Below are 72,089 nucleotides of genomic sequence, written 5' to 3'. Positions count from 1 at the left end.
ATGACTAGCAGCACTGGCAATATGATGGTAATAATACACGAGGAACTGTATGGACAAAGGACACGTGAAGGTAGTCAGTGGTCTGCGGTAGCAAGTTGTACCACTGCTATAGTGAGGAGGAATGTCCAACAGAAACGAGGAGGTGATGAGAGTCAGCGGTCTGCGGATAGCAAGTTGTACCGCTGTCAGAGTGAAGGAATGGAATCCAAGTGGAGGTATCCGGGGAGTCAGTGGTCTGCGTTTAGCAAGTTGTACCACTGCTATGTGAGAGGATACTGGAACAGGTGATACTGGAAACAGGGATCAGTGGTCTGCCACTAGCAAGTTGTACCACTGAATATATATGTGAGGAGGTGCACGGGGAGAGACTGCAACACAAGATATACACGGGCACCTTAACTTTGATCCACAGTAAAATGCACAATATATATATATATATATGACTGAACAGCACTGCCATAATAGAAAGTCTCTTGAAGTAACCCAGCACGAGATAACACAGTCAATGATGGCAATAGACTCAGCGGATAGCAAACTCCAGAGGAGAACCAACACAGTCCAGCAAGGTATGCAATACACCAGCACAGTCAATGAGAAGTATGCATACCGTGGTTCAGAAGCAGGCAGTCAGACAGGAGTGCAGAGATACCTGAACGGCAGGAGGCCGGCAGGATGCAAAGTCCCTGGATGGGTGAAGCGGTGGTCTAGTAGGTGCAGCGCACAGGTAGGTAGACCAGCAGGGAAACAAATATACAGGAATCAGTAGAGCGTGGAACTGGACTCCTGGAGGACCCTGGAGAATGGCGATGGTCTAGCAGAGAGGTAAGTAGAGAGACACGAATCCAATGCTGACAGGCGGGTAGAGACCAGCGGGAACACAGGAAAGCGTGGAGAGCGGATCAGCAGTAGATGGATGAGTAGCGCTGAGGAGTAGCAGCAGCAGGTCTCTGCGGACACACGGAGGTAGCCAATAGCAACCAGCAGGTGCAGTAACGATGGGACACGGGAGAGCAGAGTTGAACTGGAACTGTTGATCACGGAGAGTAGCGGATAGCAATAGTGGCAGCAGTCTCGAGGAAACACGGGAGAGTTGAGATGAACTGAAGACTGAAGCGCACAGAGGCAGCGGATAGGAATCAGCCAAACAGTCACGATGAAACACAGACGAGTTGCAGGTTGAAGACTGTAGTGCACGGAGGCAGCGGATAGGAATCAGCTAACAGTCACGATGATGAAACACAGACGAGTTGCAGGTTGAAGACTGTAGTGCACGGAGGCAGCGGATAGGAATCAGCTAACAGTCACGATGATGAAACACAGACGAGTTGCAAGTTGAAGACTGTAGTGCACGGAGGCAGCGGATAGGAATCAGCTAACAGTCACGATGATGAACAGGTGAGTGGATGTGGATGGAAGACTGTAGTGCACGGAGGCAGCGGATAGGAATCAGCTAACAGTCCCAATAATACATGGTAGAGTTGAAGTGGTTAGAAGACTGTAGTGCACGGAGGCAGCGGATAGGAATCAGCTCACAGTCACGATGATACACAGAAGGGTAGATGTGGTATGGGAACCACAGTAGTAGAAGTGGTTTGGAAACCACAGAGGTAGAAGTGGTTTGGAAACCACAGGAATCAGCAGGGCTGAATAAACGAGGAAACACAGGAACACCTTCAGAGACTCATGGAGAATGAGACTCCAAGATCAGGCCACGTGGTGTTGACCACAGGTGCTTAATATAGGGAGTGTTGCCTGATCTGCCAATTAAGTTAAAGGAACATACACTGAAGGTTTAGAAAGGGCTGCGCATGCGCAGTCCCTCAGGATGGAGGACGGCCACGGTTCCTAAATGTCCGGGAAGAAGCACTCACAGTCCGGTGAGTGACAGTACCCCCCCTTTTAAAGGTGGGCACAGAACGCCTGGAACCGGGCTTGTCCGGATTTTTGGAATAAAACTTCTTCAGAAGGGCAGGAGCACTAAGATCTTCAGCTTTGATCCATGAGCGCTCTTCAGGACCAAAGCCCTTCCAATGAACGAGGAAACGGAGAACTCCTCGCGAAATTTTTGCATCCAATACCTCAGTAATCTCGAAATCCTCCTCCTGATGAACTTGAACTGGCTGCGGTGCTGAGGAAGGAGTCGAGAAACGGTTGATGATGAGAGGTTTGAGCAAGGACACATGGAAGGCATTGGAAATCCGAAGATTCTTAGGAAGAAGAAGTTTAACACATACTGGATTGATAACTTGAATGATCCTATATGGACCAATAAAACGAGGGGCGAATTTCATAGATGGAACCTTCAAACGAATATTTTTGGTAGATAACCAGACACGATCTCCAATTTTTAGTGGTGGAATAGCCCGCCTCTTCTTATCTGCGAAAGACTTATATTTGTTAGATGTCTTCTTTAAACAGGTTTTGACCTGAGACCAAATATTTTTGAAGGTCTGACAAACAGTCTCTACAGCAGGAACTTGGGTGGGAGGGAGGGCAGGAAATTCCGGAAAAGACGGATGGTGACCGTAAACCACAAAGAATGGAGTTTTGGAAGATGACTCATGGTACATGTTGTTATGAGCGAATTCAGCCCAAGGAAGCAATTCTACCCAGTTGTCTTGATTGGCTGATGAGAACATCCTTATAAAGGTCTCGAGATCTTGATTGATCCGTTCAGTTTGTCCGTTTAATTGAGGATGGTAAGAAGATGAGAGTGCTAATCGTATGCCCAAGGTTTTACAGAGGGCCCGCCAGAATCTGGAAACAAATTGTACTCCTCTATCTGACACAATCTCAGACGGACATCCATGAATACGAAAGACTTCTTTGATGAAATGTTCAGCCAGAGTAGACGAGGAAGGCAAACCAGACAAAGGGACAAAATGAGCCATCTTCGAAAATCTGTCTACCACTACCCAAATAGTATTACAATTTTTACTAGGCGGAAGATCAGTAACAAAGTCCATACTAATATGGGTCCAGGGCTTGGACGGAATGGGTAGTGGTTGAAGCAACCCCGCTGGAGTTCTGCGGGAGGATTTAAACTGAGAACACAATTCACAAGCAGTTACAAACTCTTTGATGTCTCTCCTCATCGAGGGCCACCAGTAACTTCGAGAGAGAATCTCAAAGGTCTTTCGTTCACCAGCATGTCCAGAAAAACGAGAAGAATGGAACCACGAAAGGATTTTCCTCCTAAGAGTAGGAGGCACGAGGGTCTTCCCAAATGGTAGCACTTTAGTGGAAGAAGCAGCCAGCGAGATACATTTCGGGTCTAGTATAGAATGGTTGGGAATCTCTTCAACGTCAGAGGACGTCACAAAAGCTCGGGATAGAGCGTCAGCTTTCTTGTTGTCACGGGCACTAGGAGTCTTTACCCAGGGATCACCAGGTGATAGGCTTACCAGAGCAGTATAGGTGGTAATATGGTACTCTGGTAGCAGGGTGATCACGGAACAGGAAATAGCAGATGATGAGATGCTCAGGAAAGTCTATGACTAGCAGCACTGGCAATATGATGGTAATAATACACGAGGAACTGTATGGACAAAGGACACGTGAAGGTAGTCAGTGGTCTGCGGTAGCAAGTTGTACCACTGCTATAGTGAGGAGGAATGTCCAACAGAAACGAGGAGGTGATGAGAGTCAGCGGTCTGCGGATAGCAAGTTGTACCGCTGTCAGAGTGAAGGAATGGAATCCAAGTGGAGGTATCCGGGGAGTCAGTGGTCTGCGTTTAGCAAGTTGTACCACTGCTATGTGAGAGGATACTGGAACAGGTGATACTGGAAACAGGGATCAGTGGTCTGCCACTAGCAAGTTGTACCACTGAATATATATGTGAGGAGGTGCACGGGGAGAGACTGCAACACAAGATATACACGGGCACCTTAACTTTGATCCACAGTAAAATGCACAATATATATATATATATGACTGAACAGCACTGCCATAATAGAAAGTCTCTTGAAGTAACCCAGCACGAGATAACACAGTCAATGATGGCAATAGACTCAGCGGATAGCAAACTCCAGAGGAGAACCAACACAGTCCAGCAAGGTATGCAATACACCAGCACAGTCAATGAGAAGTATGCATACCGTGGTTCAGAAGCAGGCAGTCAGACAGGAGTGCAGAGATACCTGAACGGCAGGAGGCCGGCAGGATGCAAAGTCCCTGGATGGGTGAAGCGGTGGTCTAGTAGGTGCAGCGCACAGGTAGGTAGACCAGCAGGGAAACAAATATACAGGAATCAGTAGAGCGTGGAACTGGACTCCTGGAGGACCCTGGAGAATGGCGATGGTCTAGCAGAGAGGTAAGTAGAGAGACACGAATCCAATGCTGACAGGCGGGTAGAGACCAGCGGGAACACAGGAAAGCGTGGAGAGCGGATCAGCAGTAGATGGATGAGTAGCGCTGAGGAGTAGCAGCAGCAGGTCTCTGCGGACACACGGAGGTAGCCAATAGCAACCAGCAGGTGCAGTAACGATGGGACACGGGAGAGCAGAGTTGAACTGGAACTGTTGATCACGGAGAGTAGCGGATAGCAATAGTGGCAGCAGTCTCGAGGAAACACGGGAGAGTTGAGATGAACTGAAGACTGAAGCGCACAGAGGCAGCGGATAGGAATCAGCCAAACAGTCACGATGAAACACAGACGAGTTGCAGGTTGAAGACTGTAGTGCACGGAGGCAGCGGATAGGAATCAGCTAACAGTCACGATGATGAAACACAGACGAGTTGCAGGTTGAAGACTGTAGTGCACGGAGGCAGCGGATAGGAATCAGCTAACAGTCACGATGATGAAACACAGACGAGTTGCAAGTTGAAGACTGTAGTGCACGGAGGCAGCGGATAGGAATCAGCTAACAGTCCCAATAATACATGGTAGAGTTGAAGTGGTTAGAAGACTGTAGTGCGCGGAGGCAGCGGATAGGAATCAGCTCACAGTCACGATGATACACAGAAGGGTAGATGTGGTATGGGAACCACAGTAGTAGAAGTGGTTTGGAAACCACAGAGGTAGAAGTGGTTTGGAAACCACAGGAATCAGCAGGGCTGAATAAACGAGGAAACACAGGAACACCTTCAGAGACTCATGGAGAATGAGACTCCAAGATCAGGCCACGTGGTGTTGACCACAGGTGCTTAATATAGGGAGTGTTGCCTGATCTGCCAATTAAGTTAAAGGAACATACACTGAAGGTTTAGAAAGGGCTGCGCATGCGCAGTCCCTCAGGATGGAGGACGGCCATGGTTCCTAAATGTCCGGGAAGAAGCACTCACAGTCCGGTGAGTGACAGTACCCCCCCTTTTAAAGGTGGGCACAGAACGCCTGGAACCGGGCTTGTCCGGATTTTTGGAATAAAACTTCTTCAGAAGGGCAGGAGCACTAAGATCTTCAGCTTTGATCCATGAGCGCTCTTCAGGACCAAAGCCCTTCCAATGAACGAGGAAACGGAGAACTCCTCGCGAAATTTTTGCATCCAATACCTCAGTAATCTCGAAATCCTCCTCCTGATGAACTTGAACTGGCTGCGGTGCTGAGGAAGGAGTCGAGAAACGGTTGATGATGAGAGGTTTGAGCAAGGACACATGGAAGGCATTGGAAATCCGAAGATTCTTAGGAAGAAGAAGTTTAACACATACTGGATTGATAACTTGAATGATCCTATATGGACCAATAAAACGAGGGGCGAATTTCATAGATGGAACCTTCAAACGAATATTTTTGGTAGATAACCAGACACGATCTCCAATTTTTAGTGGTGGAATAGCCCGCCTCTTCTTATCTGCGAAAGACTTATATTTGTTAGATGTCTTCTTTAAACAGGTTTTGACCTGAGACCAGATATTTTTGAAGGTCTGACAAGCAGTCTCCACAGCAGGAACTTGGGTGGGCGGGAGGGCAGGAAATTCCGGAAAAGACGGATGGTGACCGTAGACCACAAAGAATGGAGTTTTGGATGATGACTCATGGTACATGTTGTTATGGGCGAATTCAGCCCAAGGAAGCAATTCTACCCAGTTGTCTTGGTTGGCTGAAGAGAACATCCTTATAAAAGTCTCAAGATCTTGATTGACTCGTTCCGTTTGTCCGTTAGATTGCGGATGGTAAGAAGATGAGAGTGCGAATCATATGCCCAAGGTTTTACAAAGGGCCCGCCAGAATCTGGAAACGAATTGTACTCCTCTATCTGACACAATCTCAGACGGACATCCATGGATGCGGAAGATTTCTTTAATGAAATGTTCAGCCAGAGTAGACGAGGAAGGTAAACCGGACAGAGGGACGAAATGAGCCATCTTCGAAAATCTGTCTACCACTACCCAAATAGTATTGTGATTCTTACTTGGTGGCAAATCAGTAACGAAATCCATACAAATATGGGTCCAAGGCTTGGACGGAATGGGAAGTGGTCGCAGCAACCCTGCTGGAGTTCTGCGGGAGGATTTGAACTGAGAACATAAATCACAGGAAGCAATAAACTCTTTGACGTCTCTCCTCATTGAAGGCCACCAGTAACTTCGAGAGAGAATCTCAAAGGTCTTGTGTTCACCGGCGTGTCCAGAAAAACGAGAGGCATGGAACCACGAAAGGATTTTCCTCCTCAGAGTAGGAGGCACGAGGGTCTTCCCAAATGGTAGCATTTTGGTGGATGAAGCAGCCAGAGAAATACATTTGGGGTCTAGAATAGCATGGTTGGAAACCTCTTCTACATCAGAGGACGTCACAAAAGCTCGAGATAGAGCGTCAGCTTTCTTGTTCTTAGCGGCTGGTTTGAAGGTTATAATTAATTCAAAACGGGAAAAGAAAAGAGACCATCTTGCTTGACGAGGGTTCAAGCATTGGGCAGATTGCAGATATGACAAGTTCTTATGATCCGTGAAGATCGTCACCGGATGGCGAGCTCCTTCCAACAAGTATCTCCATTCCTGTAATGCAGCTTTGATGGCCAGCAACTCCTTGTCCCCGATAGTATAATTTTTCTCTGCGGGCAGAAGACCCCGAGAGTAGAAGGCACAAGGATGTAATTTTTGTTGCTCCGAGCGTTGGGAGAGAATGGCTCCTAAGCCCACATTAGAGGCATCTACTTCTAGGAAGAAGGGGAGTGTCACATCAGGCTGTCGAAGAATGGGAGCAGACGAGAAGGACTCTTTGAGAATTTGAAAGGCTTGGAGAGCCTCAGATGACCATTGCTTAGTATTAGCCCCTTTCCGAGTCAGGGCCACAATAGGAGATGCAAGGGATGAAAAGTATTGAATGAAGCGTCTATAGTAATTGGCAAAACCTAAAAAACGCTGGATGGCACGAAGAGTAGTTGGCTGGGGCCAATGTAATACAGCATTTACTTTGTCTGGATCCATCTTCAGGCCCACTCCGGAAACTATATACCCCAAGAATGGAATCTGGGGTAACTCGAATGAACATTTTTCCAATTTACAGAACAATGAATTTTTCCGTAGTCTGGAGAGGACCTCTGCCACATGTTGGTGATGAGAAGGCAGGTCCTGTGAAAAGATCAATATGTCGTCCAGGTAGACAACGACACATACATATAATAAGTCCCGAAAGATCTCATTGATGAAGCCTTGGAAAACAGCGGGGACATTACACAGCCCGAAGGGCATTACTAAATATTCGTAATGCCCATCTCTGGTGTTGAACGCGGTCTTCCATTCGTCACCGGAACGGATTCTAATTAAATTGTAGGCACCACGAAGATCCAACTTAGTAAATATCCGAGCTCCCTTGATGCGATCGAATAGCTCAGTGATCAGCGGAATGGGATACCGATTCTTGATAGTAATGGCGTTGAGTCCACGAAAATCTATGCAAAGGCGTAATGATCCATCCTTCTTTTTGACGAAGAAGAACCCAGCTCCAGCGGGAGAGGTGGAAGGTCGAATAAACCCACGCTGGAGATTCTCCTGTATGTACTCAGATGTGGCTTGAGTTTCAGGTAACGAGAGAGGATAGACCCGACCCCTGGGAGGAGTCTTGCCAGGTAGAAGGTCGATCGGACAATCCCAAGAACGATGAGGAGGAAGACGTTCAGACTGAGCTTTATCAAACACATCGGCAAATGAAGCATACTGAGGAGGGAGTCCCGGGGAGGAAGATGAGATGGAAGATTGCTGTACTTTAAGAGGAATAACTTGGGAAAGGCAACGATGATGACATTCAGACCCCCAAGACGTAACTTGAGGGGTGCGCCAGTCAATCTGGGGAGAATGACACTGAAGCCATGGAAGGCCTAAGACAATCGGACTTGTCGTAACTGGAAGAATTAAAAACGAAATTTCTTCATGGTGTAGAACACCAATCTGAAGAGTTACTGGAGACGTACTCTGGGTGATGAGACCATTGATGAGACGTGATCCATCTATAGCCGTCACAGTAATGGGTGTTTTTAAAGTAATCGCTGGTAGGGACCATTGATTCACTAGTGATTTAGAAATAAAATTTCCTGCTGCTCCGGAATCAATCAATGCCTGTGACTCAAAGGATTTAGTAGCAAAGGAAATCGTAACATCAAAAGCGCAGACTTTAGATTTCATAGACGATGGAGAGGACTCCAGGGACCCTAACTTCACCTCTCCAGAACTAGTTAGGGCCTGGCATTTCCCGATCTCTTAGGGCAAGAGCTGAGCATATGCGTGGAATCAGCACAATAGATACAGAGTCTATTCTTTACTCTTCGTTTCCTCTCCTCTGAAGATAATTTGGAACGTCCTATCTCCATGGGAATCACAGAGGGTGAAGCTGGACGAAATTGAGGGGTTGAACGAAGAGGTGCTTTAACAGCCGTTGTTTTCTCAGACTCTCTTTCACGAAATCTCATATCTACACGATGGCAAAGAGAGATCAAATCTTCTAGTGACGAAGGAAGCTCTTGGGTAGTCAGTGCATCTTTAATTTTATCGGAGAGCCCCTGCCAGAAGGCGGCAACTAATGCTTCAGTGTTCCACTGAAGTTCAGAGGCTAAGATCCTAAATTGAATGACATACTGGCCTACTGTATGGGAGCCTTGTCACAAACGAAGAATGCTGGAAGCAGCGGAGGTCACACGACCTGGTTCATCGAACACACCTCGGAACATGGAAATGAATTTGGCACTATCTTGTAGAATTGGATCGTTTCTTTCCCACAGAGGGGAGGCCCAAGCCAGGGCTTGTCCAGAAAACAATGAGATAAGATAGGCCACTCTGGAACGATGGGTAGAAAAATTTTGAGGTTGGAGCTCAAAATGGACTGAACATTGGTTAAGGAAACCTCTACAAGTTTTGGGGTCCCCGTCGTATTTTGACGGAGTAGGCAGGTGAAGCGTGGGAGCTGTAGACACCTGGGATGGCACTGGGGAAACGGAGGAAAGCACAGGAGCTTCAATATTAGCTGTAACAGTCTGTCCAGATGTTCCTTGGGAGGTTAACGATTGGTAACATTGAAGTAACAGCTGTTGGCGAGCATCCTGTTGCTCCACACGGCTGACCAGATGCTGCAGCATCTCTTTAGCGGTAGGTTCCGTATCTGGGTCTGTCATGGCCTGATCTTACTGTCACGGGCACTAGGAGTCTTTACCCAGGGATCACCAGGTGATAGGCTTACCAGAGCAGTATAGGTGGTAATATGGTACTCTGGTAGCAGGGTGATCACGGAACAGGAAATAGCAGATGATGAGATGCTCAGGAAAGTCTATGACTAGCAGCACTGGCAATATGATGGTAATAATACACGAGGAACTGTATGGACAAAGGACACGTGAAGGTAGTCAGTGGTCTGCGGTAGCAAGTTGTACCACTGCTATAGTGAGGAGGAATGTCCAACAGAAACGAGGAGGTGATGAGAGTCAGCGGTCTGCGGATAGCAAGTTGTACCGCTGTCAGAGTGAAGGAATGGAATCCAAGTGGAGGTATCCGGGGAGTCAGTGGTCTGCGTTTAGCAAGTTGTACCACTGCTATGTGAGAGGATACTGGAACAGGTGATACTGGAAACAGGGATCAGTGGTCTGCCACTAGCAAGTTGTACCACTGAATATATATGTGAGGAGGTGCACGGGGAGAGACTGCAACACAAGATATACACGGGCACCTTAACTTTGATCCACAGTAATATGCACAATATATATATATATATGACTGAACAGCACTGCCATAATAGAAAGTCTCTTGAAGTAACCCAGCACGAGATAACACAGTCAATGATGGCAATAGACTCAGCGGATAGCAAACTCCAGAGGAGAACCAACACAGTCCAGCAAGGTATGCAATACACCAGCACAGTCAATGAGAAGTATGCATACCGTGGTTCAGAAGCAGGCAGTCAGACAGGAGTGCAGAGATACCTGAACGGCAGGAGGCCGGCAGGATGCAAAGTCCCTGGATGGGTGAAGCGGTGGTCTAGTAGGTGCAGCGCACAGGTAGGTAGACCAGCAGGGAAACAAATATACAGGAATCAGTAGAGCGTGGAACTGGACTCCTGGAGGACCCTGGAGAATGGCGATGGTCTAGCAGAGAGGTAAGTAGAGAGACACGAATCCAATGCTGACAGGCGGGTAGAGACCAGCGGGAACACAGGAAAGCGTGGAGAGCGGATCAGCAGTAGATGGATGAGTAGCGCTGAGGAGTAGCAGCAGCAGGTCTCTGCGGACACACGGAGGTAGCCAATAGCAACCAGCAGGTGCAGTAACGATGGGACACGGGAGAGCAGAGTTGAACTGGAACTGTTGATCACGGAGAGTAGCGGATAGCAATAGTGGCAGCAGTCTCGAGGAAACACGGGAGAGTTGAGATGAACTGAAGACTGAAGCGCACAGAGGCAGCGGATAGGAATCAGCCAAACAGTCACGATGAAACACAGACGAGTTGCAGGTTGAAGACTGTAGTGCACGGAGGCAGCGGATAGGAATCAGCTAACACTCACGATGATGAAACACAGACGAGTTGCAGGTTGAAGACTGTAGTGCACGGAGGCAGCGGATAGGAATCAGCTAACAGTCACGATGATGAAACACAGACGAGTTGCAAGTTGAAGACTGTAGTGCACGGAGGCAGCGGATAGGAATCAGCTAACAGTCACGATGATGAACAGGTGAGTGGATGTGGATGGAAGACTGTAGTGCACGGAGGCAGCGGATAGGAATCAGCTAACAGTCCCAATAATACATGGTAGAGTTGAAGTGGTTAGAAGACTGTAGTGCACGGAGGCAGCGGATAGGAATCAGCTCACAGTCACGATGATACACAGAAGGGTAGATGTGGTATGGGAACCACAGTAGTAGAAGTGGTTTGGAAACCACAGAGGTAGAAGTGGTTTGGAAACCACAGGAATCAGCAGGGCTGAATAAACGAGGAAACACAGGAACACCTTCAGAGACTCATGGAGAATGAGACTCCAAGATCAGGCCACGTGGTGTTGACCACAGGTGCTTAATATAGGGAGTGTTGCCTGATCTGCCAATTAAGTTAAAGGAACATACACTGAAGGTTTAGAAAGGGCTGCGCATGCGCAGTCCCTCAGGATGGAGGACGGCAACGGTTCCTAAATGTCCGGGAAGAAGCACTCACAGTCCGGTGAGTGACACTTGTTCTTGGCAGCTGGTTTGAAGGTTATGATTAATTCGAAACGGGAAAAGAAAAGAGACCATCTTGCTTGGTGAGGATTCAAGCATTGGGCAGACTGTAGGTATGACAAACATCTTATGATCCGTGAAAATCGTCACAGGGTGACGAGCTCCTTCCAATAAGTATCTCCACTCCTCTAATGCAACTTTGATAGCCAGCAACTCCTTGTCCCCGATAGTATAATTTTTCTCCGCAGGCAGAAGACCCCGAGAGTAAAAGGCACAAGGATGGAATTTTTGTTGCTCCGATCGTTGGGAGAGAATGGCTCCTAAGCCAACATTAGAGGCATCTACTTCTAGGAAGAAGGGAAGTGTCACATCAGGCTGGCAAAGAATGGGAGCAGAGGAGAAGGACTCTTTAAGGAATTGAAAGGCTTGGAGAGCCTCGGATGACCATTGCTTAGTATTGGCCCCTTTACGAGTCAGGGCCACAATCTGAGAAGCAATGGACGAGAAGTCTTGAATGAAGCGTCTATAGTAATTGGCAAAACCTAAAAAACGCTGGATGGCACGAAGGGTAGTTGGCTGGGGCCAATGTAATACAGCATTCACTTTTTCTGGATCCATTTGTAGGCCAACTCCGGAAACAATATACCCCAAAAATGGAATCTGGGGTAACTCGAATGAACATTTTTCTATTTTGCAGAATAATGAATTTTTCCGGAGTCTGGAAAGGACCTCTGCCACATGTTGGTGATGCGAAGGCAGGTCCTGTGAAAAGATCAATATGTCGTCCAGGTAGACAACGACACATACATATAACAAGTCCCGAAAGATCTCATTAACGAAGCCCTGGAAAACAGCGGGGGCATTACACAACCCGAAAGGCATTACTAGATATTCATAATGCCCATCTCTGGTGTTGAACGCTGTCTTCCATTCGTCACCGGACCGGATTCTAATCAAATTATAGGCACCACGAAGATCCAACTTGGTAAAGATCCGAGCTCCCTTGATGCGATCAAATAACTCAGTGATCAACGGAATGGGATACCGATTTTTAATAGTAATGGCATTGAGTCCACGAAAATCTATGCAGGGGCGTAGTGATCCATCCTTCTTTTTGACGAAGAAGAACCCGGCTCCAGCGGGAGAGGTGGAAGGTCGAATAAAGCCTCGCTGGAGATTCTCTTGGATGTAATCAGATGTAGCTTGAGTTTCAGGTAACGAAAGTGGATACACCCGACCCCTAGGAGGAGTCTTGCCAGGCAGAAGATCGATCGGACAATCCCATGAACGATGAGGAGGAAGACGTTCAGACTGAGCTTTATCAAAAACATCTGCAAATGACGCATACTGAGGAGGAAGTCCCGGTGAGGAAGATGAGATGGAAGATTGCTGTATTTTCAGAGGAATGACTTGAGAAAGACAACGATGATGACATTCAGCTCCCCAAGACGTAACTTGAGGAGTGCGCCAGTCAATCTGGGGAGAATGACATTGAAGCCATGGAAGGCCTAAAACAATCGGACTTGTCGTAACAGGAAGAATTAAAAACGAAATCTCTTCATGGTGTAGAACACCAATCTGAAGCGTTACTGGAGACGTACTCTGGGTGATGAGACCATTGATGAGACGTGATCCATCTATAGCAGTCACAGTAATCGGTGTTTTCAAAGTAATCACTGGTAGGGACCATTGATTCACTAGGGATTTAGATATGAAATTTCCTGCTGCTCCAGAATCAATCAGTGCTTGAGACTCAAAGGATTTGGTAGCAAAGGAAATCGTAACATCAAAAGCGCAGACTTTTAATTTCGCAGAAGATGGAGAGGACTCCAGGGACCCTAACTTCACCTCTCCAGAACTAGTTAGGGCCTGGCATTTCCCGATTTCTTAGGGCAAGAGCTGAGCATATGTGTGGAATCAGCACAATAGATACAAAGTCTATTCTTTACTCTTCGGTTCCTCTCCTCTGAAGTTAACTTGGAACGTCCTATCTCCATGGGGATCACAGGAGATGAAGCTGGACGAAATTGAGGGGTTGAGCGAAGAGGTGCTTTAACTGAAGTTGTTTTCTCAGATTCCCTTTCACGAAACCTCATGTCTACACGATGGCAAAGAGAAATCAAATCTTCTAATGACGTAGGAAGCTCTTGGGTAGTCAGTGCATCTTTAATTTTATCGGAGAGCCCCTGCCAGAAGGCGGCAATTAATGCTTCAGTGTTCCACTGAAGTTCAGAGGCTAATATCCTAAATTGAATGACGTATTGGCCTACTGTACGAGACCCCTGACGTAAACGAAGAATGCTGGAAGCAGCGGAGGTCACACGACCTGGTTCATCGAACACACTTCGGAACATAGAAATGAATTTGGCACTATCTTGTAATACAGGATCGTTTCTCTCCCACAGAGGGGAAGCCCAAGCCAGAGCTTGTCCAGAAAACAATGAGATAAGATAGGCCACTCTGGAACGATGGGTAGAAAAATTTTTGGTTGGAGCTCAAAAAGAACTGAGCATTGGTTGAGAAAACCCCTACACGTTTTGGGGTCTCCATCGTATTTTGACGGAGTAGGCAGGTGAAGCGTGGAAGCCGTAGACACCTGGGATGGCACAGGGAAACGGAGGAAAGCACAGGAGCTTCAACATTAGCTGTAACGGTCTGTCCAGATGTTCCTTGGGAGGCTAACAACTGGTAACATTGAAGTAACAGCTGTTGGCGAGCATCCTGTTGCTCCACACGGGTGACCAGATGCTGCAGCATCTCTTTGGCTGTAGGTTCCGTATCTGGGTCTGTCATGGCCTGATCTTACTGTCACGGGCACTAGGAGTCTTTACCCAGGGATCACCAGGTGATAAGCTTACCAGAGCAGTATAGATGGTAATATGGTACTCTGGTAGCGGGGTGATCACGGAACAGGAGACAGCAGATGATAGAGATGCTCGGGAAAGTCTATGACTAGCAGCACTGGTAATATATATGTAGTAATACACGAGGAACTGAATGGACAAAGGAAACGTGAGGGTAGTCAGTGGTCTGCGGTAGCAAGTTGTACCACTGCTATAGTGAGGAGGAATGTCCAACAGCAACGAGGAGGTGATGAGAGTCAGCGGTCTGCGTTTAGCAAGTTGTACCGCTGTCTGGGTGAAGGAATGGAATCCAGGTGGAGGTATCCGGGGAGTCAGTGGTCTGCGTTAGCAAGTTGTACCACTGCTATGTGAGAGGACACTGGAACAGGTGACACAGGAAACAGGGATCAGTGGTCTGCCTCTAGCAAGTTGTGCCACTGAATATATATGTGAGGAGGAGCACGGGGAGAGACTGCAATACAGAGGATACACGGACACCTTGAACTTGATCCACAATGACATGCACAATATAGTAATGACTGAACAGCACTGCAATAATACAAAGTCACAGAAACTATCCGGCAAAAGATAACACAGTCAATGATGGCAAAAGTCTCAGCGGATAGTAAGCTCCAGAGGAGAACAACTCAGTCCAGCAAGATATGCAATACACCAGCACAGTCAATGAGAAGTATGCATACCGTGGTTCAGGAGCAGGCTGTCAGACAGGAGTGCAGAGATACCTGAACGGCTGGAGGCCGGCAGGATAAGAAGTCCCTGGAGGGTGAAGCAGTAATCAAGTAGGTGCAGCGCACAGGTAGGTAGACCAGCAGGGATAGTAACAAATACTCAGGAAGCAGTAGTATATAGAACTGGGCTCCTGGAGGACCCTGAAGATTAGCGATGGTCTAGACGAGATGAAAGCAGCAACGCGTAGATCCGATGCAGACTGGCGAGTAGACACCGGCAGGAACACCGAGAAGCACGGAGAGCGGATCAGCTGCTGCAGACACAAGTAGAACTGAGGAATAGCAGCCAGCAGGACTCTGCACGTACACGGAGGAAGCGGATAGAAATCAGCAGGTGCAGCCACGATGAAACACGGGAGAGTAGAGCTGAGCTGGAACTGTTGATCACGGAGAGCAGCGGATAGGAATCAGCTGGTGCAGTCTCGAGGAAACACAGGAGAGTTGAGGTGAGCTGAAGACTGTAGTGCACGGAGGCAGCGGATAGGAATCAGCTAAATAGTCTCGATGAAACGCAGGAGAGTTGAGGTGAGCTGAAGACTGTAGTGCACGGAGGCAGCGGATAGGAATCAGCTAAACAGTCACGATGAAACACAGGAGGGTTGAGGTGAGCTGAAGACTGTAGTGCACGGAGGCAGCGGATAGGAATCAGCTAAACAGTCTCGATGAAACACAGTTGGGTTGAAGTGGTCTGGAAACCACAGGAGAGTAGAAGTGGTCTGGAAACCACAGGAGAGTAGAAGTGGTCTGGAAACCACAGGAATCAGCAGCGCTGAATACACGAGGAACACAGGAACACCTTCAGAGGCTCATGGGTAATGAGACTCCAAGATCAGGCAACGAGGTATGGAACTCAGGTGCTTTAAATAGGGAGTGTTGCCTGATCAGCCAATTAACTAAAGGGACAGGTACTGAAGGTTTGAAAGGGCTGCGCATGCGCAGACCCTCAGGATGGTGGACGGCCACGGTTCCTAAATACACGGGAAGAAGCACTCACAGTCTGGTGAGTGACACTACATATCAGCTCCCGGATAACCTGCCAATCATCGTCACATTGAGTATAAAAGACACACCTCCACATACATACCAACTACAGCCTTAAAAAAGTCACTCCTGTGACAAAACGCGTCGGCCAATCACGAGTCACATCCAGTCTCTTCACATCTGTTTTTGTCATATCCGGCAGCTGTGTGCTCCAAGGTGGAACGCACGCCACATCACATTGGGCGGTTAGATCACCGTCCCTCCGCAGACCTCCATCAACCTTCGCAAGAGTGCACTATGTACTAGTACCATCTTAACTCCCTACTGATGACATTCACCCGCAGATAAGGACGATATCTGAACCGTCTGGACCCGTTAATTCACCTCTGAACGCTGCCAAGCGCAAGTATATTGGTCCTTATATTGGTCCGTTTCCATTCCAGAATAGCCAGGACAAGCTGGACTGCCTTATTTCGGGACTTTTGTTATATTTATCATCTGTGTACTACTTCAATTTTATATAAGACTAATTGACTTCATTTTACAGCAATTGATGTGTTTTTACAGTAATTATTTGTATACAATTTTATCCATTTGTATTGTTCTCCTTGTATATTTATGTAATTCCATGTGCTTTAAACCTTTATAAACATTATCTTTCACGACTTATGCTCCCCTCAATTATACCAATCAATCAATCAATCATTATTTAGGTCGAGCGCAGAATATTTCTGTGTATTTAATGTTGACAGGTTGGACTTCCCTGATATTCCGCTGCTGACCTAATTTATCCTGTAGTGCGCTTCCCCTCCTTTATTCTATCATGCAGTAGTAGTTCATCCCCAATGGAATCTAGTATTACCAATTAATTTTTTAATTGGTGGCAAGAACAATTTTCCTCATACAATTTGTAGTTCAGTTTTTTTTCTACATTTTGGGAAGTAGTCTCCTCTGACAATCACTCACAACATTCCCAGCTGGGCCAAACACTTTTTCCGACTACACACTGGAGGATAGGCAGCTTAAGTACACCATAGCTAGTTTGTACAATGTGCTCCAAGTTGCCTTTTTTCCTCCAAGAATAGAAAGGGACTAAGTTACTAATTTCTACTTTATCATTAAGGTAATCCTCCACCATTCTACTAATACAAAGTGTATCAGATTGAGACATAGTAGAATGGTGAAGTTACAGTTGTTGCTGATGGTGATACACCTACCCAGTGGGCTGCCACAGTCATGTAGTCTTTTGTTTGACTAGTACTCCTTGTCCACATATCCGTAGTTAAGTGGACAGTTGGTACAATGGCATTTTCTAGGGATTGAATTACATTTTGTTTAACCTCCCAGTTCAGTTGAGAAATTGCTGTTTGGGAGAAATTGAATCGAGGTGTAATTTGATAGCGTGGACACATGACCACAACTAATTGCATAAAACTTGATGCATCGAAGGCTGAAATTGAATGCACATCCATTGTTAGCATTGCTGTCATGGTGATCTGCTGTGCAATAGGATGCTGACTATCACAATTGGTGCATCTTTCAAGCATTTACTTCACAGACATTTGTGTAAAATGTTTATATTTATGGGTCTCCATCGTATGTATAGATGTATCACCCCAGCAGCAGCAGCTGTAGCAGGCAAGGATGTCTCTTTGGTATAATTTACTGCATTAGTGGAGTCAGTTGGATGTTGTCCTATGTACTAATAATGAGGAGGTTGATGATGAAGGTGTTGACACTGGTGAGGATTGCATAAGGTTCCTAACTGTTTGCAGGCTACCTACTATACTCAATTTGCCACATTTTGAGAAATGACTTGAATGCACTCACTGCAAATGACGTAACAGGGAGGAGGTGCCTAAATGATTAACATCCCTACCTCTACTTATTTTAGCCCGACAAAGGCTATAACTGCCTAGACAAATATTGTCTGGGTTGGGATAAAAAAATTTCCAAACAGAAGGGGTGCTTTTTATTCATCCTATACCCTGGTATGATAATGCACTTATTATAGGCATGCGCTGGAACCACTGGTAGCTGCCTTAATTCAAAACAATCATTATCATCCTCCTCATTATCTCGTTCAAGTACAAGACATTAATTTTCATGTCCACAATTGTCCCCCTCATCCTTTGCACATTTGAAAGTTACAAATAAACATCCTCATTTTTATATGTCTAAATCTCATTAGTATAAGTACTACTCATTCTCACATTTCCAAATGTGTTGATAAATTTGGAAGGAGGCTGCTCTATAATGACAGTGTCAGAATTGAAATGTCTGACTCACATATAGAACTCATGGATACTCTCCTCATACTATCGTCAGGATTATGTGACTGCCCACGTTGTTCTTCAGCCTTATTTTCAGGGACTGATGTGGCTAATTTGAAGGTGACACAGGGACGGACCTACACTCTGAGCGAGAAGGTGGTGCATGTGAAGTTTAGGAAGTTGCATGACCTTGTTGGGCACTCTATTTTGCAAAGATCATTTTAGTATGTGTACCAGTACCAGCAGTAAAAGGACCCTTACTAGTAAAAAGTTTCGCATGAGCCTTGTCTTGCCACCGCAGTGGTGTATGGAATGTTAGCTATTTCTTTTTTTTGGACAAATCACTACATTCATCAGAAAATTAATCCTCCTCCTTACATTAAGAGCTTATGTTTCTTTTGAGATTGACAAACTGTTTTGGATTTTGAGGATACTTTCTTACACTTTGTTTGCGCGTGACCTTGTTTACTAGTAGAGGTTGAATATGTAGTACTACTGCCAGTACTGGTACTTTGATGTTCCTGATCTTTAGAACGATCCATGGTTGACATTGACAAGAGGAGCATTACTACTTGAATTTGGAGTTACTTGTAGTTGCCACCACAACAGGTGAACGCCCAATGACATAGGGAAAGGAAATTACCTTACAATTCTTTTGATATTGCTCTTTAAATATTTTTTTGGTGTGCAACTGCTCTCCATCTACCAACATCCTGGTTTAATAAAGAAGATTTCACTGAGTGACCATCACAAAAGTTGCTTTGACTGATAGAAAAACACTTTTTTTACTTTCTTTCTTTAAAATTCCATGTTTTTTGGAGGGTGCTGCTTCTGCTGCTCACACTAATAAAAAACCATGGCTTTTGTATGCTTAATAGAGAAGATGACACTGGCTGCCCCTCACAACATTTATATTGACTGGTAGAAAAACACTTCGAATTTTAAAAGAAAGAAATGAAGAACTATGGGCCTGAGTCATTAAGGAAAGTATTTCTGTTTTTTGTGCGTATTGTACACAACTCCCATGTGAGCATGTCCAGAACGAGGACATATGGTCATCAACAAAAGCAATGCCACTGCGTATGCCAACGCAAATGATAGTTACGACAGTTTATGATTTCGGGGAGTGAATAGGGCATGGAAGGGGTGTGTGCCCGTACTTGATGAACAATGTGGGCCTGCCAAGCTCAAACAAATGCAGCTACGTTTCTTATTTTTCTGTTGCATCTCTTGCACCAGCTAAGGGGCTAGTCTAAGTCCTGAGTCAGTTTCGGATGCATGCTATAACATGTGTCTGCAATCAGAAGCAACTGTAAAGATGTAATGTATTTTATGTACAGTACACATTAAAGACAGCCTAACCATAATGTTTTTCAATGGAAAAAAAAATATTATTTTTTTTTGTACAATTTCCATTTCTAATCATAAATGACTATACTATTGACAGGTAACATTAATTGATTAATATTTTTTTTTTCCTGTGCGTTCCTTTGAGATTTCATATTCCACATACGTATTGTATGCATTCTGCAGTGTCTGGTCTAGTACAGCATATACCTACACAACACCACACATGTCCTTGCTGACTCCAAGAGTATGCAGAGCCAATTTACATACCATTGAGAACAATGGCACGATGTGCTTAGTATGTGTGCCTAATGACTCAGGCCCTGTATCTGTTTTTTGGGGAGTGCTGCTCACAGTCCTACAGCAATCTATTTTTTCTCCACTAAATACTTCAGATGTCAAACTCACTGATACTGCTTCTCACAAAATTTGTTTTAGTTTCAAACTCTTTGTATGTTAAAAGCAAAAATCTGTTTAGTATTTGGTTTTCTTTGGTGTGTGCTGCTCACAGTCATACAGCAACAGCGCCCAGCTTTTATCCACTAAATTCTAGTCCAGATGTCTGTACCGGTATATATATATAATATTATACTATATTAAAATTATAGATGGTCACTGAACCCCGTGTTTTGGTTTTAGTTTTGGATCTAGATTACCGTCGTGTTTTGGTTTTGGTTTTGCCAAACCGCCCTTGCGTGTTTTGGTTTTGGTTTTGTTTGGTTTTGTTTGGTTTTGTTTAAAAGTGTTTTTGGGCATAAAATAACCCGAATTTAGTGTTCCACCTGTTTCTTGAATAAGTAATGTAATTGTAAAGCTATATAATTATAAAAAAAACAGTTTAATTCCTGGTAGGCCATCATTAAATCTATACACAAACCAGATTGTCTTCCTCTCCATCTATGCATATTGGCAATGCAGCCATCGCCTTTGGGTGTATATTACACCCTACACTTATAGTTAAAAATCTAAAGAAATGGACAAAAGCAGTTTGGTTTCTGTCTCTCTAGGCCCCCCCCCCCACTTGTCGAAAATAGTAAAAAATTTAGCCGTTATAGACTGTACAATATTAAGAGAAATGGACAAAGCCAGTTTGGGGTCAGTCTGTGTATGACACCCTACCCTTATTGAGAAATTGCCAAAACAGCAGCCTTTCAAGACGGTACGTGATATAGAAATGCCCAGAGTCCCTTTCCTATTTGGGGGTAGATTGCACCCTTCACTTAAATAGAAAGTTTTAAAAAGATGTTATCGTCATCATCTTCAGCATCATCCTCACCCTCATCAGTGTGTACGTCATTATCACAGACTATCAATTCATCGCCGCTTGAATCCGCCATTAGAGAACTGTCAGTGCTTGGATGTCTTTGATGGTGAAGGCCTTCCTCGTGGAAGATGTAGTTCATTTTTATCAACATCATTTTATCCACATTTTTTGGAAGTAACCTTCTACGGCGATCACTGACTAGGTCCCCGGCTGTGCTGAATAGTCGTTCAGAGTACACACTGGAGGGTGGGCAGCTTAGGTATTGCAAAGCAAGTTTCTACATGGGTTTCCAAACGGCTTGCTTTTCTTCCCAGTAAAGAAAGGGACTGTCTGACATTTCCATATCAATTACCTCTTGAAAAAAATCCTCCACCATCCTTTGCATGATAATACTCGTATTGGATGGAGTTATGGGGAAGGTCAAGGTCACAGTGGGCTGTCACAGTCATATAGTCTTTGGTTTGCCCACTTCTACTTGTCCACATATCTGTGGTTAAGTGGACAGTGGGCAGAATGGCATTTTTCAGTGCAATCTCTACATTTGTACACACTATTTGGTGTAGTTGTGGAATAGCTTTACGGGAAAAATGGTGTTGCGATGGAATTCTGTAACGCGGACACAAAACCTCAATTAACTGTGAAAAACCAGCTGCATTTTTGTGGATATTAGACGCAGATCTAACACTAACATGGTAGCCATGGCATCTGTGATTCGCTTGGCGACTGGGTGACTGCTGTCATATTTGCTTCCCCTAGCAAATGATTGTGTCACAGTTAATTGTTGAAATGTAGGACTGGTCTTTTTCTTGGCCTTCCTCTGGGCTGACGATTCACCCCAGCAGCAGCAACAGCAGCAGCAGTTGGACTAACGCTTTCTTCAGAGGAATCAATTATAGTGCAGGAGTCATCCAGCCTTACTAAGTGGGATGCAGGGCTACCTCCGAGCGCTACTGAGGATATTGATGAGGATGGTTTTGTGGGTGTATTTTGTAGCCGTCGGGATGTAGGTGACCGAAGGGTCCTAGCTGATGATGGAGTGCTTGTAATTTTTTTGGAAGAACTTTCAGCTTTTCCCAACACTTTGCCACGAACTCTCGTCAAATGGCGTAACATAGACGAGGTTCCAAGATGGTTAAGGTCACTCCCTCGACTGACCGTGCCTTGACATACACTACAAATGGTTATACAATTGTTGTCTGGATTTGGGTAGAAATAATTCCACACATAAGAAGTGGATTTTTTATGCCCAGGCATGACAATGGCCTTTTTCTTGTCACGTGCCAAAACTACTGCCACTGGTGCAGGACTTACACAAACAACCTCATCCTCATCAACATCCTCATTAGCGCCCTCGTCGCCTACACAAAACTCCCCCTCATCCTCTTCTAATTCCAAAAGTGGCATCCTCAATTTGTGTATCACCGGCTACACTCGGGCTGTTCAGGCACATATCAGCAGAACTGCTGAAAGGGCCCTCCTTTATGGGTACACAAACAGAATGCTCACGATTAGACATACCACTGGTGGATGGACTCTCCACAGGGATTGGTGTCATTTCTGATTCAGAGCATACATTATCCTCTAATGTCTTACTGTTTTCTTGCTGCTCGGCTTTGACGCATAACAGTAGTTGTGCACCACTATTAGACTCCAAATTACTTGGTCTTGCTTGGTCACGAGCGACCATACAAGAAGAAGGCTCATTAACATTTTTTGATCTGCCACTAATAGAAAAAGACAAAGGCCTCATTCTTTCTTTGCCAATTTTTTTTTTATCGGCAGTTAACTTTTCCTCAGTTACACTTCTTTTTCGCTTAAACACAGTAAAAAAAATTTGGTGTGTGTTTTTTTCCCTGATTTCAAATGACTATGTACTTTTACATAGGCTTTACCAGATGACGTACTGGGAACACTACCATCAGGACTGGTGCCAGCACCTGCTTGCTGATTCTGCTCATATGTGGACTGCTTGGAATCCATTTTAATGAGCCCAAACCACTTGTAGTGCAAAATATTGTATAGATAGATAATGCTGCTAAACATCACTTTTGACAGCCAGAAATATTAGTGTTTCACACTGGGGAATATGGGACACCCCAAAGCACTTGTAGTGCAAAATATTGTATAGATACTGCCGATAAATATCACCTTTGATAGACAGAAAAAATAGTGTTTAACACTGGGGAATATGGGACACCCCAAAGCACTTGTAGTGCAAAAAATTGTATATATACTGCTGCTAAATATGACTTTTGGCATCCAGAAAAATTTGTGTTTCACACTGGGGAATATGGGACACCCCAAAGCACTTGTAGTGCAAAAAATTGTATAGATACTGCTGATAAATATCAGTTTTGACAGCCAGAAATATTAGTGTTTCACACCGGGGAATATGGGACTATTTGTTGTGCAAAATATTGAAAAAAAAGCCTCCTCTATCCTCCTTTCTTCCTGCTCTAACAATTGCTAATATAATTGGTAATAATAAAAGAATTGAATAGATTAGAATTAAAATAGTAATACAAAGAATAAGGTGTACAATTATTGCTCTGTCCCTGCTCTAATACAGCCTGTGACCTAACCCTGCTCTCTCCCTCTGTCCAATAGCGATGGATTGCTGTGTAGGCGGGTATTTATGCTTTTCAAATCTCGCGAGAACCGAGCTCTGAAATACGAATACGTCACAATGATGTTTTGCCTCGATTTCGATTCCGAATGGACGGGAGAGTACCGAGCCTGCTCAGCTCGGTACTCGGATAGGCGAAGTTCGGGTGGGTTCAGTTCTAGGGGAACCGAGCCCGTCCATCTCTACCATATATAGTGAAGATGAAATATTGGAACTACCAAATATAACAATTTTGTTGTAGTGATTAAGCATCTGACTGTTTGTGAGTTTGTCCATCACAAGAAGTACACAGAACTAGCTGTTGCAGCGATTATGGGATCAGTGAGGATAAGGGTGTATGCTTTGTAAATCTAGTAGAGGAAAAGAGTGAGCAAGTGGAGGAGTTTGTACATCAAGATGTTCAGGATCTATCATTGACAATGCTCGGAACTTAGACAAGAGATTTTATTGTAATTTGGAGCACTAAGCTTAAGATCTATTAAACTAAATTAAAACAATGACTCATTATGTTCCCTCCCTCATGAAATTTAATAGCTACTATTATTTCATTGTCATTTCTGATTTTCAAAATTTTCTGGATAAACCATTTCCAGGTAGGAGATCCTATACTTTTTTTATTCATGAAATTGGAAATACCTTGTATGTACTTAGTTTTATCATATAATTTCACTCAAAAAGCATTTCCTGTTAAAGTTTCATTGGTATCTGGTAACACTAATTTTGCAAGTGTATTACTGTAAGTTTAGAAGGCATTGCTCAAGATGTTAATGTGAAAAGTGACCCACATATTATATTTTGCTTGTTTTACTATTTTTCTGTAGATAATGTATTGTCCCCACATGAGGGGCAGTTGGGACGTTTTTCCCACTATTCATTTTCCTTAAATGCTGAGTGAACCGGTTAGTGCTGTTTGCTTCATGTTAGGGAAGTTGTGAGAGAGATGCAGATAGTTGGAGGGAGGAGCTAGCTATGCTCTCCATGGCCACACCCTCTCTGGTGGGAGTAGGCTTCTCTCTATAGGTTCTTCAGACTTTCCAGCTCCAGGCCCATGTGGCCCTTATACTGGCCCAGCCCGTAGCAACCATACCCTGTGCGGTGGCATTAGATCCTCCACTGCTAATACCGCCCATGAACGCTGTCGGCCAAGTGCCTATTTTTAGGGACCTAAAATAGATTAACTATTGATTACAGTTGACTAGATAACAGTAGTGTACTGATGTACATATAACTAAGTCTTGACTGTATTTATTATCTCATGTCAAGCTTGTGACAGCTTCCTAAAAAACATTGATAGATTAGTTCCTTTATGTAATGCAGCATTTTAGCTGCAGAGCAGGTTGTCATGGTGATGTCAGTTGTATATATTCAAACTGTCCGTGAGCTCTGGTGCCTGATGGTTCTCACATCTCTGTGGATATTGGACACAGCGACAACTTGCGATTCTGAGCGATTTGAAATATTTATATATTATATTGATTCTGAGCAATTTAAAATATTCATATATTATATTACATTCATTAATTTATAAATACATATATATTATTATTTATATTTTTTTTATATAGCATATTTATATTTAGATCTGTTAGAACACAAGTTTCCTATAGTATATCATTTACTTATAATATATATTTTGTTTTGATTTAGATAAGTTGTTTATTCTTTAATATTGTATATTATTGTGCATCTTCTTGATTTTCCCTTTAGTTTCTCAATTTATTGCCCATTTTTACCTACACCTTCTTTATTCATTTTATTTTCACTTCATTCTTTGCCGGATACGACTGAGTCGAGGAGAATGGACAGGAGGTAAGTGCACTGAGCCAGTCACTACATATAGTAGGTTATTGGGGGAGTAGTGGAAGTGATCACATCGGTAAGGGGCTAAATACATTGTGATGGGGGCTGTGGGTATATTTGTGTCAGATATTATGCAGACACACAATATCACTAGCTTGGGGAATATTTCTGGGGTGCAGTACTGAGTGTATAGATGTGACCTCCATCTTGGAAAGTAGCTACATGCCCATTTTACAGCAGTAGTTTCCAAAAGCAGTATGTGTCCCTCATGTGCTAGGTGAACAAATAGAAGCATTTTTGCATTAAAAATGAATCATAGTGGTGCATTTATGGATAATACATCACTCCCCTTATCTTTTATTTGAAAATTAATATTCATTATTTCCATAAATAAAATAAAATAATTTATTACAACAGGACATCAGAAGACAAGCTGAACCCTGCCAAGAGAATTAAACTACATGAAGATCAAAGCCAAGGACAAGAGGAGAAAGCTGCCTTTTAGAAACTGCTGGGTAGGACTTATTTTCTCAACATTTATTAACATTTATTAAGACTACAAACATTTATTAAAACCAAATTGTTAAAATTCTTTTTCTAAGCACCATTGCAGATATGTTGGCATCTTATTCCTGTACAACCCCAGATGTCAGTGACAGTCGGAGGGTCCAGTGATATGGGGCCAGTAAATATATTGCCTGGTTTCTAGCTCTGTAATTTTTCCAAATAGTATTCACATGTGAGCATTACTGTGTGCAGTACAGAAGTGTCAGCCTATTTCTGCCACTGTAAGACTGTGAATAAAGCAAATACCTTTGGTATCCCAATATAGCATTCTATTGAATAGACTAAAAGGACAAGTACCGATAATGGAGATATTTGTGCATTCATTTTCAAAAACAAATAATTTAATTTATAAATTGTGATGTAAGAATGTGTACAACTATCAGTTTATTACACAATATCATCTTAAACATTGACACACAAGTTTTTAAAATAAAAACTGCCTCTAGTGGGAATGCCACATATTCATGTTGCAGTACACAGATCCCTCATTACACCATGGGGTCTGTCATCTCTATCCGCCATTGCAAGGGATTTTAAGATGGGAAAATTTTGGGAATGCTTCCATCTAATATATTACATATGGGAAACTGAGATTTTAGCTACCAAAGCACATTATTCTTTGCATAATGAATTCAATATTCTGATCAGAAGCTGCATTCAAGATAACTGAATGAGTCCACTAAGCTTCCTGTTCAGAAGGAGGAACACCAGAAGGGTCGATGGCCAGAGGGGCCGGTCCGCATGTCCGCCGAGCAACAACACTAAGTTCGCTGCTCTGCGGACAGAGAATCAGTGACAGCCGCCTATGTGAGAAATCACATGGGACAGCACCTGTCATGTGGTGCCATCCCATGTGATTGCTCGCATAGGCTGCTGTCACTGATTCTCCTTCTGCCGCGCTGCACACAGAGTGCTTCTGCTGGATGTATGGTAAGTGTCTGTGTGTGTGATATGTCTGTGTGGCAAATAGTGTATGTGGGGCTATTAGTGTGGCTGTGTGGCAAATAGTGTGTCTGTGTGGCAAATAGTCTGTGTGGCTAATAGTGTGTCTGTGTGGCAAATAGTGTGTGTGGCTAATAATGTGTCTGTGTGGCTATTGTGTGGCAAATAGTGTGTCTGTCTGGCTAATAGTGTGTCTGTGTGGCTAATAGTGTGGCTGTGTGGCTATTGTGTGGCTAATAGTGTGTCTGTGTGGCTAATAGTGTGTCTGTCTGTGGCTAATAGTGTGTGTGGCTAATAATGTGTCTGTGTGGCTATTGTGTGGCTCATAGTGTGTCTGTGTGGCTAATAGTGTGTCTGTGTGGCTAATAGTGTGTCTGTGTGGCTATTGTGTGGCTAATAGTGTGTCTGTGTGGCTATTGTGTGACTAATAGTATGTCTGTGTGGCTAATAGTGTGTCTGTATGTGGCTAATAGCGTGTCTGTGTGGCTAATAGTGTGGCTGTGTGGCAAATAGTGTGTGTGGCTAATAGTGTGTCTGTGTGGCAAATAGTGTGTCTGTGTAGCTAATAGTGTTTGTGGCTAATAGTGTGGCTGTGTGGCTATTGTGTGGCTAATAGGGTGTCTGTGTGGCTAATAGTGTGTCTGTCTGTGGCTAATAGTGTGTGTGGCTAACAGCGTGTCTGTGTGGCAAATAGTGTGTGTGGCTAATAGTGTGTCTGTGTGGAAAATAGTGTGTGTGGCTAATAGTGTGGCTGTGTGGCTATTGTGTGGCAAATAGTGTGTCTGTGTGGCTAATAGTGTGTCTGTGTAGTAAATAGTGTTTGTGGCTAATAGTGTGACTGTGTGGGAAATTGTGTGGCTAATAGTGTATCTGTGTGGCAAATAGTGTGTGTGGTTAATAGCGTGTCTGTGTGGGTAATAGTGTGGCTAATAGTGTGGCTGTGTGGCAAATAGTGTGTGTGGCTAATAGTGTTTCTGTGTGGCCCCATGTTGCTATAGTGTGCGTGTGTGTGGTGTGCGCGTGTGCAGTATTTTAATATAATATGTGAGGGAAGGAAGGATCTTAATATAGTGTGGGAGGTAGGCTATTTAATGGTGGAGTGTAGGTGGGGGCTTATTATTTAAGGTGAGGTAAAGTAACCTTTAATTTAATGCTGGGGTGGTTTAGGGCTATCAGTTGAATATGGGGCTGATTTTGGGGAGAAGGGTTATTTATTAAATGTGAATATGAATTATTTATTGTCGGGGATGGTTGTGGAAAATGGCTATATTTATTAAACTTTAATGCTATTTAATTTATTGCTGGGACTTTTTGGAGGGAGGGAAATATGTTTTCAGTAAATGGGTATACTGTTAATTTAATGTTGAAGCTGGTTGGAGGGAAATAGGTCTACTTATTAAATGTGAATATTATTATTGTGGGGACTGGAGGGAGGCCTAATTATAAAACGTGAGTGCTATTGTTTTAACACCGGGGAGTTTTCTAAATCTCATGTACACATTTTTTTTTATTTCAAAATGGTGCATCCAATATTCCAGGATCAAGACAAGAATAACCTGAGCTAAAGAAACCAGCTGCTACAAGTGGTGAAAGGGACCAAGACAGGTAGGAGAAAGCAGGAGAGTCTGCCAACTGTCCTGAATCTGGTGGGGCAGACCTGAATTTGGGTGAATGTCTCCCTTAGTCACGATCTGGTCTGACTGCAAGGACAGTTGGGAGGTATGTCCCGCTTCACAACATACTGCTTGTGAAGGCAAAGCAGTGTGCTTCTAATACTAGTGCCTGTGTATTTGTCTAAAATGTAATGTATTATTATAATGTATGTATCAATGCCCCATGTTGGCCACACCCACAGCACAATGAGGTCACGCCCTGTTCGGTGCCGCCGCTATGCGGCGGCACATGTTTTCTTTCCTACTGGAACTGAGGTGGATCTGTGTACCTTAAATGCCAGGACTTATTTTTAGTCCCAGTACGGCCCTGTTTGATGGTGACATGTAGAATGAAACAACAAAATAAAATAGCACAAATGTCAACATCATGATGATATAAAAACACTTATATCTTCAGATAATGCTAACAAGAAGAAAAAAGTTTCTTATGTACCTCTACAAAAAAAAAGTGCCATGATAAATGATTTTGTTGGACCCCCTCCTCCCCCCATATAATGAGGGAAACATTTTTACTATATATTAGAAGCACTAGGTAAGTGCAATTGAAAATAAATACAGTTCTCTACTTCTAGATGCAAACTCCCTAAAGCTGAATTTGGCTGAGAGGGGCCCTGGATCTAAAGGTCAAACCTTGGGTGGGAGATTTAGAGTTTATATTTCCTGGAACAGACTAACAGGTGGTAGTTTAGAGAGAGGGGAAAACATCACTATCTTCTTGTGATGTATGTATACACTTAAAGAAACTATTTGAGCCAATAAATACCATTACTACTATGAGGCTGCTAGCTCGTTTGGGGCACCAGTCCCTGCTGTGTTCCTGTGATAACTGATTAAAGGGCATATTTTAATCCATCCTCGGCTGTCCTGCATTGAGCCCAGAGTCCTGAGTCAGCACTGTCCTGCTACCCAGCAGTCCTGATGCACAGTAATTGGTCAGAGAGCATTCAGTCAGCACAACCAGCAAAGAGCTGCTGCAGGAGCTACACTTTGCACTAGAGCCATGAGTGGCTCATGGTGCCTTTAAAGCAGCCTGGAGGTGGCAGCTATTCCCTCCTACAACTGGAGAGATCACATTGGTGTCCAGTTAACACTCAAATATGCTGAGTTGCTGGTGTGGCCAATTAGTGCCAGTTGGAGTAGTGAGTGGTGACTGGCTTCTGGCAAGCAGCAACACCCTATAAACCCATTGCATCATGTTCAACTTTAGTATGAGAAAATTCCATTAGAAAATCTGTCTAATATTCTACATTACTGCACTTATAGCATATTGAATATTATTTTATAGGTCACTCTGTAGAAAAGCAAGTGTCCATATCAATCAATGCGATGCTGTAATTTTCTAGTAGTTTATACATGGAAGTAAATGTCTGGATGGCAGCTATGGGCAACACCAACTCTTCCTCACAGTAACATGCAGAAACGTTGATATAAATATTCCCCACTATATCATATAACATTTAAACATTTTATGCTTTTCATTGCAGAGGAACGTACCATCTACAGTTTCCTGAAAAGGGATTATTGCATGAGAATATCAGACAAGGTATTTATTTTTTTGTAACTTAACCATTACTATTTTCTTATAGTTTTACTCAACAGCAGGTAATATATAATGATCAGTCTGATTTTATCTTTGGCCAGGGTAGTGCAAACTGAAATAGAGAAAGATAATGTCTGATTGTTTGAATTTGGTTACAAAACGTATTTATACTTTTTGCACCATGTAATCAATTTAAAGGAGATTTCATATTTATGGCGGGATGTTTATTTCACATTATGGATGTAGTCACTCCCAGTAAGGGGCTTCTCAACATACACCAAGCAACAGGTTGTGTTGTGTCTAAGTTTATCTGCAATGTGTTCATACACTTTCAAACCAACATTTCCAATTTGAACATCAGGACATTTTAAGCCATGCCCCTGATCTGCTCAGCCCACATTTAGATTCACCAAACCTATGGCCCCAAATCCTATAGCCATGTCCATAATTCTTGGGAACACACTCTTTCTGTCACATGAAACGGACCTGAACCACTGTACAATAGGACTGCTGGGTATGTACACATGTATTTCTCCATTCTGACTATGTATCTGGTATTTCTCTTCTAGTACCTACTGGCAATGGTGTTCGTGTACTTCCAGAGAGCCGGCCTCACAGTGAGCGAATACACCTGAATCAATTTTTACTCCGCACTGTAAGTATTTTCCCTCATGATTAATTCCCTCATTAGCCAAAGACATTTGTTATTTACTCACCTAAAAAACAATTTACAATTTACTGTCTGTCCAGACAATGGAGGATAATGTGTTAGAACTAAACAATCAAATAACAGAGGAACTATGGGTGTATAATCAGGGCACAGCAATGTACAGGTCATTTAAGGCCTAGATATAAAAATTTCCCCTCTCCCTAATTTGCTGCAAGAAAAAAGCACATATCTGTCAGCACACCGGGCGGGCAGCACTGTAGGGTATATTTGTCATTGAAAGACATCATGGTCGAAAGTCTAATCTTTTATCTCAGTTTATCATGACAATATATTAATATACTTATCTCTGTGCTTCAACTTTAGTTTATCACCGTGGCAGCTGAGAGATACTCAGCTGTGATGGAGAAAAACATCCAGAGCAGTAACAGTTACTTATCTCTCTAGTGGCCCATGTTCTCCTCTGAGCATGTGCGGGGCCCAGCACACGCGTGTAACTAGGAAGCTTGATTAAAAAAAAATTCTATATGTAAAAATATATTGTAGAACCAGAACACACCCTCCCAGGCACCCAATAAATTGTATATACTATGTATAGAGCAATCCCCCAGCTTGATCCCTTACCCCTCTGTCCCTCCCAATCTTACCACCTTGTAAATCAACCCATCCTCATCTTCTTTATGCTGTTAACATAAAAATAAAAAGTAAATAAAGTCAATATTGTGTATATATATATATATATATATATATATATATATATATATATATACACATATATATATATGCACTCTACATATGAAATATGTTATATTATATTTACAATCCCCTCCTCCCTATTCAAGTGTTTTTATTTCTGTCGCTGGGACATTATCCCCATTCTTAGAAAAAACTATTGGTTAATTAAATTTTTCAGTGTATTCTTTCTGTTAATGCCATCCTGGGATGTCGCTTACAGATCAGGGATTATGGTGGACACTTGATAAATAAGACAATAGCTGGAGTGAATATTGTTGGTGGAAATCTCATTAATACATTATGCAGAGTAAAAAGATTTCACTTAAAGCGTTTTCACCAGAAGAGGGCCCTACCTCTATGATAGATACACCCTCTATCTATTCCACACCACAGTTTATTCACAGCCTGTACCTTATAGAAAAGGAACTATGCAAGATAGGGCAGCTTCATTTTAATCATGGTAATTAAAACATATTTTGTAAATGTGTTGGCTATATGACACAGACGTACCTACTCCTAATGGTCTTCTGTTTCTGTAGGTTACTTGCATATAAAATGGAAGAGGAAGAATTTTGTTACCATACAATCTACACTTATGGTGCACGACATGCTCCTATCGAGATGTTCCTGAAGAACACAGAAGCCTTATGGACCAGAATGCAGCTCCGAACATTTGTGACTCTGGAATAGTGTGAAGAGGTGTGTAAAATAGTAGGATAAGTAGAAGTAGAAGAAATTCAGGGATCACTATGGGGTTCAGCAGAAAATCACCTCTTGTAAGCATTGTACAGTGTAATGCATCTGAAAATAACATGTAGCTCCAATTGAACAATATTAAATTCCGAAGCTATTTTAGAATAGTAATAAGTATTGTGCGTTACACAAGGATGCTGTTTTACTATATGCACACAGTGTCATCACTAGACTGTGCCCCAGGGTTCAAAGGTCGTTGTCCTGGTTCTACTCTCGACCACAATTTTAAATTACCTATAACTGCTCTGTGAGTGCACAGCTGTCAGCACTGTGCTGTCAACGACAGGGTACAACATAGTACATGTAACTGACCCCAGATAGGAGGGTACACGCTTCCTAGAGACATCATGTGATGTTCTTCAAGCCAACCTCACATTCCATGTCAATGGAGTCACAATATAACATGGGAGAAGCATGAAGCACCACATGCAGACATATAAGGACTGCTGCTGAGACTAGCAGAATATCCACCCACAGCCTCCACTACCTACCACTTTCTCTATACACTGCTCAATATTGTGACACAGAAAGCAGTGTATGAAGTGTTTTGAAGAGAAAACTGGGACACATGATACACTGAGGCGGATGTGACTATAGCAATGTGACTATACTGTACTGTTACATATATTTACTGCAGTAAATAACTACTGATGGGTCTTTGAGTGGTAAATAATAAATTATTTGAGGTAAAAATGACTACTTAAGAGCAAGGAGTCAGGTGGGGGACTGGTCTGTGTAGGGGATTCTCTGCATGTGAACTGCTATGAAGACAATGCCACTAAAATAGTAACTACCCAACATTGTGGAACATGAGACAAAATGTAATTGTCCATCTGTAGATGGAGATCTCTCTTAGTATTTGCCAGTATCATGCTCTGAATATCTAAAGTGTAAAGCATTGGCTCATAGATCTGTGCATGTTGTCACTAGGAAATAGATCAAACGTTTGAGGTTAAATATAAAAGGGAACGCTTTCCTTATTGTGCATCATATTCCTATTGTCATTATGAATTAAAAGCACTGTATCCCAGAGCAATGGCGGCCAACAAAACTGTGATTCCCAATAACATGTTTTACATATCTGACAGTCACAGGGCCACAAAACAGATTCTGGACCCACAAGATTTGCACCTCTATTCTAGAGCATGGATGTCCAACTAGCAGACTGTGTTCTGAGAGTGACTCTCATAGTCACTTGTGTGGCCCTCTGGCTCCGTATGTTGTATCACATGTTTCTTATTGTATTGTTTTAGGTGATAAGAGATGAGCACCACTGGGCTTGGCGAAGAAACCGCAATAACCATCATGATGGAGCAATAAGACAATATTCCAGGAGACCGTGTCGTCTGTGTTACCCGCCTCATCCCTTTCCATTTCCCTGTTACCGGCCCTGTGTCCTGCTCTGGAGTATCACCTAAAAATAACAACATTTATTGAAAATCACAAACAAAAATAGCCAATAATAATTCATCGGAAATTAATTTTTAGATATAGAGGATAAAAGTAAACATGTAGACACAGACACAACATTATAAGTGTAAATACATCTTAGAGGTGCTGAGAGAACTGTGTTAAATATATATAATGATACACAAAGCCTAGATATTACAGTGACTGCTGGGACTTCTAGATGTTTCCATGTATATTTTTGGCCAAAGGATTAAACTAAATGACTCTTATTTAGCAAAATAATCAGGTATAATAAGATCATATATGGTAGGAACTCATGTAACACCATTACATAGTACAGGGTATTAGCAGATAAATTATTATAGTACAACATGACAGGATGTAAACTAAAATAAAGATGTTAAAAACAGCAACTGAGATACAATAATTTTCATGTATTATATGAACAAATAGAAACACTTCTATTAGTGTTATATACACAGGTATAATGTTAGTATATGCTAGGATAAGTCAGAAAAATACCATTTTAAATATATTGAATTAAAAAGAATAAAATATATTAGAATATTCAAACAGTTAATAAGCAGATTACAACAGGCTATTTGAAGATAAAATATTTTGTTGCATAGGACACTATTAGAATACATGAGCTGATTAGGAAGATGTAAGACTATTGAATGGATACAAAATAAGGTAAGATATCATAAGGTGTTAGTAAAAGTATGATAATATTTAGCAAAAGATTGAATAAAAAAATAGACTATAATAAGATATAGTATAATGTTAGGTTAGGCCCTGCTGCAAGAGTCTACCTTGACGTGGTGGCAGGCTTAATAATCATTTGGTCAAAAATATTCAGTTGTGTGGTAATGGTCCATCTCTTCATCCCTTGTAGTCTAGCGAGATAAAAGCAACATATGGATCACATAAATATATAGATGGTAGAATAACAACTAGCACCGGTATAGTACATTTCTCCAGGAACACGTTCTCACATTCTTATGTATTCCATGGTGACCTGCCCACCCTTAATCACTGAATGTTATTGCTAGCATAAGCTTAATTACAGAGAATACCCTTTAATTTTGTAATTACAAGTCTCCATAATGTAAATCACTTTTATTAAAAAGAATAATGTAAAATAAAATATTTCCGCTTTCTCATATTTGCGTCTTTATAAGTTTTAGTATTAAGTTTATCCGCATACATGATGTGTATAAGTCTTTTGTGCATGTATACCAAATTGTATTTTCATGTGCACTGGGTGTATTTGAGAATGACTCTAAAAGAGATATGGAAACAAAGAAAGTGTAAGTACGCTAAAATGGGGCAACAGTGCAGATGAAACAGTCTGATACTATGAGCATGTCAGCTCTTGAGACAAGTGCTGCAAACATATAAAAGTGTTTGTGATGGCAGATTCAGTTGATATGTTGAAGAAAAGGTTTAACAAATTTTTTGTGGAAAAAGGTACCCTGGGCTACGATCGTTAATTAAAATGAAGAATAGTAGTGGATCCAAGGAGAAATAGGGCTGCAATATTGGGTCAGGAGGGATTTTTCAGATTGGTGGTTCTTTATTTGGATCAATTTCAAATATAAAATAGGGATCGCAGGAGATCCAAAATAGGTTGAACTTGATAGACTGGTGTTTTGTTACATAAATATCCATTTAGTACACAGCATCTAACATAGTAACATTAAAAGACAAACATAACAACAACATAACTGATCAGCATACCATACTATACCATACCATACCATACTATACCATACCATACCATACCATACCATACCATACCATACTATACCATACCATACCATACCATACCATACTATACCATACTATACCGTACCACATGACATGAGAAAAGAACTAGTATATATCTTGCTAACTTGCAATAGGCACATGGGAGTTTATGGACCCTATCTACTGAGCATGCAAAGACCTTCACAGCTTGGTTAAAAGCATATACTGCTCTGGGGGTAGTTCTGCCACTGATTAAGCACAATGACAGAATCCTATATATTTCAGATCTAAAAATGACAGTCCTGTATTCCTCCTAAATCACAGCATATTCATGCCATTATTGCAGCAGTGGATTATAATGTATCAACACTTGCCTGCATAAAACATTCATTAATAATTATATTGCATTGAAATTTCTGCAGTCTGTCCTCCCTACCTGAGCCAATACTGTAACAGGCCATACAATCATTTATATATAACAATATCCAAGTCTATGAAAGCATCAGCAATTACCATAACTGTAATGCAAAAGCCTGATTGAGAATAAATGGGGCCCTAGACAGCATAACAATGTTATAGTTTTCTCCCATCTCAGCAGTTAAGCCTGTTACATGGTGAATATTGTACTGGAGGCACAGAATAATTTCACCCACTCCTTTGCCAGAACCATTACTTGCTAACCATATTGCTCAGATACTACTAGTTAGTTAGATTCCTCAGTGCTTCCAAGTAGGTTTGCAAGATCAGTCTCAGACATATATTGGACAGTTGAAGAGTGCAGATATAGAGCCTTATTCCTCAAGGCATGTATGTGCCAAGTTGAAGCGTATTATCCACAAAATCACTCTACGCATGCCCAGAACCATCAGATACGGCCGTGAATGCAGCCCTGTTCCATGCGCCTCCGAGTGCAAAGGACACTTACTACAGTATCCAAGATCGGGGAGTGAATTTGGTGGGGAAGGGGCGTTTTGCCATTGCCATTTTACAGTAGGGGTATGCAAAACTTTAGCGCATGCAGCCACGGACGTATTAAGCTCCATACACTTCAAAGTTACTTGTTTTTCTGCAATATCTCTTGCACCAGCTAGGGGTCTAGTTTAACTTCAGCCAGCGGGTCTGGTGGTCCCATGCTGTCAGTGAGAAGCATGGGAAACCCTGTTAGCTTATGAATAGACCTCGTGACCTTCAATATTTCATTTTGCTGCCTGTGTTCCTCCATAGAGTAACTAAGTATCATTGTGATGTTTATGGAATTTTTACAACTACCTGTGGGATATTTTATGTGTTTGAATTTTATGGACAACTACAGGACTTAGGATGGTATTTATTTTTGCTCAGCTACAGGTCCTTGGAATGTTTTGGGATTTACTATGGACTCAAGCTTTAAGGATCAACAGCTGTTGGTAAGCATATCTGGGATTTTATTATTTTTAATCAAATTATGTGGCATAAAAGAGGTGTTTGCTTTACTTAAATTTTAGTGTGTGGCACTGCATGGTTCAATGGGCTCTGGGTGTCAGGGCATGCTGGCTCTTGTGGTTCCAGTGCTAGCATGCTCTGGCTGCAATGGGTATGCTTGTGCTTGTAGTTCTACAAGCACCTGCATGCCCAGACTATTATTGGCAGCCTGGCTGTCTGGGACCTGTAGTTCCACAAGCTAGAATTGTGTTTAATTAAAAATTATTTTTTTTTTTTACACTTTCATTACCCCACACCCACGGCCCATGGTGTGGGAAGAGCGTTAGTGCTTCCAGCATGGGGCAGAGTATCCCAAAGGTGGACCCAACTCCCTAGGAGATCCAGACCAGTGTTGAGCACCCTGGGGCTTGCTTGTCATTATGACAGGGGAACCCCATGCTGCGGGTTTCCTTGCTATAGTCCCACCAGCCACAGCTGACTTGCCCAGTGCTGGTTTTCATAAAGTGGTTGCAGACCCCATGCTTTTTCCCACACCAAAAGAAGGCTGGCAACTCAAGGGTTAATATCATTAGCAGGGTGGCGGTGTTTCATGGTGATGAGCGGTGAGGTGTGGTGATGTGGACCGCTGGCGGCTTCCCTGGTTGGGAGCAGTCCGGTCGTTGGAGGCTGACTGTCTCTGAATGGGATTGGGCTGCACCTACAGAGGCTGTGTGTGACTAAGTGAAAACATGCCCACCAAGGGATATGTAAGAATATAAGATGCATTTGTGAACTGCCGTTTATATTAGCATAGGGTTATGTTCCTTTACTTAAAAGAAATGTACCAACTTTTTTAAACACTTATTTTTATGTATTGTTCTGATCTATTTATTACATAATACTACCACTGGTGTGTATAGAAGAAATTAATAATGTGGCATATATATATATCTATAGGTGGGTCATATCACCAAACAAGTTGGGAACCATTACTCTACGTATTGCAATCAGCAATCATGCATCTCTATTTTCAATCCCTAATTAATGAGTGGTTGTTTCCTGTGAAACGTTTTCAAGGTTCTTATAGGTTGCAAGGAGTTAAAGAGTTGTGACCACAACGTTCAAATATCAATTTTTTTATTGCAAACAATTAAAAATATAATAATAATAATAATAATATACGTAGCTTCGATAGTTCTCTTTGTAATATGTCTACTCAGCAGTTATCCAGGGCCCCTCTCTCTCTCTCTCGCTGAATAGACAAATGACGGTCCAGGACGAGGCAACTTGTGTTGCAGCAAAATCTTCTTTTATAGAAAGGAAACTAAGGGTGCCAAATATTACATATAAGGAATAAACATAAATAAGAATTTCTTATTGGTACAGCCATGAGTAACAGTTTCACTTATTCTACGCAGGTGCATTAGCAGTGAAGTTACAAGGGACTTTATAGTACATGCACAGTTAGCACTGAGACAACGCCTATCTGATATATGTATATATACATATCTCAGCTTTGTATTGGTTACAATAGCCTTTCATAATACACCCAATAAAAGTACAAGAACAATAAAATGGAGTTCAGCAGCCATTTTGTTTGGCCTGTCACAGTGTTGCAATTGCTTAAAGTTCTGATAACAAAATGGGGATAAAGAGTTGCCCAAAAACATGGTTCACACTGTTTCTTTGTGACTTTATTCAAGATGTGGAGTCTTCCTGTGTCCCAGAAACACCAAATAAATGTATTTCTTTTTTGGAGGAGGTGGCATAAGTATAGATTTCCTAACACATGATTATTCTGTCCAGTGTCAGTCTAATGATAAAAATCACTGGCATTTATATAATATGTGGCCATATATAGTGAAGATGAAATATTGGAAGCTAACAAATGTAACAATTTTTGTTGTAGTCATTAAGTGTCTGACTGTTTTGTGAGTTTGACCATCACAAGAAGTACACAGAACCAGCTGTTGCAGCGATGATGGGATCAGTGAGGATAAGGGTGTATGCTGTGTACATCTAGTAGAGGAAAAGAGTGAGCAAGTGGAGGAGTTTGTACATCAAGATGTACAGGTACAGGATCTATCATTGACAATGCTCAGGACTTAGACAGACAAGAGATTTTATTGTAATTTGGAGCACTAAGCTTAAGATCTATTAAACTAAATTAAAACAATGACTCATTGTCTTCCCTTCCTCATGAGATTGAATAGCTACTATTATTTCATTATCATTTCTGATTTTCAAAATTTTCTGGATAACCCATTTCCAGGTAGGAGATCCTATACTTTTTTTATTCATGAAGTTGGAAATACCTTGTATGTACTTAGTTTTATAATTTAGTTTCACTCAAAAAGCATTTCCTGTTAAAGTTTCATTGGTATCTTGTAACACTAATTTTGTAAGTGTATTACTGTAAGTTTAGAAGGCATTGCTCAAGCTGTTAACGTGAAAAGTGACCCACATATTATATTTTGCTTGTTTTACTATTTTTCTGTAGATAATGTATTGTCCTCACATGAGGGGCAGTTTGAATGTATTTCCAACTCTTCATTTTCCTTAAATGCTGAGTGAACCGGTTAGTGCTGTTCGCTTCATGTTAGGGAAGATGTGAGGGAGATGTAGGTGGTTGGAGGGAGGAGCTAGCTATGCTCTCCATGGCCACACCCTCTCCAGTGGGAGTGGGGTCCTCTCAATAGGTCCTTCAGACTTTCCAGCTTCAGGCCCATGTGGCCCTTATACTGGCCCTGCCCGTAGCAGCCATACCCTGTGCGGTGGTATTAGTTCCTAAACTGCTAATACCGTCTATGAACGGTGTGGGCCAAGTGCCCATTGTTAGAGACCTAAAATAGATTAACTATTGATTACAGTTGACTAGATAACAGTAGTAGACTGATGTACATATAACTAAGTCTTGACTGTATTTATTATCTCATGTCAAGCTTGTGACATCTTCCTAAAAAAAAAATTAATATATTAGTTCATATATGTAATGCAGCATTTTAGCTGCAGAGCAGGTTGCCATGTTGATGTCAGTTGTATATATTCAAACTGGCCGTGAGCTCTGGTGGCTGATGGTTCTCACATCTCTGTGGATATTGGACACAGCGACAACTTGCGATTCTGAGAAATTTGAAATTTTCATATATTATATCGATTCTGAGCGATTTAAAATATTCATATATTATATTACAATCATTAATTTATAAATACATATATATTTTTATTTATATTTTTTTATATAGCATATTTATATTTAGATCTGTTAGAACATAATTTACCTGTAGTATATCATTTACTTATAAGATATATTGCGCTTTGATTTAGATAAGTTGTTTATTCTTTATTATTGTATATTCTTGTGTATCTTGTTGATTTTCCCTTTAGTTTCTCAATTTATTTCCATTTTTACCTACACCTTCTTTTTTCATTTTATTTTCACTTCATTCATTCATTCTTTGCCGGATACGACTGAGTCGAGGAGAATGGACAGGAGGTAAGTGCACTGAGCCAGTCACTACATATAGTAGGTTATGGGAGGAATAGTGTAAGGGGTCACTCCGCTAAGTGGCTAAATACATTGTGATGGTAGCTGTGGGTATAGTTGTGTCACATATTATACAATACACAATATCACTAGCTTGGGGAATATTTCTGCGGTGCAGTACTAAGTGTATAGATGTGACCTGCATCTTGGAAAGTAGCTGCATCCCCATTTTACAGCAGTAGTTCCCAAAAGCAGTATGTGTCCCTCATGTGCTAGGTGAACAAATAGGAGCATTTTCGCATTAAAAATGAATCATAGTGGTGCATTTATGGATGATACCTCACTTCCCTTATTTTTTATTTGAAAATGAATATTCATTATTTCCATAAATAAAATAAAATAATTTATTACAACAGGACATCAGAAGACAAGCTGAACCCTGCCAAGAGAATTAAACTACATGAAGATCAAAGCCAACATTGCAGCACTGAACACTCACCTAGCCTAGGACAAGAGGAGAAAGCTGCATTTTACAAACTGCTGGGTAGGACTTATTTTCTCAACATTTATTAACATTTATTAAGACTACAAACATTTATTAAAACCAAATTGTTAAAATTATTTTTCTAAGCACCATTTCAGAAATTTTGGCATCTTATTCCTGTACAATCCCAGATGTCAGTGACAGTCGGAGGGTCCAGTAATATGGGGCCAGTAAATGTTTTGCCTGGTTTCTAGCTCTGTAATTTTTCCAAATAGTATTCACATGTGAGCATTGCTTGTGCAGCACAGAAGTGTCAGCCTGTTTCTGCCACTGTAAGACTGTGAGTAGAGCAAATACCGTTGGTATCCCAATATAACATTCTATTGAATAGACTAAAAGGTTATTTCCTGCTAATCTGACAGAGTGCAAAACCCCAAAAATGGTTCCTGTCTTGAAGAATTTCAGACCACTTATCCTTTATTGTTGTAAACAACATTCTCTTACTGTAGATCAATTACAGAAGACACTTGGCAAACAATAAGTTTGGTTTTGCAAAATGCATTGGCACTGAATGTGTATAACTATCAGTTTATTACACAATATCACCTTAGACATTGACACACATGTTTTTAAAAATAAAAAGTACCTCTAGTGAGAGTGCCACATATTCATGTTGCAGTACACATGTCCCTCATTACACCATGGGGTCTGTCATCTCTATCCGCCATTGCAAGGGATTTTAAGATGGGAAAATTTTGGGAATGCTTCCATCTAATATATTACATATGGAAAACTGAGATTTTAGCTACCAAAGCACATTATTCTTTGCATAATGATGTTAGGCCAATAAATTTAATATTCTGATCAGAAGCCACATTCAAGAAAACTGAATGAATCCATTAAGCTTCCTGTTCAGAAGGAGGAACTTTTCATTTATTTATATAGTTATTTGATGGTGACATGTAGAATGAAACAACAAAATAAAATATCAAAAATGGCAACATCATGATGATATATAAAAACAGTTATATCTTCAGATAATGGTAACAAGAAGAAAAAAATGTCCCTCTACCAAAAAAAAGTGCCACAAGAAATGATTTGTTGGACCAGTTCCCCTCCCTATATAATGTTGGAAACATTTTAACTATATATTAGATGCACTAGGTAATTGTAATTGAAAATAAATACAGTTCTCTACTTCTAGGTCCAAACTCCCTAAAGCTGAATTTAGCTGAGAGGGGCCCTGGATCCAGAACTGGATTAAAGCTCTGGGGGGCCTGGGGCACTTTAGATAGGGGGGCCCCTATGATATAACATGGTTATCATTTTAGACAAATACACAGGCAGTACTGTGTGCACTACTGTTAGATGCCTCTACCAAAAAAAGTGCCACAAGAAATGATTTGTTGGATTCCCTCCTCCCCCAAATAATGGGTCCAAACTCCCTAAAGCTGAATTTTGCTGAGAGGGGGCCCTGGATCTAAAGGTCAAACCTTGGGTGGGAGATTTAGAGTTTATATTTCCCAGAACAGACTAACAGGTTGTAGTGTAGAGAGGGGGAAAACATCACTATATTCTTGTGATGTATGTATACACTTAAAGGAACTATTTGAGCCAATAAATACCATTACTAATAAGAACCTGCTAGTACCTTTGGGGCACCTGTCCCTGCTGTGTGATAATTGATTAAAGGGCACATTTTAATTTATCCTCGACTGTCCTGCATTGAGCCTAGAGCCCTGAGTCAGCACTGTACTGCTACCCAGCAGTCCTGATAAACAGTAAGTGGTCAGAGAGCATTCAGTCAGCACAACCAGCAAAGAGGTACTGCAGCAGCTAGACTTTGCACAAGAGTCATGAATGGCTCATGGTGCCTTTAAAGCAGCCTGGTGGTGGCAGCTATACCCTCCTACAACTGGGGATATCACATTGGTGTCCAGTTAACACTCAAAGAGGGTTAGTTGCTGGTTTGGCCAATTACTGCCAGTTGGAGTAGTGAGTGGTGAATAGCTTCTGGCAACCAGCAACACCCTATAAACCCATTGCATCATGTTCACCTTTAGTATGAGAAAAATCTTTTATAAAGTCTGTCAAATATTCTACATTGCTGCACTTATAGCATATTGAATATTATTTTATAGGTTTCTCTGTAGAAAAGCAGGTGTCCATATCAATCAATGAATTGCTGCAATTTTCTAGTAGTTTATGCATGAAAGTAAATGCCTGGATGGCAGCTATGGACAACACCAACTCTTCCTCACAGTAACATGCAGAAACGTTGATATAAATATCCCCCACTATATCATATAACATTTGAACATTTCATGCTTTTCATTGCAGAGGAACGTACCATCTACAGTTTCCTGAAAAGGGATTATTGCATGAGAATATCAGACAAGGTATTTATATTACTGTTACTAAACCATTACTATTTTCTTAAAGTTTTACTCAACAGCATGTAAAATATAATGATCAGTCTGATTTTATCTTTGGCCAGGGCAGTGCAAACTGAAATAGAGAAAGATAATGTCTGATTGTTTGAATTTGGTTACAAATCTTATTTATACTTTTTGCACCATGTAAACATTTAAAGGGGATTTCATCATTATGGGGGATGTTTTTTTCACATTATGGATGTAGTCGCTCCCAGTAAGGGGCTTCTCAACATACACCAAGGACTGTGTCTTCCAGCAAGAGGTTGTGTTGTGTCTAAGTTTATCTGCAATGTATTTATACACTTTGAAACCAACATTTCCGATTTGAAAATCGGGACATTTTAAGCCATGCCCCTGATCTGCTCAGCCCACATTTAGATTCACCAAACCTATGGCCCCAAATCCTATAGCCATGTCCCTAATTCTTGGGAACACACTCTTTCTGTCACAGGAAACGGACCTGAACCACTGTACAATAGGACTGCTGGGTATGTACACATGTATTTCTCCATTCTGACTATGTATCTGGTATTTCTATTCTAGTACCTACTGGCAATGGTGTTCGTGTACTTCCAGAGAGCCGGCCTCACAGTGAGCGAATACACCTGCATCAATTTTTACTCCGCACTGTAAGTATTTTCCCTCATGATTAATTCCCTCATTAGCCAAAGACATTTGTTATTTACTCACCTAATAAACAATTTACTGTCTGTCCAGACAATGGAGGATAATGTGTTAGAACTAAACAATCAAATAACAGAGGAACTATGGGTGTAAAATCAGGGCACAGCAATGTACAGGTCATTTAAGGCCTAGAGGTAAAAACTTCCCCTCTCCCTAATTTGCTGCAAGAAAAAAGCACATATCTGTCAGCACAGCGGGCGGGCAGCACTGTAGGGTATATTTGTTATTGAAAGACATCATGGTCAAAAGTCTAATCTTTTATCTCAGTTTATCATAACAATATATTAATATACTTATCTCTGTGCTTCAACATTAGTTTATCACCATGGCAGCTGAGAGATACTCAGCTGTGATGGAGAAAAATATCCAGAGCGGTAAAAGTTACTTATCTCTCTAGTGGCCCATGTTCTCCTCTCAGCATGTGTGGGGCCCAGCACACGCATGTAACTAGGAAGCTCGATTCAAAACAAATTCTATATGTAAAAATGATATCGTAAAATCAGAACACACCCTCCCAGGCACCCAATAAATGGTATATATTATGTATAGAGCAAACCCCCAGCTTGACCCCCTCCCCCTTGTCCCTCCCAATCTTACCACCTTGTAAATCAACCCTTTCCCCATCTTCTTTATGCTGTTAACATAAAAATAAAAAGTAAATAAAGTCAATGTTATATATATATATATATATATATATATATATGCACTCTACATATAAAATATGTTATATTATATTTACAATCCCCCCTCTCTCTATTCAAGTGTATTTATTTCTGTCGCTGGGACATTATCACCATTCTTAGAAAAAGCTATTGGTTAATTAGACTTTCCAATGTATTCTTTCTGTTAATGCCATCCTGGGATGTCGCTTACAGATCAGGGATCATGCTGAATACTTGATAAATAAGACAATCGCTGGAGTGAATATTGTTGGTGGAAATCTTATTAATACATTATGCAAAGTAAAAAGATTTCATTTAAAGCATTTTCACCAGAATAGGGCCCTACCTCTATGATAGATACACCCTCTATCTATTCCACACCACAGTTTATTCACAGCCTGTACTTTATAGAAAAGGAACTATGCAAGATAGGGCAGCTTCATTTTAATCATGGTAATTAAAACATATTTTGTAAATGTGTTGGCTATATGACACAGACGTACCTGCTCCTAATGGTCTTCTGTTTCTGTAGGTTACTTGCATATAAAATGGAAGAGGAAGAATTTTGTTACCATACAATCTACACTTATGGTGCGCGGCATGCTCCTATCGAGATGTTCCTGAAGAACACGGAAGCCTTATGGACCAGAATGCAGCTCGGAACATTTGTGACTCTGGAACAGTGTGAAGAGGTGTGTAAAATAGTAGGATAAGTAGAAGTAGAAGAAATTCATGGATCACTATGGGGTTCAGCGGAAAATCACCTCTTGTAAGCATTGTACAGTGTAATGTATCTTAAAAAAACATGTAGCTCCAATTGAACAACATTAAATTCCGAAGCAATTTGGAATAGTAATACGTATTGTGCGTTACACAAGGATGCTGTTTTACTATATTCACACAGCGTCATCACTAGACTGTGCCCCAGGGTTCCAAGATCATTGTCCTGGTTCTACTCTCAACCCCAACTTTAAATGACCTATCACTGCTCAGTGAGTGCACAGCTGTCAGCACTGTGCTACCAACGACAGGGTACAACATAGTACATGTAAATGACCCCCAGATAGGAGGGTACACGCTTCCTAGAGACATCATGTGATGTTCTTCAAGCCAACCTCACATCCCATGTCAATGGAGTCACCATATGGCATGGGAGAAGCATGTAGCACCACATGCAGACATATAAGGACTGCAGCTGAGACTAGCAGAATATCCTCCCACAGCCTCCACTGCCTACAACCTTCTCTACACACAGCCAGCATCAGTGACTCCTGGGGGACACGTGGCTCAGTGATGACACTTGATGGGCTTCCTTACATAATGATGTAATGTAGAGAGAGGTTCTGTGCACAGCAATTTCACATTGGGGTCTCCTGACACATTTACAGTATATGAGATCACCTGGCACAGTGGTCCATTAATTGTAATACCTATCTGCTAGTGCTTAATGTAAAGGATATAAGTGAGTTCTGTCACTTTCTAAATGGTTATTGACATTGCCCAATAAGAGTTAGAGCACAATATTGTGACACAGAAAGTGTGTATTGTGACACAGATAGGAAGTGTTTTGAAGAGAAAACTGGGGGACAGGAGAGACTGAGGCGGATGTGACTATAACAATGTGACTATACTGTACTGTTACATATATTTACTGCAGTAAATAACTACTGATGGGTCTTTGAGTGGTAAATAATAAATTGTTATATAAGGTAAAAATGACTACTTAAGAGCAAGGAGTCAGGTGGGGACTTGTCTGTGTAGGGGATTCTCTGCATGTGAACTGGTATGGAGACAATGCCACTAACACAGTAACTACCCAATACTGTGGAACATGAAACAAAATGAACTTATCCATCTGTAGATGGTGATCTCTCTTAGTATTTGCCAGTATCATGCTCTGAATATCTAAAGTGTAAAGCATTGGCTCATAGATCTGTGCATGTTGTCACTAGGAAATAGATCAAACGTTTGAGGTTAAATATAAAAGGGAACGCTTTCCTTATTGTGCATCATATTCCTATTGTCATTATGAACTAAAAGCGCTGTATCCCAGAGCAATGGTGGTCAACAAAACTGTGGTTCCCAATAGTATGTTTTACATATCTGACAGTAACAGGGCCACAAAACAGATTCTGGACCCACAAGATTTGCACCTCTATTCTAGAGCATGGATGTCCAACTAGCAGACTGTGATGTGAGTGTGATCCTCATAGTCACCTGTGTGGCCCTCTGGCTCCGTATGTTGTATAACATTTTTCTTATTGTATTGTTTTAGGTGATGAGAGACGAGCACCACTGGGCTTGGGGAAGAAACCGCAATAACCATCATGATGGAGCAATAAGACAATATTCCAGGAGGCCGTGTCGTCTGTGTTACCCGCCTCATCCCTTTCCATTTCCCTGTTACCTGCCCTGTGTCCTGCTCTGGAGTATCAACTAAAAATAACAACATTTATTGCAAATCCCAAGCCAAAATAGCTGAAATTAATTCATCGAAAGTTAATTTTTAGATATAGAGGATAAAAGTAAACATGTAGACAGACTCAACATTATAAGTGTAAATACATCTCAGAGGTGCTGAGAGAACTGCGTTAAATATATATAACGATCACAAAGCCTAGATATTACAGTGACTGCAGGGATTATAGATGTTTCCATGTTTATTTTTGGCCAAAGGATTAAACTAAGTGACTCTTATTTATCAAAATAATCAGTTATAATAAGATCATATATGGTAGGAACTCATGTAACACCATTACATAGTACAGGGTATTAGCAGATAAATTATTATAGTACAACCTGACAGGATGTAAACTAGAATAAATATGATAAAAACAGCAACTGAGATACAATAATTATCATGTATTATATGAACAAATAGAAACACTTCTATTAGTGTTATACACACAGGTATAATGTTAGTATATGATAGGATAAGTCAGAAAAATACAATTTTAAATATATTGAATTAAAAAGAATAAAATATATTAGAATATTCAAACAGTTAATAAGCAGATTACAACAGGCTATTTGAAGATAAAATATTGTATTGCATAGGACACTATTAGAATACATGAGCTGATTAGGAAGATATAAAAATATTGAATGGATACAAAGTAAGGTAAGATATCATAAGGTGTTAGTAAAAGTATGATAATATATAGCAAAAGATTGAATAAAAAAAAAAATAGACTATTAGAAGATATAATATAATGTTAGGTTAGGGCCCTGCTGCAAGAGTCTACCTTGACGTGGTGGCAGGCTTAATAATCGTTTGGTCAAAAATATTCAGTTGTGTGGTAATGGTCCATCTCTTCATCTCTTGTAGCCTAGCGAGATAAAAGCAACATATGAATCACATCAATATATAGATAGTAGAATAATAACTAGCACCGGTATAGTACATTTCTCCAGGAACATGTTCTCACATTCTTATGTATTCCATGGTGACCTGCACACCCTTAATCACTGAATGTTATTGCTAGCATAAGCTTAATTACAGAGAATACCCTTTAATTTTGTAATTACAAGTCTCCATAATGTAAATCACTTTTATTAAAAAAAGTAATGTAAAATAAAATATTTCCGCTTTCTCATATTTGCGTCTTTATAAGTTTTAGTATTAAGTTTATCCGCATACATGATGTATATAAGTATTTTGTGCATGTATTCCAAATTGTATTTGCATGTGCACTGGGTGTATTTGAGAACGACGCTAAAAGAGATGTGGAAACAGAGAAAATGTAAGTACGCTAAAATGGGGCAACAGTGCAGATGAAACAGTCCGATACTATGAGCATGTCAGCTCTTGAGACAAGTGGTGCAAACATATAAAAGTGTTTAGTGCTACAGAATTTGTACAGGATAATATGATTATTTTCTTGTAATGTGCCAAAACAACATGCTTTTTATTGCAACAAAGTCATTTGTGCTAGAGAGAGAGTTGAAGGCATACTTGCCTACTCTCCGGGAATTTCCGGGAGCCTCCCGGACTCCCAGAAGAGTAGGCGACCTCCCGAATCTTTACAGCATTCACTATAAAATGGCTAGGGATGGGGCTTAATGACAGCATTAAACACCTCCCCGTTATTCAATGTCATGAATTTCGGCATTGCCTAACAGGGGGCAGGACTATGCTGATGTGACAATGCTTCCACGCCCCCTTCCTACCCCTGCCTTATGACCTGTTCTCTGTGCTCTGCTGGTGGACAGATTTCAAAAGCTGGCAAGTATGGTTGAAGTACTGTAAATAAAATGATGCAACATCATTTATTTTTTCAATGAAGATGGCTTAGTGCTTTTTCATTTTATCACTGGTAACTGTACACTACTACCAGAGGTAGATTGGCCATAGACCTTACCAGGACTTTTCCCGGTAGGCCCATGGCTTCCTGAGGCCGCCTGGAGGAAGTGACAGGCTGTGTGCACATTGTGAGCTGCAGCAGACCTTGCTCGGCAGACCTGCAGGTCTTGTAATCAATAGCCGAACCTGCAGCCTTTATTTATTGGTTATGTGTCTGAGACCGGCTTCCTGCTTGATCAGTTTCTCTGGGTTTGACTAGCTAAGCCTGGCCAGCCCCTGCCGAGTGAGACACGGGTTGGGAGATGAGAGGGACACAGGCTGAGAGAGACATCGGCTGAGAGAGGCACGGGCTGGGAGATGAGTGGGACATAGGACTGTGCACAGGACACATGATGACCACCTAGGGTTAGAGGAGAAGAAGTTTCACAAGCAGCAAAGGAAGGGGTTCTTTACAGTAAGGGCAGAAAAGATGTGGATTTGACTGCCAGGGAATGTTGTGATGGCAGATTCAATTGATATGTTGAAGAAAGGATTAAACAAATTTTTAGTGGAATAGAGTATCCTGGGCTACGATTGTTAATTAAAATGAAGAATAGTAGTGGATCCAAGGAGATATAGTACTGCAATATTGAGTCAGGAGGGATTTTTCAGATTGGCGGTTCTTTATTTGGATCAATTTCAATTATAAAATAGGGGTCGCAGGAGATCCAAAATAGGTTGAACTTGGTGGACAGGTGTTTTGTTGCATAAATATCCATTTAGTACACAGCATCTAACATAGTAACATTAAAAGACCAACATAACAACAACATAACTGATCAGCATACCATACCATACCATACCATACTATACCATACCACATGACATGAAAAAAGAACTAGTATATATCTTGCTAACTCTCAATAGGTACAGGGGAGTTTATGGGCCCTATCTACTGAGCATGCAAAGACCTTCACGCTTGGCTAAAACCATATACTGCTCTGGAGGTAGTTCTGCCAGTGATTAAGCACAATGACAGAATCCTATATATTTCAGAACTAAAAATGACAGTCCGGTATTCCTCCTAAATCACAGCATATTCATGCCATTATTGCAGCAGTGGATTGTAATGTATCAACACTTGCTGCATAAAACATTCATTAATAATTACATTGCATTGAAATTTCTGCAGTCTGCTCTCCCCACCTGAGCCGATTCTGTAACAGGCAGGGGCGGATCTAGAAAACTACTGTACCCGGGGCGATTTAGGGGGGGGGGCGATAGTGTGCAGCCGTCGGCAGCAAGTGTCTGCTAGGGGGGGCGATCGCCCCCCCCTGGATCCGTCAATGGTAACAGGCCATACAATCATTTATATACAACAATATCCAAGTCTATGAAAGCATCAGCAATTACCATAAATGTAATGCAAAAGCATGATTGAGAATAGATGGGCCCTAGACAGCATAACAATGTTAGAGTTTTCACCCATCTCAGCAGTTAGGGCCAGTTTTAGACAAAGCCTGTTACATGGTGAATATTGTACTGGAGGCACAGAATAATTTCACCCACTCCTTTGCCAGAACCATTACTTGCTAACCATATTGCTCAGATACTAAGAGTTAGTTAGATTCCTCAGTGCCTCCAAGTAGGTTTGCAAGATCACTCTCAGATAAATATTGGACAGTTGAAGAGTGCAGATATAGAGCCTGACTCATCAAGGCATGTATGTGCCAAGTTGAAGTGTATTGTCCGCAAAATCACTCTACGCATGCCCAGAAACATCATATATGGCCGTGAATGCAGCCCTGTTCCATGCGCCTGCAAGTGCAAAGAATACTTGCTACAGTATCCAAGATCGGGGAGTGAATTCGGTGGGGAGGGGGCATTTTGCCATTGCCATTTTACAGTAGGGGCATGCCAAACTTGAGTGCATGCAGCCACGGACGTATTAAGCTCCATACACTTCAAAGTTACTTGTTTTTCTGCAATATCCCTTCACCAGCTCGGGGTCTAGTTTAACTTCAGCCAGCAGGTCTGGTGGTCCCACGCTGTCAGTGTGAAGTATGGGAAACCCTGTTAGCTTATGAATAGACCTCGTGACCTTCAATATTTCATTTTGCTGCGTGTGTTCCTCCATAGAGTAACTAAGTATCATTGTGATGTTTATGGTATTTTTTTTTTACAACTACCTGTGGGATATTTTATGGGTTTGAATTTTATGGACAACTACATGACTTAGGATGGTATTTATTTTTGCTCAGCTACAGGTCCTTGGAATGTTTTAGGATTTACTATGGTCTCAAGCTTTAAGGATCAACAGCTGTTGGTAAGTATATCTGGGATTTTATTATTTTTAATTAAATTATATAGCATAAAAGAGATGTTTGCTTTACTTAAATTTTAGTGTGTGGCACTGCATGGTTCAATGGGCTCTGGGTGTCAGGGCATGCTGGCTCTTGTGGTTCCAGTGCTAGCATGCTCTGGCTGCAATGGGCATGCTTGTGCTTGTAGTTCTATAAGCACCTGCATGCCCAGACTGTTATTGGCAGCCTGGCTGTCTGGGATCTGTAGTTCCACAAGCTAGAATTGTGTTTAATAAATTTTTCCTTTTTTCTTTTACATTTTCATTACCCCACACCCACGGCCCATGGTGTGGGAAGAGCGTTAGTGCTTCCAGCATGGGGCAGAGTATCCCAAAGGTGGACCCAATTCCCTAGGAGATCCAGACCAGTGCTGAGCAGCCTGGGGCTTGCTTGTTAGGGGAACCCCATGCTGCGGATTTCCCTGCTATAGTGCCACCAGCCGCGGCTTACTTTCCCAGTGCTGGTTATCATAAAGTGGTTGCAGACCCCACACCAAAACAAGGCTGGCAAGGGTTTTATTTCATTAGCAGGGTGGCGGTGTTTCATGGTGATGAGCGGTGCGGTGTGGTGATGTGGACCGCTGGTGGCTTCCCTGATTGGGAGCAGTCCGGTCATTGGAGGCTGACTGTTGCTGAATGGGATTGGGCTGCACCTACAGAGGCTGTGTGTGACTAAGTGAAAACATGCCCAACAAGGGATATGTGAGAATCTACTATATAAATGGCTAGTGGCGTGTGTGGGAAAAAAAAAACCAAGCTGCAGCGCCACCTGTTGGGCAGATTTATACATTGACCTATATATTTCTTGAAGGAGAAGTGACAGTTGGGAGTGGTTAGTCGTTGCCGGGGGTGACAGTGGGGAGTTTTTAACACCTTAAGTAGTTTGATTTGACTAGAATGCATGATTATCATGCACGCGTTAACTGACCTACTAAATTCTTAGTGTGTGTGGGAAAAAAACTCAAAAAGGGCTGAAATTTGGTATACTGACATTATTGATGAGTTGAGGGGTCAAACTCATTTTCGTGAGGTAATTTTACCTCATGAACACACATGTGTACAGTGGCGGATCCAGGGGGGTGCGATCGGGGCAATCGCCCCCCTCCCCCTAGCAGGGGTATGTGCAGGTCCGTTTGGCAGTGACAGTGTGCTGCCCGGCTGCTCTGATTGTGTTTTAAACACAATCAGAGCAGCCGGGCAGCACACTGTCCCTGCCTGTCACTGCCGAGCGGACCTGCACATGCTGTGCAGCCCCCGGTAGCCTCAGAAGTTGGAAAGGGGGCGGGGCCTAAATCGCCCCGCCCTTACATATCCCCGGGGAACAAACATTTTTCATTTTAAAAAAAGGGTGCTTGCATCGGGAAGTAACGCTCTTCCCCTGTGGAGGCCTGGGCTAGGCCCAAATGCTTGACAAGAACCTTTTTAACACCTTAAGTAGCTTGATTTGACTAGAATGCATGAGTATCATGCATGCGTTAACTTGTATAATATAAGATGCATTTGCGAGGAGTAAAAGAGTCTCTCTCTCTCTCTCTTTCTCGGCAACTTGTGTCGCAGAAAAATCTTCTGTTACAGAAAGGAAACTTAGGGTGCCGAATTTAACTAACATATAAGAAATAAACATAAATAAGAATTTCTTATTGGTACAGCCATGAGTAACAGTTTCACTTATTCTATGCAGGTGCAATAGCAGTGAAGTTACAAGGGACTTTCCAGTACATGGGACTTTAGCACTGAGACAACGCGCAGCTGATATATGTATAAAGACATATCCCGGCTTTGTATTGGTTACAATAGCATTTCATAATACACCCAATAAAAGTACAAGAACAATAAAATGGAGTTCAGCAGCCATTTTGTTTGGCCTGTCACAGTGGTGCAATTGCTTAAAGTTCTGATAACAAAATGGGAATAATGAGTTGGCCAAAAACATGGTTCACATCACAGTGTTTCTTTGTGACTTTATTCAAGATGCGGAGTCTTCCTGTGTCCCAGAAACACCAAATAAATGTATTTCTTTCTTGGAGGAGGTGGCATAAGTATAGATTTCCTAACACATGATTATTATGTCCAGTTTCATTCTAATGATAAAAATCACTGGCATTTATATAATATTTGGCCATATATAGTGAAGATGAAATATTGGAAGCTACCAAATGTAACAAATTTTTGTTGTAGCGATTAAGCGTCTGACTGTTTTGTGAGTTTGTCCATCACAAGAAGTACACAGAACCAGCTGTTGCAGCGATGATGGGATCAGTGAGGATAAGGGTGTATGCTGTGTACATCTAGTAGAGGAAAAGAGTGAGCAAGTGGAGGAGTTTGTACATCAAGATGTACAGGTACAGGATCTATCATTGACAATGCTCAGGACTTAGACAGACAAGAGATTTTATTGTAATTTGGAGCACTAAGCTTAAGATCTATTAAACTAAATTAAAACAATGACTCATTGTCTTCCCTTCCTCATGAGATTGAATAGCTACTATTATTTCATTTTCATTTCTGATTTTCAAAATTTTCTGGATAACCCATTTCCAGGTAGGAGATCCTATACTTTTTTTATTCATGAAGTTGGAAATACCTTGTATGTACTTAGTTTTATAATATAGTTTCACTCAAAAAGCATTTCCTGTTAAAGTTTCATTGGTATCTTGTAACACTAATTTTGTAAGTGTATTACTGTAAGTTTAGAAGGCATTGCTCAAGCTGTTAACGTGAAAAGTGACCCACATATTATATTTTGCTTGTTTTACTATTTTTCTGTAGATAATGTATTGTCCTCACATGAGGGGCAGTTTGAATGTATTTCCAACTCTTCATTTTCCTTAAATGCTGAGTGAACCGGTTAGTGCTGTTCGCTTCATGTTAGGGAAGATGTGAGGGAGATGTAGGTGGTTGGAGGGAGGAGCTAGCTATGCTCTCCATGGCCACACCCTCTCCGGTGGGAGTGGGGTTCTCTCAATAGGTCCTTCAGACTTTCCAGCTCCAGGCCCATGTGGCCCTTATACTGGCCCTGCCCGTAGCAGCCATACCCTGTGCAGTGGCATTAGTTTCTCCACTGCTAATATCGTCTATGAACGGTGTGGGCCAAGTGCTCATTGTTAGGGACCTAAAATAGATTAACTATTGATTACAGTTGACTAGATAACAGTAGTAGACTGATGTACATATAACTAAGTCTTGATTGTATTTATTATCTCATGTCAAGCTTGTGACAGCTTCCTAAAAAAGATTAATAAATTAGTTTGTTTATGTAATGCAGCATTTTAGCTGCAGAGCAGGTTGCCATGGTGATGTCAGTTGTATATATTCAAACTGGCCGTGAGCTCTGGTGCCTGATGGTTCTCACATCTCTGTGGATATTGGACACAGCGACAACTTGCGATTCTGAGAAATTTGAAATATTCATATATTATATAGATTCTGAGCGATTTAAAATATTCATATATTATATTACATTAATTAATTTATAAATACATATATATTTTTATTTTTATTTTTTTATATAGCATATTTATATTTAGATCTGTTAGAACATAAGTTATCTTTAGTATAACATTTACTTATAAGATATATTGTGCTTTGATTTAGATAAGTTGTTTATTCTTATTATTGTATAGTATTGTGCATCTTCTTGATTTTCTCAATTTATTGCCCATTTTTACCTGCACCTTCTATTTTAATTTTATCTTCACTTCGTTCTTTGCCGGATCTGACTGAGTCGAGGAGAATGGACAGGAGGTAAGTGCACTGAGCCAGTCACTACATATAGTAGGTTGTGGGGGGAGTAGTGGAAGGGATCACACCGGTAAGGGACTAAATACATTGTGATGGGGGCTGAGGGTATAGTTGTGTCACATATTATACAATACACAATATCACTAGCTTGGGGAATATTTCTGCGGTGCAGTACTGAGTGTATAGATGTGACCTGCATCTTGGAAAGTAGCTGCATCCCCATTTTACAGCAGTAGTTCCCAAAAGCAGTATGTGTCCCTCATTTGCTAGCTGAACAAATAGAACCATTTTCGCATTAAAAATGAATTATAGTCGTGCATTTATGGATAACACATCACTTCCCTTATTTTTTATTTGAAAATTAATATTCATTATCTCCATAAATAAAATAAAATAATTTATCACAACAGGACATCAGAAGACAAGCTGAACCCTGCCAAGAGAATTAAACTACATGAAGATCAAAGCCAACATTGCAGCACTGAACACTCACCTAGCCTAGGACAAGAGGAGAAAGCTGCATTTTACAAACTGCTGGGTAGGACTTATTTTCTCAACATTTATTAACATTTATTAAGACTACAAACATTTATTAAAACCAAATTGTTAAAATTATTTTTCTAACCACCATTGCAGAAATTTTGGCATCTTTTTCCCGTACAACCCCAGATGTCAGTGACAGTCGGAGGGTCCAGTGATATGGGGCCAGTAAATGTTTTGCCTGGTTTCTAGCTCTGTAATTTTTCCAAATAGTATTCACATGTGAGCATTGCTTGTGCAGCACAGAAGTGTCAGCCTGTTTCTGCCACTGTAAGGCAGTGAGTAAAGCAAATGCCTTTGGTATCCCAATATAACATTCTATTGAATAGACTAAAAGGTTATTTCCTGCTAATCTGACAGAGTGCAAAACCCCAAAAATGGTTTCTGTCTTGAAGAATTTCAGACCACTTATCCTTTATTGTTGTAAACAATATTCTCTTAATGTAGATCAATTACAAAAAACACTTGGCAAACAATAAGTTTGGTTTTGCAAAATGCATCCACACTGATGCTATGGAACATGGAAAATCTGACAGAAAACTGTAAGCAGTAGGACAAGTACCGATAATGGAGATATTTGTGCATTCATTTTTAAAAACAAATAATTTAATTTATAAAGTGTGAAGTAAGAATGTGTACAACTATCAGTTTATTACACAATATCACCTTAGACATTGACACACATGTTTTTAAAAATAAAAAGTACCTCTAGTGAGAATGCCACATATTCATGTTGCAGTACACAGGTCCCTCATTACACCATGGGGTCTGTCATCTCTATCCGCCATTGCAAGGGATTTTAAGATGGGAAAATTTTGGGAATGCTTTTATCTAACATATTACATATGGGAAACTGAGATTTTAGCTACCAAAGCACATTATTCTTTGCATAATGAATTTAGGCCAATAAATTCAATATTCTGATCAGAAGCCACATTCAAGATAACTGAATGAGTCCACTAAGCTTCCTGTTCAGAAGGAGGAACTTTTCATTTATTTATATAGTTATTTGATGGTGACATGTAGAATGAAACAACAAAATAAAATAGCACAAATGTCAACATCATGATGATATATTAAAACAGTTATATCTTCAGATAATGCTAACAAGAAGAAAAAAAATTCTTATGTCCCTCTACAAAAAAAAAGTGCCACAAGAAATGATTTGTTGGATCAGTTCCCCTCCCCCCATATAATGAGGGAAACATTTTAACTATATATTAGAAGTACTAGGTAATTGCAATTGAAAATAAATACAGTTCTCTACTTCTAGGTCCAAACTCCCTAAAGCTGAATTTCGCTGAGAGGGGCCCTGGATCTAAAGGTCAAAGCTTGGGTGGGAGATTTAGAGTTTATATTTCCTGGAACAGACTAACAGGTGGTAATGTAGAGAGGGGAAAACATCACTATCTTCTTGTGATGTATGTATACACTTAAAGAAACTATTTGAGCCAATAAATACCATTACTAATAAGAACCTGCTAGTTTCCATGGGGCACCTGTCACTGCTGTGTTCCTGTGATAACTTATTAAAGGGCACATTTTAATTTATCCTCGGCTGTCCTGCATTGATCCCTGAGTCAGCACTGTCCTGCTACCCAGCAGTCCAGATCCACAGAAAGTGGTCAGAGAGCATTCAGTCAGCACAACCAGCATAGAGCTGCTGCAGGAGCTACACAATGCACGAGAAGCATGTGTGGTTCATGGTGCCTTTAAAGCAGCCTGGTGGTGGCAGCTATACCCTCCTACAACTGGGGATATCACATTGGTGTCCAGTTAACACTCAAAGATGGTGAGTTGCTGGTTTGGCCAATTGGTACCAGTCGGAGTAGTGAGTGGTGACTAGCTTCTGGCAACCAGCAACACCCTATAAACCCATTGCATCATGTTCAACTTTAGTATGAGAAAATTATTTTAGAAAGTCTGTCTAATATTCTACATTACTGCACTTATAGCATATTGATTATTATTTTATAGGTCTCTCTGTAGAAAAGCAGGTGTCCATATCAATGAGATGCTGTAATTTTCTAATAGTTTACGCATAAAAGTAAATGTCTGGATGGCAGCTGTGGGCAACACCAACTCTTCCTCACAGTTACATGTAGAAACGTTGATATAAATATTCCCCACTATATCATATAACATTTGAACATTTCATGCTTTTCATTGCAGAGGAACGTACCATCTACAGTTTTCTGAAAAGGGATTATTGCATGAGAATATCAGACAAGGTATTTATTTTACTGTTACTTTACTATTACTATTTTCTTATAGTTTTACTCAACAGCATGTAATATATAATGATCAGTCTGATATTATCTTTGGCCAGGGCAGTGCAAACTGAAATAGAGAAAGATAATGTCTGATTGTTTGAATTTGGTTACAAAACTTATTTATACTTTTTGTACCATGTATTTCTCCATTCTGACTATGTATCTGGTATTTCTATTCTAGTACCTACTGGCAATGGTGTTCGTGTACTTCCAGAGAGCCGGCCTCACAGTGAGCGAATACACCTGCATCAATTTTTACTCCGCACTGTAAGCATTTTCCCTCATGATTAATTCCCTCATTAGCCAAAGACATGGGTTATTTACTCACCTAATAAACAATTTACTGTCTGTCCAGACAATGGAGGATAATGGGCTAGAATTAAACAATCAAATAACAGAGGAACTATGGGTGTAAAATCAGGGCACAGCAATGTACAGGTCATTTAAGGCCTAGATGTAAAAATTTCCTCTCTCCCTAATTTGCTGCAAGAAAAAAGCACATATCTGTCAGCACACCGGGCGGGCAGCACTGTAGGGTATATTTGTTATTGAAAGACATCATGGTCAAAAATCTAATCTTTTATCTCAGTTTATCATGACAATATATTAATATACTTATCTTGGTGCTTCAACATTAGTTTATCACCGTGGCAGCTGAGAGATATTCAGCTGTGATGTAGAAAATTATCCAGAGCTGTAAAACTTACTTATCTCTATAGTGGCCCATGTCCTCTCAGCATGTGCGGGGCCCAGCACACGCGTGTAACTAGGAATATCGATTCAAAAAAAATTCTATATGTAAAAGTATATTATAGAACCAGAACACACCCTCCCAAGCACCCAATAAATTGTACATAATGTTATGTTATATTATATTTGCAATCCCCCCTCTCCCTATTCAAGTGTTTTTTTTCTGTCGCAGGGACATTATCCCCATTCTTAGAAAAAGCTATCGGTTAATTAGATTTTTCAATGTATTCCTTCTGTTAATGCCATCCTGAGATGTCGCTTACAGATCAGGGATCATGGTTGATACTTGATAAATAAGAAAAACGCTGGAGTGAATATTGTTGGTGGAAATCTCATTAATACATTATGCAAAGTAAAAAGATTTAATTTAAAGCGTTTTCACCAGAAGAGGGCCCTACCTCTATGATAGATACACCCTCTATATATTCCACACCACAGTTTATTCACAGCCTGTACCTTATAGAAAAGGAACTATGCAAGATAGGGCAGCTTCATTTTAATCATGGTAATTAAAACATATTTTGTAAATGTGTTGGCTATATGACACAAACGTACCTACTCCTAATAGTCTTCTGTTTCTGTAGGTTACTTGCATATAAAATGGAAGAGGAAGAATTTTGTTACCATACAATCTACACTTATGGTGCACGACATGCTCCTATCGAGATGTTCCTGAAGAACACAGAAGCCTTATGGACCAGAATGCAGCTCCGAACATTTGTGACTCTGGAACAGTGTGAAGAGGTGTGTAAAATAGTAGGATAAGTAGAAGTAGAAGAAATTCATGGATCACTATGGGGTTCAGCGGAAAATCACCTCTTGTAAGCGTTGTACATTGCAATGTATCTGAAAAAAACATGTAGCTCCAATTGAACAACATTAATTACCAAAGCAATTTGGAATAGTAATAAGTATTGTTTGTTACACAAGGATGCTGTTTTACTATATTCACACAGCGTCATCACTAGACTGTGCCCCAGGGTTCCAAGATCGGTGTCATGGTTCTACTCTCGACCCAATTTTAAATTACCTATCACTGCTCAGTGAGTGCACAGCTGTCAGCACTGTGCTGTCAACGACAGGGTACAACATAGTACATGTAACTGACCCCCAGATAGGAGGATCCACGCATCCTAGAGACATCATGTTATGTTCTTCAAGAAAACCTCAAATCCCATGTCAATGGAGTCACCATATGGCATGGGAAAAGCATGTAGCACAACATGCAGACATATAAGGACTGCTGCTGAGACTAGCAGAATATCCACCCAAAGCCTCCACTGCCTCCCACCTTCTCTATACACACAGCCAGCATCAGTGACTCCTGGGGGACACGTGGCTCAGTGATGCTTCCTTACAGAATGATGTAATGTGGGGAGAGGTTCTGTGCACAGCAATTTCACATTGGGGTTTCCTTACAGTTACAGCATATGGGATGATCTGGCACAGTGGTCCATTAATTGTAATACCTACCTGCTAGTGCTTAATGTAAAGGATATAAGTGAGTTCTGTCACTTTCTAAATGATTATTGACCTTGCCCAATCAGAATGCAGAGACTGAGATGGAAGTGACTATAGCAATGTGACTATACTGTACTGTTAGATATATTTACTGCAGTAAATAACAACTAATGGGTCTTTGAGTGGTAAATAATAAATTGTTATTTGAGGTAAAAATTACTACTTAAGAGCAAGGAGTCAGGTGGGGACTGGTCTGTCTAGGGGATTCTCTGCATGTGATGCTATGAAGACAATGCCACTAAAACAGTAACTACCCAATACTGTGGAAAATGAAACAAAATGAAATTATCCATCTGTAGATGGAGATCTCTCTTAGTATTTGCCAGTATCATGCTCTGAATATCTAAAGTGTAAAGCATTGGCTCATAGATCTGTGCATGTTGTCACTAGTAAATAGATCAAACGTTTGTGGTTAAATATAAAAGGGAACGCTTTCCTCATTGTGCATGGACACCTTTATTCATCATATTCCTATTGTCAATAGGAACTAAAAGCACTGTATCCCAGAGCAATGGTGGTCAACAAAACTGTGGTTCCCAATAGCATGTTTTATATATCTGACAGTCACAGGGCCACAATACAGATTCTGGACCCACAAGATGTGCACCTCTATTCTAGAGCATGGATGTCCAACTAGCAGACTGTGATGTGAGTGTGACCCTCATAGTCACTTGTGTGACCCTCTGGCTCCATATGTTGTATCACATGTTTCTTATTGTATTGTTTTAGGTGATGAGAGACGAGCACCACTGGGCTTGGGGAAGAAACCGCAATAACCATCATGATGGAGCAATAAGACAATATTCCAGGAGAACGTGTCGTCTGTGTTACCCGCCTCATCCCTTTCCATTTCCCTGTTACCGGCCCTGTGTCCTGCTCTGGAGTATCACCTAAAAATAACAACATTTATTGCAAATCCCAAACAAAAATAGCTGAAATTAATTCATCGAAAATTAATTTTTAGATATAGAGGATAAAAGTAAACATGTAGACACAGACACAACATTATAAGTGTAAATACATCTTAGAGGTGCGGAGAGAACTGCGTTAAATATATATACACAAAGCCTAGATATTACAGTGACTGCTGGGACTTCTAGATGTTTCCATGTATATTTTTGGCCAAAGGATTAAACTAAATGACTCTTATTTAGCAAAATAATCAGGTATAATAAGATTATATATGGTAGGAACTCATGTAACACCATTACATAGTACAGGGTATTAGCAGATAAATTATTACAGTACAACATGACAGGATGTAAACTAGAATAAAGATGTTAAAAACAGCAACTGAGATATGATAATTATCATATATTATATGAACAAATAGAAACACTTCTATTAGTGTTACACACACAGGTATAATGTTAGTATATGATAGGATAAGTCAGAAAAATACCATTTTAAATATATTAAATTAAAAAGAATAAAATATATTAGAATATTCAAACAATTAATAAGCAGATTACAACAGGCTATTTGAAGATAAAATATTGTATTGCTTAGGACACTATTAGAATACATGAGCTGATTAGGAAGATGTAAGAATATTGAATGGATACAAAATAAGGTAAGATATCATAAGGTGCTAGTAAAAGTATGATAATATTTAGCAAAAGATTGAATAAAAAAGAAATAGACTATAATAAGATATAGTATAATGTTAGGTTAGGGCCCTGCTGCAAGAGTCTACCTTGACGTGGTGGCAGGCTTAATAATCATTTGGTCAAAAATATTCAGTTGTGTGGTAATGGTCCATCTCTTCATCTCTTGTAGCCTAGCGAGATAAAAGCAACATATGGATCACATCAATATATAGATGGTAGAATAACAACTAGCACCGGTATAGTACATTTCTCCATGAACACGTTCTCACATTCTTATGTATTCCATGGTGACCTGCCCACCCTTCATCACTGAATGTTATTGCTAGCATAAGCTTAATTACAGAAAATAACCTTTAATTTTGTAATTACAAGTCTCCATAATGTAAATCACTTTTATTAAAAAAAATAATGTAAAATAAAATATTTCCACTTTCTCATATTTGCGTCTTTATAAGTTTTAGTATTAAGTTTATCCGCATACATGATGTGTATAAGTCTTTTGTGCATGTATTCCAAATTGTATTTGCATGTGCACTGGGTGTATTTGAGAACGACGCTAAAAGAGATGTGGAAACGGAGAAAGTGTAAGTACGCTAAAATGGGGCAACAGTGCAGATGAAACAGTCAGATATTATGAGCATGTCAGCTCTTGAGACAAGTGGTGCAAACATATAAAAGTGTTTAGTGCTACAGAAATGTGCCAAAACAACATGGTTTATATTGCAACAAAGTCATTTCTACCAGAGAGAGAGTTGAAGGCATACTTGCCTACTCTCCGGGAATTTCCGGGAGCCTCCCGGACTCCCAGAAGAGTAGGCGACATCCCGGATCCTTACAGCATTCACTATAAAACGGCTAGGGATGGGGCTTAATGACAGCATTAAACCCCTCCCCGTTATTCAATGTTATGAATTTCGGCATTGCCTAACAGGGGCCGGGGCTATGCTGATATGACAATGCTGCCACGCCCCCTCCTACCCCTGCCTCATGACCTGTTCTCTGTGCTCTGCTGGTGGACAGATTTCAAAAGCTGGCAAGTATGGTTGAAGGACTGTAAATAAAATGATGCTACATCATTTTTTTTTTTCAATGAAATGGCTCAGTGCTTTTTCATTTCATCACTGGTAACTGTACACTACTACCAGAGGCAGATTGGCCATAGACCTTACCAGGACTTTTCCCGGTAGGCCGATGGCTTCCTGAGGCCGCCTGGAGGCAGCGACAGGCTGTGTGCACACTGTAAGCTGCAGCAGACCCTGCTCGGCAGACCTGCAGGTCTTGTAATCAATAGCCGAGCCTGCAGCCTTTATTTATTGGTTATGTGCCTGAGACTGGCTTCCTGCTTGATCAGTTTCTCTGGGTTTGACTAGCTAAGCCTGGCCAGCCCCTGCCGAGTGAGACACGGGCATAGTTGCCAATTCTGCTTATAACAAGCGGAATTAGGCTTCTTCTTTTCCGAGTAGCGAGTATTTTTAGGCTGCCGCGGATCGCTTCTTTTTGGGCTTGGACACACTTCCCACACACGTTCTCCTCAGACTGCATATTTTTTTTTCTTCTTTGGTCTGTTAACATTTAGGGAATGGTTGGGGCAATCACATGTCTTGTTTTATGTGCCGGTGGAGAGATATTCCTCCAATAAAGTAAAGTTTTTGTTTGTTGGAGGGCGGAGTCACAAGACAAGTCGCATACACGTGGAATAATTCATACATGTCTGAATTATTCCACCAATGAAGTGACATTTCTGTTTGTTGGTGGGCGGAGTCAGAGGACATGCCGCATACACGTGGAATAATTCACACAACATGTGTGAGTTAGTGTAATTCAATATTCCCCAGTGTAAAACACTGGGGATATTGAACACCCCAAAGCATTTGCAGTGCAAAATATTGTATTAGATAGATACTGCTGACAAATCTGACTTTTTGTGACAGCCAGACAAATTAGTGTAAAACACTGGGAAATATTGAACACCCCAAAGCACTTGTAGTGCAAAATATTGTTTATAGATACTTCTGACAAATCTGACTTTTTGTGACAGCCAGACAAATTAGTGTAAAACACTGGGGAATATTGAACACCCCAAAGCACTTGCAGTGCAAAATATTGTATTAGATAGATACTGCTGACAAATCTGACTTTTTGTGACAGCCAGACAAATTAGTGTAAAACACTGGGGAGTATTGAACACCCCAAAGAACTTGTAGTGCAAAATATTGTATTTGATAGATACTGCTGACAAATATGACTTTTTGTGACAGCCAGAAAAATGAATGTAAAACACTGGGGAATATTGAACACCCCAAAGCACTTGTAGTGCAACATCATGTATTAGATAGATACTGCTGACAAATATGACTTTGACAGCCAGAAAAATTAGTCTAACACACTGGGAGACCCCAAAGCTTGTAGTGCAAAAAATTGTATAGATACTGCTGATAAATATCAGTTTTGACAGCCAGAAATATTAGTGTTTCACACCGGGGAATATGGGACTATTTGTTGTGCAAAAAATTGAAATAAGCCTCCTCTATCCTCCTCTCTTCCTGCTCTAACAATTGCTAATAGAATTTGAATTAATAAGAGAATTGAATAGATTTGAAATAAAAGAATAATAGAAAGAATAAGGTGTACAATTATTGCTCTGTCCCTGCGCTAATACAGCCTGTGACCTAACCCTGCACTCTCCCTCTGTCAAATGGCAATGGATTGCTGTGGAGGCGGGTATTTATGCTTTTTAAATCTCGCAAGAACCAAGCTCATAAATACGAATACGTCACAATGACGTTTTGCCTCGATTTCGATTCGGAATGGGCGGGAGAGAACCGAGCCTGCTCGACTGGGTACTCGGATAGGCGAAATTCGGATGGATTCGGATCTAGGGGAACCGAGCCCGCCCATCTCTAAATAATATTAATAACAACTAGTAGCCACTACTCAGTCTAAACTCTCTGACACCTTATTGATCAGCAGCACACAATTCTAGCAGACTGATCTCTAGGTAAACAAACTGCAGTAAAATGACAGTTTACTTGCTCTCTAAATTGTCTAATTCACCCTGTCTAACCCACTTTACACATGATTTTCGGAGCAGAGCACTGCAGCTACGTTCCTTCCTACACGCTAGCTCTTCTAAAATGGCAGATGAGAACAGGAAGGATGGCTATAATACAAAATATATCAATCCAAAACCCACGAAATTCAACATTTTCCCAGAAATTATGTTTTGCTTTATTTTTAGATCCGAAATTGGTGGCCATAACCGAGGCAGTTTGCGGACCACCTCTGAACCCCAAAACTCAGATCTGTCTGATTACACAGAATCCAAACTATTCTCTAATTATTATGCAATCATCTCTTAATATTGCATTTTGAATAATAGTAAGTGAACAATTAGCTTTAATGTGCATTTAGGTTATCCACAATAGTCTTGTGTTTATCTGCATTGCAGTGAGCCAATTTCAGGAACCATTGTTCAGTTTGCAGCAGTTGTTGTTTTTCTATTTACACATAACAGATAATGTATAGTATTGAGCTTCATTGCATCAATGAGTGGTCGAATTACAGTGTTGGTTAACACAGTATAGCACTTAGATTGAGAGATTACCATGCTACAGCATCTAACAGAGCCAAGATTCATAACCTTAACTAAAAGAGGTCTGTGCTTACAATTCCATGCAAAAATCAATAAGGCATCTTTAACTGTTAAGATTGCCGGATGAGTCCATCGTAAAGGTGTCAGAAACTGCATTAAAATTGCCACATTCATTATTTTTATTTTATATATACAATCTACCTTAGAGAAGGCTCAGAGAGTTTGGGCAACCATCAATCCATTTACACTAATTTATCAGTAAAGTATGTGTTTCACTTTTATAAATGAAATTGCATATTAAATGTCCACTCATTTTAATGTATTCCTTGTTAAAGGCTATATACTACTGAACCATGTTATTGTACAGCTATTTTGATGACGTAAATTAATTCACTGAGCTTATATCATGCTAATATAATGACAGATAGAGAGTCAGGGACTAAATCGTTTCCCAAAAATATTGTGGGTATTCTTGGCGGCATTCCCCTCAGCATATTTTATAAAATAAACAGTAGACCACATTTATCTGTATTATTAGAAAAACTAGCACTTGCTCTTCCCCATGCATGTGGTCTGAACACATCCTCTCCATCTGTATTTTTATTCTACACATAAATAAGCGTATTGTTTGCCCTAGCAATTCAATTTAAAATAATATAATATGCACAGCTAATATTAAACTGTCTTACACTAAAATTAGCTGGTCAAGTAAGTAAGTTGTTGTACAGTGCATTTCTCCATCCTCAACAATTAACCATGAAGTTTTGCAAATAACCAAGCAGAACCACATCCAAAATCCTTGTGTTTAAATATGGTCAAATATCAAACACAATGCCAGATATGGAATATACAAGTAAAACTTAGCATTATGAGAGTTAAAAAGCAAAAATAGGCACAGTCTGACTTTCACCTAACAGAATACCACACTGGATACCTCCCATAGGCAAACCGAGGGGGGGGGGGTTCTTAGTGCCTGGAAACCCCCCTACAAGCCTGGGGCACTGTGTAATTGAGGTTGAGCTGCCCCCGCTTCCCACTGCTCTGCTTGAAAAGAGAGTAGTGCACGCAGCATTGCCCATGAATATTATGGGGATAGGAAGAGTTGGAGAGCAGCCAAGCACTGTCTAAAATTATAGCTACGCCCCCATGCATGCTGGTCACGCCCACTGGAGGCGTGGTGTGGAAACCCCGCTCTACAAATCCTGCATTTGCCCCTGCCTCCTTTGGCTCTGCCAGCCATGTGATTTTCCCAGATGATCTGTTTTAATCAACTATGGCTTTAGTTTAAATAAAAACTAACCTACTCACACAGAAAGGTCTGCCCAGCATAGTAACATCAACCTTGTTACAAATCTTTGTATCATCTGCAAAAAGACACACCTTTAATTGTAGACCAAAAATCGAATTCATGTTTATTTTGTAAAACACAGAGGATTACATTTCCAGATCAACATGATTTATTTATTTCCCGTTCCTGTTCTGCTTTGCTGCATGATCCTGAATTAATCTGCCCCATTCAAGGGCTCATTTTCCTCATCCTTTGATCAAACCGACCCCGGCTGCTGCTTAGATTACAGGCAGTTGCTTGGGCCTACTCTCTTTTACCTTCACTCCTGCGGTCTCCTGATCATGTTGCCCTGTTGCCTCCTACCTGCTGCCTGATGCCTTGCTGCTATCCTCCCACCCTGGTCTAACCTGAGCAGACAACCTCTCTCTACAACCATTCCCCACCACTGCCCTGGATGCTGTTGCCACTGCCTGTCTGCCGTTGCTTTTGATACCCTAACTTTGGCACTCGCAATTCACCCCCTTCCTTCAGAAGTGCACTCGAGCTGCTGAACGCCGCTAAAAGAAATCTCGCTCCTTGGCTTTCTTTAAGTGCCTCATTTCTTCTCAGTACTCCAATCCCCGTCTCCTCTTTGCAATATTCAACTCCCCCCCTCTTGTACCGCTCTCCCTCTCTGCTACTGACTTTTTTCTCCTTTTCTCCTCCAAAATTGAGGCTATCAGACTTGACATCTCCACCTCCAATCATTCTCCTGCCACCCACATTGCACCACCCTCCTCCAACAACCAATTCTGGTGCTCCATCTGCCCTACTTTGGGTGAATAAGTCCACTCCCTCATTCTTTCCTCTCCCCATCTACCTGCCACCTGAAACCCATCCCCTCTCTCCTCCTTCGCTCTATCTCCCCAACTGCTTGCTCTTACCTAGCACATCTCTTCAACCTGTCACTCTTCTCTAGCATCGTCCCATTTTCTTTTAAACATTCACTTACCTCTCCCATGCACAAAAAAAACAATCTTGATCCCACGTAATTTTCTAACTACCACCCCTTTGCACTTCTCCTATATGCCTCTAAAGTACAGGAGCGGGTTTTCTGCAACCGCCTCACCAGGCACCTCTCGGACAATTCCCTTCTTGACCCTCTCCAATCTGACTTCCTCCCCCTCCACTCCACTGAAACCGCCCTGGCCAAAGTTACTAACGATCTTTTCTCGACTAAATCCAGGGGTCACTTTTCCCTGCTCATTTCCTGGACCTCCCTGCAGCCTTAAACACTGTGGACCACCCACTTCTGTTACAGACCCTTCTTTCTCTCAGCCTCTTTGGCCCTGTCTTGGCATTGTTCACCTAATATCTCTAAAATAGTTCCTACTCTGTATCGACGTCTGGTTCACCCTCCCTGCTCTCCCTGTAGAAGTCCCTCAGGACTCTGTTCTTGGCCCTCTACTCTTTTTGCTGTATATTACGTCCCTGAGTGATCTCATCACTTCCTTCATATTCTAGTATCAGCTTTACGCTCAAGACATTCAACTCTATATCTCTTCTCTTGATTTCCCGCTCCTCCTCTCTTGTGTATCTGACTGCCTCTCCACCATCTCCTCTTGAATGTCCTCACATTTTCTCAAAATTAATTTTGCCAAAACTGAGCTCATTGTCTTACCTCCTTCTAGATCTTCATCCCATCTTGGTCTCTCTATCATTGTTAAACACACCACATTCTCATCTGATCACCAACTCCGCTGCCTGGGCATCAGCCTCAACTCCTCCTTTTCTTTTGCCAACCACATTCAGTTTCTTGCCCAATCCTGTTGCTTCCAACTATGCAAAATTGCCCACATCTGGTGTTTCCTATCTCAGGATGCCACCAAAACCCTTAGCCATGCACTCATCAATCACCTTGATTACTGTAACCTTCTCATCACCGGCCTTCCCAGCTCACAACTCACTCCCTTTTGTCCTATACTCAATGTATCTGTGAGACTTATCTTCATACTGCTCTTCTTCTGCCTCCACTCTCTGCCTTGCCTTACACTAGCTCCCTTTCTCCTACAGAATCCTTTTCAAACTTCTCACTCTCACATACAAGTGCCTCACCTACTTAACTGCCCCATATATCTCCAGCCTTCTCTCCATTCACACTTCCTCCTGCTCCCTGCGATCGGCCAATGACTATCGTCTCTCCTCCACTCTGATCATCTTATCCTACTCCAGAATCCAATATTTCTTCCAGACTGCACCCCTCCTCTGGAACATCCTCCCATGCTCTATCTGACTCTCCCTTAATTTGTGCTCCTTCATTCAGGCACTTACCTGTTTCTCAAAACCTTCCAGGCACCCACCTAACCCTCTATCCATGCTTGTTTTCCGCACCTCTCTCTTCACTACCCATTTACGCGCTCTTCTTGCACTAGTTCCCCTCCACTAACTCCCTATTGTGTCTACTGTCTATTTGTCCTCCCTTTAGGATGTAAGCTCTTATGAGCAGGGCCCTCTTCCCTCCTGTCTCTATACCTACTCTTCAGCTCCTACTTCACTGTAATAGCTATGACTGGAGCTTTTTGGAGTCTTGGGGGTAAATGTATGAAGCTCCGGGTTCTTCAACACCCGCGAGTTTGGCGTCTTCAGCGCTTAAATTTAAAGCGGCGCTGCCTTGTAAAGGGAAGTTTCCCTTTACAAGGCAGCGCCGCTTTAGATTTAAACGCTGAAGACGCCGAACTCGCGGGTGTTGAAGAACCCGGAGCTTCATACATTTACCCCTTGGTTTTACTCGTTCTGTATTGTTTTACCCTGTATGGTCTACTGTATGTATTCTGTACGGCGCTGTGGAAATGTTGTTGCGCCTTATAAATAAAGGATAATAGTAATAACCCACAGATGTTCAAGTTACAATACAATAGTGCTGGCCATATTGCTGTAGCATTTTATGTTAACCAAAAAATATTCCACACAGAGGCTACACATGCAGTACTGAAAATCAGCAACCACACTAGCTGCTGCTAAATAGCATTGTGGCTCTTACAAGCTACCGGACTCTTAAATGTAACTTTAAAATAGGTCATATGATCCCTCCCGTTATATTTAAAAAAAGTATTTCAAAACAATAAATACATACTTGTTTTAAATAAATTTGTATTTAAAAATAGCGCCATGACAGTATGCATCTAAAAGTAATTACTTTCATGGGATAGCTGATTCAGCTATCCATAGCGAAAATCCAATCATACCAACTTGAAGGAAATTCTCAGTGATGTCCCATGATGACATCACTGCGATTTCCTGTATCAATGTGATAGCACTCTTGCTATTGCATTGAGCAAGCAACATTCTGTTTTGAATGTTATTGTACAGATAATGACCCAATTACCACTGTGACAGACTCTATTGGTAGTGATGCAGAATGATATGAGCTTTCTTTGATTTATTATTGCTCTTCATTAAAAGGGGCAAACAAGTTTGCTTGCTGTGATACAGTGGTATTGATTATATAGGACATAACAGGATGCTGTGCATCAATAACTTCTGTTGCTCATTGATCCTCTTTGCCGGTTATTGAAATGGTGTTTTACTAGACGCCTGAGAATCCTGATATATGTTGTGTAGAGGTGAAAAGGAGTGATGAGCAGTGAGTTAAACCCCAACAGAATACAATCACAACCAGAAGAAACAGTAACATCTGGTTGTTTTGTAAACCTACACAGCAGTTTCACCACTATCTGGACACTGAAGCACTCTACAGCGCTGAGTAGAAAATATATATTAAAGCAATAATAATAAAATATATTAGGTGGCTATAATTCCAGACCCTTTCCTGGGATTAGAATTTATGAATAAATAAATACTATAATTCTGGGCAATCCAAATGTTTGGGGTCTTCGTAGTTGCAGTGGCCGATATTCAGTATTGGGCTGATTTAATGTTTTAGTAAGTGAGGTCAACCAGTCCCAGCTCTGAATGTTGCAGGGTCTTTCTCTAGCCACCCTGTTGCAGGGGTGTTTAGGGTACAAGGAGGCTGCCCAATAAAAGGCACCTATGCCAACTTTGTAAGTAACCTATGTATTGATCAAGGGGTTCAAAGGACCCACAAAATAAAAATACATTCTCCAAACCTCACATTTTAAAACATTTATTTTCTCTTTTATCTTCTTCCTGACCTATTCTTTTTTCTCCTCTTTTGATTCCTATTTGATTCCTATTTGACTGGGACTAGTCATTGTCTATAACAACCCAAGATTAGAGCCCCTAGACCAGGACTGTGCGATATTCTATTATCCCCACCTAATAACAACAACTTTAAAAGCGCAATTTATTTATTCAACATTATTTCTCATCATGCTTTGCTGATTGCATGAGAGTGCTGTGACAGGCATTACAGCAGTCCCATCACTTCCGGAGCAAGTAAAGAATAAAGAAATTAAAAGTTTAATTTACAGATATTTAGCTGTGATGTCCCAATGATGAACATCATAGATGATCACAAGAGCTTAAGATGGTGCTGACCACCTAGTATAAATCACCTAATTAACTTCTGTCCATGCTCAGTGAACATGTTGTGACAGACTGAAGTCCACCTAGACTGTATTGTGTTTGATGCATCTGCCCAGCAGCACAGAGTCCCTGGTAATTATGCTCAAATGTTAGCAATTATGCAAATATATACTCAAAATGAAAACAGTTGGACCAATGACTTGAATAATTTCATGGATGTGGATAATAACATCCATTCATATTAAAAGTTAGGAAAGTGACTCTCTAGGGAATAATTTACATACTCCCATGCATTTTATTTTTGACCTAAAGTAAAACATTCAATCTAACACTAAAACAATAAACAGTGCCTAAAATAATGAAATCTCTTGTCAATACTAAATACTTGTCATGAGTTAATAAATTGTTATCCAAATACTTTGTAACTGTGCTCATTTTTATTTCACCATTAATAGAATAGGTTGAAATTGATAATTAATAGAAACACATAACCCACTTTCTCTTAGATTACATGAAACTCAATTTGTTATACGTCTTTAATTTGTTTATTTTAATATTTTTTTTTATCGCTAGATCGGGTGTATATTCCATGACTAACATATGAAATTGCATGATTATTTAATACCCAACAGATGTTAATGAAGGTTTTGAATTACACTGCATGCTATTTAATTTTACATTAGAATTTGTAGAACAATTTATACAAAGGTCATGTTGGGGAAAAGGTGTAATAAAATCAAACAGTACCAGAAAAATACAGTATAATTTTGTATTAGCAATAATATGTAAATTTTATAGAATTTCTGTTTCTACTCACAAATATTATCATAATTCACCTTGCATATTATTTTCCAAAGACCTAAAGTTCTATAATACATTTAGTAACAAAACCACTGTGTTATGTATAATTAAAGCTGTCATATTTATCCATGTCTAATTCTCTAAATAAGAAAAAAAAGTTAAATTACATGCCGAAATTCCGTAATGTATGTGTTTAAAATG

The 72,089-nt window shown here is 41.0% G+C and overlaps 2 protein-coding genes across 2 annotated transcripts; both read left to right on the top strand.

The window, feature by feature from the left end:
* The first annotated feature begins 40,289 nt into the window (after window positions 1-40,289).
* LOC142103379 (speedy protein 1-A-like) lies at window positions 40,290-47,083 on the top strand. The gene is made up of 6 exons (XM_075187443.1): window positions 40,290-40,387; window positions 40,795-40,922; window positions 43,203-43,261; window positions 43,841-43,926; window positions 45,176-45,335; window positions 46,919-47,083. The coding sequence occupies exons 1-6, from the start codon at window positions 40,377-40,379 to the stop codon at window positions 47,081-47,083; spliced, it is 609 nt and encodes a 202-aa protein (XP_075043544.1). The 5' UTR covers window positions 40,290-40,376.
* Window positions 47,084-54,960: 7,877 nt separating this feature from the next.
* LOC142103498 (speedy protein 1-A-like) lies at window positions 54,961-61,129 on the top strand. Its single transcript, XM_075187537.1, has 6 exons — window positions 54,961-55,031; window positions 55,439-55,566; window positions 57,741-57,799; window positions 58,023-58,108; window positions 59,176-59,335; window positions 60,842-61,129. The coding sequence occupies exons 1-6, from the start codon at window positions 55,021-55,023 to the stop codon at window positions 61,004-61,006; spliced, it is 609 nt and encodes a 202-aa protein (XP_075043638.1). The 5' UTR covers window positions 54,961-55,020; the 3' UTR covers window positions 61,007-61,129.
* Window positions 61,130-72,089: the final 10,960 nt, after the last annotated feature.

Source organism: Mixophyes fleayi, chromosome 10 (genome assembly GCF_038048845.1).
Source record: "Mixophyes fleayi isolate aMixFle1 chromosome 10, aMixFle1.hap1, whole genome shotgun sequence".
In the NCBI taxonomy this organism is placed as follows: Eukaryota; Metazoa; Chordata; class Amphibia; order Anura; family Limnodynastidae; genus Mixophyes; species Mixophyes fleayi.
Note: the sequence above shows the minus strand (reverse complement) of the source record. Positions and strands in the feature narration are given on the sequence as shown.

Coding starts and splice junctions, on each gene's coding strand:
- LOC142103379 (XM_075187443.1), top strand. Junction 43,262..43,840: donor GCATGAGAATATCAGACAAG/GTATTTATATTA, acceptor TTTCTATTCTAG/TACCTACTGGCAATGGTGTT. Junction 43,927..45,175: donor ATCAATTTTTACTCCGCACT/GTAAGTATTTTC, acceptor CTGTTTCTGTAG/GTTACTTGCATATAAAATGG.
- LOC142103498 (XM_075187537.1), top strand. Junction 55,567..57,740: donor TGCATTTTACAAACTGCTGG/GTAGGACTTATT, acceptor TTTTCATTGCAG/AGGAACGTACCATCTACAGT. Junction 57,800..58,022: donor GCATGAGAATATCAGACAAG/GTATTTATTTTA, acceptor TTTCTATTCTAG/TACCTACTGGCAATGGTGTT.